The 71348-nt window shown below is 41.0% G+C and overlaps 7 protein-coding genes across 10 annotated transcripts; 4 read left to right on the top strand and 3 right to left on the bottom strand.

The window, feature by feature from the left end:
* Positions 1 to 6482: 6482 nt before the first annotated feature.
* Positions 6483 to 15288, bottom strand: tm4sf5 (transmembrane 4 L six family member 5; the record flags this gene model as incomplete). Its single annotated transcript, XM_084043019.1, has 5 exons — positions 6483 to 6755; positions 9045 to 9237; positions 11438 to 11580; positions 12732 to 12812; positions 15115 to 15288. 5 exons carry the CDS (start codon positions 15286 to 15288, stop codon positions 6738 to 6740), a joined length of 609 nt encoding a protein of 202 aa, XP_083899145.1. The 3' UTR covers positions 6483 to 6737.
* A 1902-nt stretch (positions 15289 to 17190) lies between these two features.
* On the top strand, positions 17191 to 21868 carry LOC311034403 (cytidine deaminase; the record flags this gene model as incomplete). Its single annotated transcript, XM_084042284.1, has 7 exons — positions 17191 to 17263; positions 18880 to 18956; positions 19477 to 19588; positions 20967 to 21089; positions 21170 to 21281; positions 21363 to 21420; positions 21755 to 21868. The coding sequence occupies 7 exons, from the start codon at positions 17191 to 17193 to the stop codon at positions 21866 to 21868; spliced, it is 669 nt and encodes a 222-aa protein (XP_083898410.1).
* Positions 21869 to 23504: 1636 nt separating this feature from the next.
* smim20 (small integral membrane protein 20) lies at positions 23505 to 26277 on the bottom strand. Its single transcript, XM_084042766.1, has 3 exons — positions 26103 to 26277; positions 24168 to 24224; positions 23505 to 23899 (listed from the first exon to the last, which is right to left on the bottom strand). Exons 1-3 carry the CDS (start codon positions 26209 to 26211, stop codon positions 23856 to 23858), a joined length of 210 nt encoding a protein of 69 aa, XP_083898892.1. The 5' UTR covers positions 26212 to 26277; the 3' UTR covers positions 23505 to 23855.
* A 2191-nt stretch (positions 26278 to 28468) lies between these two features.
* On the top strand, positions 28469 to 42807 carry man2b2 (mannosidase, alpha, class 2B, member 2). 3 transcript variants are annotated; one of them, XM_084043478.1, is made up of 19 exons: positions 28469 to 28644; positions 29504 to 29650; positions 29781 to 29886; positions 29988 to 30160; positions 30549 to 30667; positions 31129 to 31306; positions 31709 to 31907; positions 36106 to 36296; positions 36671 to 36842; positions 37670 to 37806; positions 38365 to 38636; positions 38935 to 39126; positions 39585 to 39828; positions 40030 to 40140; positions 40229 to 40421; positions 40645 to 40788; positions 40993 to 41099; positions 41439 to 41556; positions 42480 to 42807. In XM_084043478.1, the coding sequence occupies exons 1-19, from the start codon at positions 28507 to 28509 to the stop codon at positions 42581 to 42583; spliced, it is 3045 nt and encodes a 1014-aa protein (XP_083899604.1). In that variant the 5' UTR covers positions 28469 to 28506; the 3' UTR covers positions 42584 to 42807. The 3 variants fall into 3 exon arrangements, with proteins under 3 accessions (XP_083899604.1, XP_083899603.1, XP_083899605.1); XM_084043477.1 differs by having other exon boundaries at positions 38359 to 38636; XM_084043479.1 differs by lacking the exon at positions 38935 to 39126 and having other exon boundaries at positions 38359 to 38636.
* Positions 42808 to 44662: 1855 nt separating this feature from the next.
* Positions 44663 to 45521, top strand: LOC311034402 (uncharacterized protein; the record flags this gene model as incomplete). Its single annotated transcript, XM_084042283.1, has 3 exons — positions 44663 to 44760; positions 44881 to 44952; positions 45315 to 45521. Exons 1-3 carry the CDS (start codon positions 44671 to 44673, stop codon positions 45519 to 45521), a joined length of 369 nt encoding a protein of 122 aa, XP_083898409.1. The 5' UTR covers positions 44663 to 44670.
* A 3085-nt stretch (positions 45522 to 48606) lies between these two features.
* LOC311035262 (uncharacterized protein) lies at positions 48607 to 50601 on the top strand. The gene is made up of 4 exons (XM_084043364.1): positions 48607 to 48649; positions 49352 to 49517; positions 49878 to 50075; positions 50391 to 50601. Exons 1-4 carry the CDS (start codon positions 48638 to 48640, stop codon positions 50513 to 50515), a joined length of 501 nt encoding a protein of 166 aa, XP_083899490.1. The 5' UTR covers positions 48607 to 48637; the 3' UTR covers positions 50516 to 50601.
* Positions 50602 to 51639: 1038 nt separating this feature from the next.
* On the bottom strand, positions 51640 to 57568 carry LOC311035047 (uncharacterized protein). Of its 2 annotated transcripts, none has more exons than XM_084043126.1 (4): positions 57208 to 57568; positions 54362 to 55093; positions 52465 to 54075; positions 51640 to 52381 (listed from the first exon to the last, which is right to left on the bottom strand). In XM_084043126.1, exons 1-3 carry the CDS (start codon positions 57221 to 57223, stop codon positions 53990 to 53992), a joined length of 834 nt encoding a protein of 277 aa, XP_083899252.1. In that variant the 5' UTR covers positions 57224 to 57568; the 3' UTR covers positions 51640 to 52381; positions 52465 to 53989. The 2 variants fall into 2 exon arrangements, with proteins under 2 accessions (XP_083899252.1, XP_083899253.1); XM_084043127.1 differs by having other exon boundaries at positions 52487 to 54075.
* Between the last annotated feature and the right edge of the window lie 13780 nt (positions 57569 to 71348).

Below are 71348 nucleotides of genomic sequence, written 5' to 3'. Positions count from 1 at the left end.
CTATAAAATAAGTTATACTTTAAATGGTATTAAAATCATTTAATGAATGGTTTGTTTTAAAAAGTGTTAAAAGCCTTTAAAAAGGTATGTGTTTTTGTTTAAAAACGTAATGTATAACTCATGACTAATTCATTAGGAGTTTTGCTTTGTTTTGTTTAAAAGTAATGTTTTCTTGTTTATTCTGACCAGCACTTATGGGGTTAACATTCCTGTGGGGAACGTAGCTGTTAGAGTATGTTGCTGCCCGGACGGGAGAAAGTGGGACACATGAAGAAAGAGAGAGAACGTAACGTAACGAGTGGTTTCATTCAGAGACATTCTGTATGATATTATATGTTTGCAGTGCACAGACCTGCGTGTAATTTGTGTCTTACATGAGTGTTTGCACAACAGTCAGTATAAGAGGACAAGCTGCACGTTTGACAACAACAAGAAGACTTTCTACACGAAATTCAGAGACTGTTGTTTTCTGTTGTGCTAAAGGCTAACGTCAATGCTAACAAGCTCACAGTGAGTCTACAGTCAGTTCATAGCACGTGAACAGTCGTTTCTAGGCCCAGTTTAACTTCCACAGTTGAACTGTTAAGGTGATAGTCTGTTGTTCTCTACTGGAGGACACAAAGAGGACAATCCAAATAGAGTTTCAGCAACCAGGGCTTCATAAATAGTTCTCTGGCAACGTGGGATGAGAAGATTGTGTCTGGACTGCACTACATGCTAGCCTGCTGCTAACCTGCACCAGTGAGTGACTGTTGGAGTAACAAGGAACATTAAGGTATCACTCTTTTATTTCTGCTCACCAAGGAGTGAAGGGGCCAATGTGATTTGAGGCCACAACGCACCCAAGCAACGACCAGGCCTGCAACTAAAGGGTTTTGGGATAACTAGTATAGTTTTGCCGGCTTTAAAGGGGCTACACCATGAATTAAAAAAAAATATATTATATATAAATATTGCCCCCTAATACGTTTTAAACAGGTTGTAAGCCTAAAAACATCCAGATATTTTTTCTCACAATCTGACTGTCTGTCAGTCCAAGCTTTTTCAGCTGCAATACCAAAACGTCCTATTGGGCAGGGGGGAGCTACTGAGCAATTCTGTCTGGCCATCATCAATGCAAAATCAGGGCAAGTGACATCACTTGCCCTGCCATTCTGAAATGGCCTGTTCAGACACGCCCATTCAGGAAATCCATGAAATGAGCATGAATGACTGAATGTAAAAAAAAAATATTTGTTGGGGTACAAGAGACACTGGGGAGCCCAAAAAAAACTAAAAACCTAAAAAAAAATGAAATTCATGGTGTAGCCCCTATAAGGTGGTGTGTGTGTGGACCCACAAATTATAATAGTAGTCCTTAAGTGACTTGGTGTTGAAAGGAAGGTGTTACACTTTTGAGTAATATCTGTGAGAAGGTATTTATTATTTTTGGTATTTTGCAATAACAGTATTGTGACATTTTGTATTCCTGAAAGAAGAGGGGTATTTATCTTTAAGGTTTGAACCTGCATTATTGCTGGAAAGAGCACTTGAACATTTGTTGTGTACATTTATGTGTCCATTCTATTTTCTATTTTTGCACAATCATTGCACAAACTAAATAATTGAGATTCTATTTTTCTAACTACTTGGTTGTGTGAATTCATTTCATTGTTACCTTTTAGATAGAGGGTTCATTTGGTTACAGACCTAAGTAAACACATTGACTGCCAGAATTATTTCAGATTTTTTGCAGTCTTCTGCCAGAGATTTTTCATTGGAAAAAAAAAGTACTCAGGAGCCGAGATACAAAATTTTAAAGTTTTAAGTTAACAAGGAAGTGGATGAGAGTAAAGATCTTCGAAATTCATATCTCCTTGGTCTTTGGGTAAAATAAAAAAATAAAAAATATATATATTTTTTTTTTGCTAAAATCGAGTTATCTCGATCTTGGCAGGCAAGTGATGAAACGGTAATATCGAGTTAACTCGATCTAGGCAGTCAATGTGTTAATATTGAAGCTAAGAGAGTCTTATTTAATATACTTTGGGTTAAAAACTGCATGAAAAGGTAAATTGATAACATTGTGACTTTAAAAGCTGCTTTTGCATTTATTATTATAAAAGAGATTCAAGATAATACTGAGTTAATCAGAGTTAAGTTAAATTTATTTAAAAGAACTCAAAAGCCCTCCCCTCATTAACGTGACGATCGAGGGGACCGCTACACAACAACAAAATCTAAATCAAAACATGATTTGCTGGCGAGGCCAAAAAAAAACATGGTGGCTTACACCAATTAAATACAAGATACAAAAAGTTAAGAATTATTTTATAATTTACTATATCATTTTTCAATATATTTTAACTACTTTCTTCCTGGCATCCCTATTTTGGTCATTATATGCGAAAATGTTAAATGAATCAATTAATTCATTTACTTCACACATTTTCAAGCTCACAACATGGCACATTATGATGTGTTGTGAGCTAGTAAATCTGCTATTTTGGCTTTGAATACAGGCGTGCTTTGAGACCTTGACTTGACCATTGGTGTGCCGGGCAAAAAATGTTTGAAAACCATTGTAATAGAGTGATAGTAAAAGAAAATAAAGGCATCTTGCCTCCATCTCCCACCAGTTACACTGAAACATGATGCATGCATCTGCATGACATGTTGACACTGTTCTTTCTATTATGTCAGTTTGTTTTTCTCTGCCCACCCTGTGGCTTGGCATGGGTCATGCGTCGTTGCGGTTGACATAATTATTGGGTGGCGAAGTCCGTCGGGATTCGTCTGAGTTCAACATTTGTTTTTTGGCTACACGAGTCACAGTGTGATTGTTTTTTTTTTAAATGCTGCTGTGGTTGTTGATGCACTGAATGTAGAGTATTCCCAATTCCTGAGAGGGAACGAGAGAAGTGAAAGAAGAACAGAGTAAATCATTTAGAGCAGGGGTTTTCAACTGATTGTGAACCAGGGACCACCACCCTGACTAAGAATCAACCACGGGACCAGTGTTGGGTGGGGATATGGGCTAAGTTTAGTGTTTTTGGTAACACTTGCTATTTTTCCCATGTCTATAATGCATTATAATCAGCTTAGAACAGTGTATGATTATAGTTATGAGAACTGAAATATGCATAACCCTTTATTTGTTTCTCAACCAATTGTCCATGGACATATGTTTTTAAATAATGACCGAAATATTATGCTAGTGAGCAAAGCGTTTTTGAGTAATTGAGTGTTTTTGAGAATGTCTCTTACTTTGTCCAGCCTTCTATATTAAACTCATATTAAATGATATACTGATTTGTAACTTACAGTATGTATGAGTGAGAAGACACACCCTATCACATGGGCACATTTCCTAATAATGATAACTAAGGCAATTCGGTACACTTCCCCTTCTCCTCCTTTTCTGTGGAAGTTCTTGACCTCCTAGTAACTGCTGTCAACATCGACGTGTCATCTTAGGTCACCAGGTCATTGAGTGAACTGTTTCTCATGTCCATGTCTATCTCTTCTTGGCTATAGTGGAGTCTCATGTCTCATGTCATTTTCTGGCTCGAACCTGGCCCTTTGCATATTCTTCAGGTATGCCAGCATGAAAATACTACTGTCACATATATACGTATTTATAAAAGGTAAAACACATTTAGCTTTTACTGTAAGCTCTGGGAATTCTACCTGACAGCTCATCCAGAACTTCACAAGGGACTGTCACTTTCCTACAGTACCTAATGCATGATCAGGGACCACATGCAATACCTCCACGGACCACCAGTGGTCCACGGACCACCGGTTGAAAACTCCTGATTTAGAGGGTGCCAACTGCTTAATTGGTTGAAGACCTTTCTTCCCTACATTTCTCATCCCCATCTGGGACATCATTGTGAGAAGAAACAGTTGCTCACAATGCCCTCTACACCAAATCTCTTCACATTGTGACGCATTGTGAGCTAGATCTGCAATTTCCGATAAATGTTTGGGACTGTTTGGGAATGTTTGGGATGCTACTAGGGTTTATGTGGTTAATACAGTCATCCAATACCAGCCTGAACCAGTTCTGTTCTAGTTCTTTTCTAGATGGCCTGTGTTCTGTTCCGTCTTCTCTTCGCTCTGTTGTTGCCATCTGGGGCGGGACGCAGTGAGGGGTTCATTTCTGAATAATGGCCTAACCACAGGGTCTAAATTAGTGCACCAGGCGGATAGAACAGAAGATTTGGCTTCACACTTCAACGGCTATTGCCCTCTATTTGTCTGTTCTCTGCCCCCCCGCCCCTCTCCTCCCAACACCCCCACCCCAACCATTTCCCTCTCAATGTTTATTTTCTCTTTCCCACCACCCCTTGTTTTTTTCAATGCCTGCCTCTTCTTGCTTGCTTTCCTTTCTATCACATTCTCCTCCTCTTCTCCATTTTGGCGCTGTTTGTCCGTAACACTTTATTGACCTGTTATTTCAGCCTATATGTGACTTGCATGAAAACCAGATGAGTGGGCCCCTTTCCGTTTGGCTCGCTTTGTTCCCCTGGACTCCCAGTCAACTCTCCTCAATCACTCCCCAGCTCCTTCCTTCCTCGCTTTCTTCCCTATGTTATGTAAGAGGGTTACTTGTGAACAGATCAACAATCTGTTTGCTAAAGCCTCATTTAATGCTCCGTTGTGTGTATTTAAATATCAATTAGGCTTTAATCAGATTAACGCTGCCGTCCCTGTTCTGGACATTTTGTTATAGGAGGAGATTTTCAAAATAATCGACATTTTCATCACGCCACACCGTCGTGTGATGAAGTCTAAATAGGGCTTAAGTAGTTAAGTGACAAAAATGGTCACAGCCAAACCTATAAAGCAACTGCTCCAGTGACTTAAATCAAATCATTCTTGCAATCAGTTATTGCTTCTTGCCAAACCAAACACTGTAAAAACGGCATCCTGCTCATTGGGAAGGGTCTGACACCTGCCCCACACACCTATAAGCTTAATTTAATGAATTTACCAGAACTTTGTGAAAGACCGTTACCCAAAATAGCTTTGAAATATTGATAGTGGGGATCAATTAGACCAATTTGTTAGATACTTAAAATCATGGTTAGGCACACATTGTACAATGTGTGTAATCATTTCTATGGGATTTATTTGATATCAAGTAGCATCATGAGAGTAAAGTAAAGGCCGTAGGGGTGGACCCTTGAGCAAGACACTTTACCCAAATTGGTGCCTTGAATGTGTGTGTATGAATGGGTGAATGTAATCCACTTTGTAAAGTGAGGACCCCCTAGAAAACGAGATGCTGCATCTCAAGGGTTTTCCTCCAGGGAAAAAATAAAAATAAAACACTTTGGAGGGAGGCGCTATATAAATGAACCATTTACCATTATAGCAATTGTGCTAGTTCTTGGTAGTTATGCAATTATTTGGTGAAAGATTTCTTTCTGTTTTTTACAATTTGCTAGTACATAACCAGGCCATTCGTGTAAATAAGAATGTGTTCTTAAGTGACCAAAATAAAGGAGATTGAGAGACCATTCTCACACAGGATGGGTTGTGAAGAGATAAAAGTTCCACAGTCAGCTGTTTCAACTGTGTTCACTCACACTGGCTAATATGTACATGTACAACGTTTAGAATCCACAGTAGGGTGGTCTTGGCACTGAGAGACGAGACAAGACATCTACAGTGATGGTTTTGTATGGTGCATATGTGACTTTCCCTCAGAAACACATTGGTTGCCGGCTTCTCTAGACCCAGACAGCGTCTATATTTACCTGGCTGCAGCTCCATGAAGTGTATTTATCTTGGAAGTTAGGTAACAATTACGACGAAGCGGCTCCATAGCAACAAAAGATTATGGGCTTAACCTGGCCCTTTTCTAATAGGCGCCCATCACAGATACCGCGCCGTTAGTGCAGCTGCAGTCCTTACAGGATCCACAGGGGGCTCTGACCTCTGAACTTGTCCTGACGCACAACAATCCTGTTAGATCTGGCTGTCTGTGTCTAAAGGAACTGCTGAGAGCTTTAAACGCAACATGAGATCAGTAATTGACAGAGAACAGCGGAGAGATTCTGCTTAGCTTCACTCAAGTCATTCATGTGGATAATTGGGGTTACTGAGTGAATGATATGGTTAGGACACAGTAATGGGATTTCCACCTTGTTTTTGCAAGTTGTATATTATTCTATAATTCTATATTCTATAACTTTATATTTGATTACACTATAAATATTATAACTATGAGTTTATTTTACACTTCGTTTGGGACCAACAATCGATAATGACACATTTCGTTTGTAATGGATTTATTTGTCAGGGGGGGGGGCACAAATATTAAAGCATCAAATATACATACAAACTGGTCAAATAAGTTATTGCTGATAGTCACACAGAAGTAAAATAAGCTGAATACCTTGTAAAACATTAATACCCCTTCCTATCAAAGCCAGTGACACTTGAGGAAAAATAATCAGATCTAGTAATTCAACAAAACACTTTCAGGCAGGCAGTTGATGCAAAACATTACCAGTGCTAAGACTACAGTACGATGCGTATTTCAACAGAAGTCCCAGAGAAGAGTTCAGATTATGGCACATACATGACACACCTGATTTGAACATCATGCTAAAGAGTATCAAAGGAAAAACACACTGCATAGAAATACATCTTTGAAAAAAACAAACAATTAAGTACTGTTGCCCTGGCCTTTCTGGGGAAAGGTTCCAGTCTCCCGATCAGATCATGAGTGTTCTCTTCACCTTTCACAGGCCTCCCTCCTCCTGCGAAAACAAATCATGTTTTCATTAGCTGCTTCTGATAGGAAGACACTAGCTGTCCATCAGGAGGACGACCTCATTGTTAGTCTCTCAAGCCAGACAACTGTTCCACACTGTTCAAATACTATGAATACTATGCCCCCTAAAAGTTCCGCACAGGTACTAAACACAGACAGGTATCGTCTATTTGATTTACAGTAGGAATTATCTACGCGACTGCGAAACGGACGTACAGACTGTTAGGCAAAAGCATTTGAATATTGTGTGAGCCTCAGCCAACAGTATGTCTTGAGATACTTCCCCATTGTTAACGGGCGCTGTGTTTTATCAGGGAGGTGCTTTGATGTGCATTATCATTTCCTGTGGGTTTTGGGGGTGTGTACATATGTGCACTTTGTGATGTAACTCTAAACTATCAATTTGCAATTGATGGCAGGACAATTTGTGTCCCTACGTTTATAATAGATTGTGCGCGTGTGTATATACGTATGTACACACAGGCACACGTGTACAGTCATTCACGTGTTGGATTTTACATGTACATATGGGAGTGTACAAAGGAAGACCAACAGAATATGTTCCAGACCTATGTATGATCAACCATGGGCTAAATCCCAGCTTAAACTTCAACCATCACATTGATTTTCCTACTTATTTACCCTGTGCAATATTCTGCTGAGTTAGACCTTAAGTCAGCCTTTCTGCTACGTTGCCCACCTAGTATTTACTGTCCCTGTAATGAGTAATGTCTCAATTTTGTATAACAGTACAGGCTACAAGTTATAGTTATAGTAGTGCCTTCCTGTCTACTGTCAAATTTGCTCGAAAGAAAGAGAAATATTTCTCATTTCCATTTATGTTATTTCTATTCTGGCCAGTCCTATTCATATATGGATTTACTGAGACAGGTGGTTTCAAATGGAATTCCGTTGTTTCCTATAGACCAGTTCCTCATTGCTGAAGTCAAAGTCTAGAATTCTGATCGGACCAGAAACATAATGATGGAACTACAGGACAGCATACTTTAAGTTGGGGATGGAGTTCCTTTGACAGTTTTTCCTGTGTTGCATACTTTGCTTTAACCAATGCATTTAGAGATTGACTAAGTTCAAGCCGATCGCACACACGCACGCACACATTCACGCATGCACACTCAAACATATACGTATACTAGTTTCCACAGATCCCAGTAATACCATCAAAACACTTAAAAACAGAACTACTGATGCTACTGCATCAAGCTTAATTGGGAATATCCGTTGTATTAAGGCCCAGTTTCAGCTTAACTTAACAAGTTTGTAACATCAATGTTAATGGCTTTCCTTTTTTAATTTGGATTCAAATTGGACATGGCAGCTTTGAAAATTCTACATGATATTGTGAAAAGTAGATTAAGCTTCACATCCAATTCATGGACCAACAGCCCAGCTTCATTCCCTTTTGGTGACTGACAGATCTCTGGGATTGGGACTACCCTGCTCTCACCCCTCAATGCCCCCCAGGACCATGCAACATAAATATAATATGGTAATGTAAATATATGCTGCTATACTATGTAGAATGTGCAGATATAGGCAAATTCCTTGTATGAGCAAACATGCCTGGCAATACAAATAATTCTGATATGGACATTATATAGGATATTGTGTGTGTGTGTGTGTGTGTGTGTGTGTGTGTGTGTGTGTGTGTGTGTGTGTGTGTGTGTGTGTGTGTGTGTGTGTGTGTGTGTGTGTGTGTGTGTGTGTGTGTGTGTGTGTGTGTGTGTGTGTGTGTGTGCGCACGCGCAGTGGTGTAAAATATATATTTTTTATTAACAGGTTATCCACATTTAATTGAGGACAAAGGTATTGGCATCAGTAGTATGCATCAGTAGTATTAGTACCAAAAGTAAAAGTACTCATTACGTTTCACAAGGTATCATAGTATAAAATGTATTAACATCTTATAGCAGATCTACAAGCTCACAACGCGCTGCGATGTGGCACGTTGTGAGCTTATAGACTGGCTATTTTTAAATAGCCAAAGTTTAAATAGGGCTCAAGTGGTTAATATATATTTTGTACTAATAATTCAAATCTACAAAGTAACTAGTAAAGTTTTCTAATAATTATAGTGGAATAATTATACTGGAATAATTGTGTGTGTGTGTGTGTGTGTGTGTGTGTGTGTGTGTGTGTGTGTGTGTGTGTGTGTGTGTGTGTGTGTGTGTGTGTGTGTGTGTGTGTGTGTGTGTGTGTGTGTGTGTGTGTGTGTGTGAGAGAGACCCTTCTCTCACACCCTTCTTCTGTCTACCTCCTTGCTTTCGCGGCAGTCCCCACAGATACAGCCCAGGCAGCCGTTAACCACCTGTATGCCACACAGGACCGTCTGCAGTGCGCCCATACACAGCAGAATGGCAAATAGACCAATGTGCCACGGCACTATGTTATCAGGGAATATGCAGTACGCTTTCCACAGAGACTCATCAGCCAGGTAGCTGCCGTTTCTGCAGAGATACAGACACAAACACAGGTAGTCAGAAAGTTTAAAGTAAAAGATAAACCAAAATATGGATGATTGAATGTGAGCAAGGCTGGTCTTGGGGTATAGGAAGATAAAATGTGTTAACATGACTTGACTTGACTTGTGGTTTGGTGGTCAGGAAGCTGAAATGAGCTGAAATGGAACATCATGTGCCCTATTTAAACCTTGAAGAAAATATTATGTAGAGTCAGAAAATAAAGACAAAATAGGTTATTGCATTGGAGGAAGGGCTGGCTCAAGCTAAATAGTGTTTGTTGGGTAAACTGTCAGACTTGCCCCTGTATGCTGGGGTTTCTCTATACAGAACATATGCTCTGCCCAAGCACGTAAAATACCTTGAAGTTGCCAACAGCCTCATACTGAATCTACGGCATTAGTCAACATGAGCTCTCAGAAACTGCATGGACTTTTCACACCTTATGAAAAATAAAATGGATAAACAATAGCATTTTTGAGGGTGTGTGTGGGGGTATGTGGGGGGGCACTTACTGTGTCATGCTGGGACACAAGCTTGTTTCTTATGCTGAAGTAACGTAATGCAGGCTAATAGTCCATTAATACACTTGGAGCTTCTATTTATTTCTTTATTTTCAAGATTTCTTTTTTCTTTTTGTCATTTTGCCATAAACAATGAACTACACTAAACAGTCCCTGTCACTGCCAACACCAACTGTTGGCCTGGGCAGGTTACACACAGTCACCAACAGCAGAAGAGCGTAATGTGGTGGAAAAAGTAATCAAATGTTTTTAGTAAAAGTATCAATACTGCAATGTAGAAGTACATTGAAAGTGAAAGTCTGGAATAAAAAATGTACTTGAGTAAAAGTACAAAAGTATTGGTATCAAAATGTACTTAAAGTACAAAAATGTTTGAAAATAGCAGATGTACAAGCTCACAACACATTGCGATACGACGCGTTGTGAGCTTGTAGATCAGCTATTTTCAAATAGCCAAGGTATAAAATAAGACTAAAGTGGTTAATGTATGTTTTATAATGTAATCATTTATACCTGCAAAGTAACTAGTTACTCAAGTTTTCAAATAATTGTAGTGGAGTAAAAGTACAATATTTGTCTCTGAGTAGTGGAGTAGAAGTAAAAGTATAGACAATTGGAAATTCTCCAGTAAAGTAAAAGTACCTCAAAATTGTACTTAAGTACAGTACTTGAGTAAATGTACGCAGGGGAACACACAACGCCCCCCCAGTAACTCTCCCAGCATAGCCGCTGGCAGGTACACGCACCCCGACCAACCAGGGCAAAGAACATAATATCCTGCCAAGATCAACTGTGAACACCGCCAATTGTGTTCACTGAAACACATTCCTCCCCAGAGGAATCGAACCCTAGTCCCCACACAGTGTTGAGAAATTGCTTTACCCATGTGCGGTGCCACCCAGACAACCTAAATACATGATCTTTAATGCCCTAAATGTCCCCTCTTCTGAAGAAAGAAATGGTTAAAGCCTGCATTTCTTTATGTAAAAAATGGCTAAATACCTCTTCACAAGTTTAAAAAGTTGAATCTATATTGAGGTTGAGACTATCAGAAGGTGAAAATAAATGATACAAACATTTTTTTAATGATATAATCTATCAGTTATTATTATTGAGATATTATGTAAATAATAATGATAGTAATTTGATCATCGGTATAAGAGGGCTCTGTATATTATTTGCTTGTAAGTCTAAACTAAAACCACAAAATAACAAATAAGCACTGGCCTCGTCTGCCCCCTACTGGATGTTGTTTGTGTTACTTCTGATCAATACTCATGAATATTAATCTTTTACAGTCATTCCCATAGAGCAAAGGAGCTTACACATATGTACCTTGCGTGTAAAAACAAATCCAACAATCCAGTAAACACCAATGCACACAATGCATCTGTGTGTGTGGATCTGTGTATGAGCACATATTTGTTCCCCGAGATTTTCCACATTAAAAAAAGCAGATCTACAAGCTCACAACGCATTGCGACACATTGTGAGCTTGTAGATTGGCTAGTTTTGAATGGCAGACGTATGAATTAGGGTTAAAGTGGTTAAACAAATGTTTGACTAATTTTGTTGCTGGACCGCATTTTGTTGTAACTGTTGTAATGTACACTACACTGGGATGTGCATGTTAAGTGGCTAATTACATGAGTAATGACACTCACGTGGGGAGGCCTTCGAAGGGGTACTCCCATTCGCCTTCAGGGGTCTCACACTTGGGCCCTTTAGCCAGAGCTGCTGAAGCCACACTGGTGCAATAGATGGCTCCAATCAGGCCAAAGCCAGAGGAAAAGACTGAGTTCAGCATCTGTTAGTGTAGTGGACAGAAAGAGGCAGCAACAGTCATCAGTTATGTCCATATTGTGTTTCAGCACATTCCGACCTCCAGTGACTACCAGACCAGTATAAAATAAAAGTTTTAAAAAGTTACGATATTTCAAAAAGTATAAAACATGTATGTCTAATTATGTTGCACTAGAAATGTGGGGGTGATCAGTCCAGTGGTTTGCAAGATTAGCTGCGGACACACACACACACGCACACACACAGGCACAGGCACACGCACACGCACACGCACACGCACACGCACACGCACACACACGCACACACACTTTTTGTAAAACTCTTAGTTGCACCAGCGTTGCACTTTTGTTCTTGTATTGTCTGATAAAGATTTCCATTTCCATTTGGCCTAGGTAAATAGACCATCACTACACAAGTGGGGGCAATACCATCCCGATGTGTCCTTTTATATTGTGGCTTCACCAGCGAGCACCACATTTACCACTTTGTTCACAAACTGCTGGCTATAGATAATTAAAGATTGGACAGGGAGGCAACGACATTAGATTTGTTTCGTAAATGAGGTTAAACTGATTGACTGAACAGATTTTAATGGGCTTATAATGGCAATTCTAATTGGAACAGATAAACAATGATGCTGATTCGACAGCGTTGTAAAAGAAGCATAACAGCGATTTGGATACTATTCTTGTGATTCTTATTGGATGGCTAATTATAATTAGTAACCCAATCCAATCAGAATCACTGCTATTAACCTGTCCAATTAGAATCCAATCATGTACAAAAAAAAGGCACTGGTGGGATTTGATTCAGAATCCAATAGAGTCACATGTGGTTTGTCAAGCAAGTATCTCAAGCTCTATGCCACCAATGGGCACACTAGCTTAGGTATTATATTGCCCTAATACATTGGGTTATTTTGGGCGCCGATAACTCTGAGAGTGTACAAATGGAACAAAATGGACCCTTAAGGGTTTCCATTTGTACACTCTCAGAGTTACGACCTGTAAGGGTCCATTTGGTTCATAAGTTTCATAACTATACATCATTTAGCTGGCACCCCTGGAACCCCCACACTTTGAGAACCATTGTTTTATATGACGCGGAAATGCTTTTTTATATGACACGGAAGCGCTTTCACATGGCTTTACTTACCCGACATCGGTTTCCACAGCAACCTGCTCCACAGCAACCTTTGCCCCCTGCCCTGATAGCTGAACAGCTGGGACACAGCATCTGTCAAATCAAACAGCAGGTGTAATTTTTTAAGCAAGCTACGTAAAACAACTTTATTGAGAACATCTCAAACACACTGCGGCCAGTAGGCCAGATATACTGTAGAACTCCTCCTTAAAATGGAGGCCCACTGGATCATGACTTAACTTGACTCCTACATACTTAGTTGACTGAAGTAGTCCCCCAGGGGTCTATACTGGGCCCTCTCCTTTTCCCCCTCAGTCTATCTCTTTGCCGAAAATAGCAAATCTACAATCTACAAAGCTTTTTTGATTTGATTTGATCTTTATTTATCTTGAACAATTTAAAAGTACAGAAAACTCCATACATCATCATCACAATTTCAAAACATTTGTTCAAGAAGGGACAGAAAGAAGCAAATGCTTATCTAGTCCGGCCCCCTTCTTACCATGACAAATAACCTATTGTAAAACAATATGTTTTAATACAAATTGATATACCATAAAATGAGTACACAATTTACATATAATACATATAAATCGATCCTACTAAAAGTAATAAAAGATCATATAAAGTAAAGAAAATAGTCAATTTAAAAAACAATTCATATACAGCAAATAATCATAGTAACTTATTAAATTAGTCAATCAGTATAAAATGATCTGACCATAATGTAGTATAAATGACTGCTTATAGCATCGCTTGAACTGTTTAACATTTCTGCAGTTTTTGATACTTATATCAAGATTATTCCAAAGATTAATACCTGATATTGAAATGCACATTTGTTTCAGCTCAGAAGTCAACTTGTAGTTATACTACTTTGATTGAATGTTCACCTCAGAATACACACAGGTTTATGTGATTAAGAAACTTGAACCATTTGTTGGAATCTATTGGCCCGCCCCTAACATAACCACCAAAGCCCCCCTTCCCAGTGCTGGCTTAATGCAAGGACTTTAAGTGCTACAACACTGGGCACCAACCTTGGGGAGCACCAAACGGCAGGGGAAAAGTGAAAGAAGACTCTACTATCGTGGAAAGACCCCCCCTCCCGCCCCCCTGGGCACCACGAATGGTTAATCCGGCCCTGCCCCTCCCCCTTGGTAATTCTGGGAATGAAAAAGGTGGCCTGTTTCTGTTGTTGGGTGGGTCACAGACATCTAAGTGTGTAAGTGTATTCTTAAACATGCCTAATGCAGAAATAACTGCAGTCTGATGACTTACTATGCCCCAACGGAGGAAGTGCAAAAGTCACTGCTGTGTTTGTTTGTTTGTGTGTCTGTCTGTCTGTCTGTCTGTGTGTGTGTGTGTGTGTGTGTGTGTGTGTGTGTGTGTGTGTGTGTGTGTGTGTGTGTGTGTGTGTGTGCGCGTACTGTATTCTGTCTCTGTCTGTCTTTGACATTTGTTACAATTGTATTGTTGTGTGCATGTCATCTCTTATCTACTATACTAATATTTGTGAATCCTGAATCAATTGTTAGTTTCTTGTTCCAAAGGTTAATGACACATAAATGAGTGAGCAGAGCCATGGAACCAGAGTTACTCAGTATACAGGGCTCTGGTCAGTATCACAGTCTCGATTATGATGAAGTAGTGATAAAGACACACCCTTATAGGCATCAAAGGTCTCCATTTACAACACACATCATTATGATTATGCATTATCTAAGTTCCTTGTTGCTACAGAATTTACAAACCGGTTGGGCCGAATGGAAGATCAACTTAATAGTGAGACGTTTCAAGAACTAAGTGGTCACATAGTGGATGCTATTGATCAGTGGTTCATAATGTGCAACATTGTTTTCTCACTCAACAGTAAACAAACCAACTGCACGTTTCTAAAGTGTCAATCTAAGGACTTTTTAAACATTTCAAATACCTCTAAAATGAAAAAGTGTTTTTGTATTTTTTTTAAATAACATCATTACTGCATCAAACGTAATCAACAAACTATAATATAAAAAAATATCAAAGATTGGCCAAAATTGAGGCATTGTGAGCTTGTAGATCAGCTATTTTCACAATATTTATCTGCAGAACCGAGTCAAACATAGTTTTATGCCAGGCTGGGGGGTCCCCCAGTTCAAATATGATTATTTTGGAGGATTGCGGCCTGAAAAGTTTGAAAACCGCTGCTATTATATCACAGAGACACCTATTGCTGAGAAATTAGCAGAAAAAAAGGGAAGTGTGTGTGCCTATCCAATGTCAGTATGTGTATTGTGAATTTCAGAAATATTTCAAAATAAAGGCCATGACATGTATGTGTCAAATCATTGATTGATTTCATTGTGATTTATTATTATTTATATATAACATGACATAATTCAGTACTCACAAAGAGTCCTCCTCCAATGAGTCCCCCCATAAGCCAGACCTCCAAGGAGATCTGACTGTTCTCCAGGCTCTCCAAATTAGGGAAGAAAAGGAGCAGGTTGGCAATCATACAGATGAACGCTGAAGGCAGCAAGATCAGACCCACCAAGCGGGCACACTTTCCTGTACAGCACATCCTTCTATCGGTCTCACTTCGTTGCTATCTTCTTCTGTCTCTCTGTGCTTTCTTCTTTGCCTTCACGCAGTCAAAAGGGACCGCAACAAGTCCCCTGAAAAAAGACTAAAACTACAACCACAGCCACCAAAAAACAAAAAGCTAAGTAACTCAAGACTGAAGAGAGGCTCGGGAAGTGAGTGACGCCTCACCAGGGATAGCTCACACACTCGTCAGGGTCACAGGGTGGAAGGCAAACACTACACACGCAACAGGACTGAGAACAAAGGCCAAATGATGGTTTAGCTGCCTGCGAGATCACGTGATCTACAAATCTACAAAACCACAGAAACTGTTGGTGTAACTTAAAGAGAATAAATATATATTCTTTCTTTATTCAAAACATATTTTTGTCTTTGCAAATGTTGCAAGGTGTATTGCTCTAAACGAATTAATGCAGGGCAATAAGAGCAGTGCAGAAGGGATGGGGGGATGGGAGGGTAGGTCTCTAGACTGCCCTTTGATACCTGTCCATGATGATATCATACACATTAGTTCCATTTATGGTCTGTTGCTCTAACATTAGCTTAGCGTCCCGGGTGGACTTAAAATAAACACCTGTGTTTGTCAACCGAAAGGACATAGACAGAGTGGTGTGGAGTCTAAATGACAGAGCAGTACTGTATTTAGAGTGGGAAATCCAAGACTTAAAAACCAGAATGTTCTACAAATGCATTGACCTTGTCTATTTGAAAGAGGAAATTGGATAATACAGTATTGGACTATCTTTTTATGGCCATTTGTTCAGTGTTCCTAATGGTGGTGGGTTAATGAGTATCAAACTGCTGACATTGACAGACCTGCTGAATGTTATCAGCATTCTTTGTCGCTGTACAATTACAAATTCCAATTGAAATAGGTTTTCTGTGTTAAGGGTATCTTTGATGCAATGTGACTAGAATGTGTTCCCCTAGATATGTTCAATGTTTTAGTTTTGCTATGTTTTGACAAAATAAATAGGCTAGATTAAAATCAAAGGTTAAATCAAACCCATGGATAGGAAGGCACTTCATATGACCACATTGGCCTGTTTCAACAAAATTGTGAAGGTGGAACCCCAGACAACTGTTTAGTCCCTACCAGTCCAGCACATGAGATCGATGCCCCAGAGACCTATCCATGTTGTCAGGACCAAAACAGATTGAGAGTTATCAACATCTAATGTAAACATATTATGAGCATGCAGAAGCATGCAGAAGCTGCATTTGTTTTAAATCCTGCCATGTCCTTCAATATCAAATCAATCATCAATCATATGTTTTGATCTAGTTTCTTTTGCCATTGTTTCATTGGAAAACCTTAAAACACACCTACACATTAAATCACAGTAATGTTCCAAGACTTTCTCATCAACACAGACCTAGTGACCTAGGGGCCCGTTCCACGAAACCTGGATTAGGGATAAACCGGGTTTAACCCAGGTTTAAACGGCTATCCTGGCTTAAATTATCCAGGAAGCGGTTTCACGAAAGCTGAGTTAGCTTGGCAGATTAACTTAGCCAGTAAACCTGGATATGTTTATCCATGATCCAGTTTCACGAAAGAAAATTGAAGCAATCCTGCCTTAGTTACCATGGCAATTTAGCTGTGAAGTTAGCCTGGTCCGGACCAGGCTAACAGCCAAGCTTTATTAATCCAGTGCCTTGTTCTTCAGTTTTTTGTGAAATAGCTGTTAGTCCAATGACTCCAATCGTAAACCAATGAGTTTTTCCACACTTATTCAATTCTTATGCGAAAATCGAAGATCTACAAGCTCGGAAAAAAAATGTCTTATGGCGGCCGGGGGTCCACGGGGTCCCCGTGGCGGCCGCCATAAGACAATTTTTTCCACGGGGGTCCCCGTGGTGGCCGGGGCCGGCCACCATGGGGCCCCCGTGTACCCCCGGACCCCCGTGTACGCCCGGGTACTCCCGAACCCCCGTTGACCCCCGGCCCCGTATACCCCTGGACCCCCGTTGACCCCCGTTGACCGGGGACCCCCGGCCGCCAAAAGGGAAGCTTTTCACTTGTAGATCTTCGATTTTAGAAATTTAAAATTAGAAAATGATTCTAAGTGTTTATAATTATAATTCCAATATTCACATAAACTCCTCATGTTTAAGCCTAACTGAATATAAATTAGTTGCATATTTTTGGACAACTTTTGCATTTAATTTGCTAATTCGCTTTCTCTGGATCTATATTTATTGCGGCCGTGGCCTGGCTTGACAAAGTCACTCCTTCTCAGCCAGGCTTGGCGTTCGTGGAACTGAATAAACCAGGCTGAACAGCGCAGGCTTGTCAAACCTGGATTTTCCTTTTAAACCAGGATAATTTAATTCCGCTTTCGTGGAATAGACCCATGGTTTAGTTGGTACGCACAACAAAAAAAAGTGCCAACTGGAACCGAAACAGGTTATTCAGAGTGATGTCATAGATTAGAAGAACCGTTTTTGGTTCCAGAATAAACCTTTCAGACCAAGGTTAATTTTGTATTGTTAATCATATTTGAATGGTTCTATAAAGAACCCATAACCACTTACTGTAAACCACTTGAAATACTTAATCGAACGCAGACTGGTGTCCCCCAGAATTATTCATGTTGTCTGCAATTCAAAGATCTATAATACTCAGTGCAATGTCACTAATCGCAATTACTTGAATTCTTATAATAGAGTAGCATTTTTATGCACCTTTTTCGGGTATTTTTTGCTTTATTCTCATGACATAGGAGTGTAGCGAGACAGAGCGGGGAAGACATGCAACTCACTGCTGTGACTGAATTCGAACCAGACGTTACAAGCGCATGGTTTGTGTACCATCTGGTGCACTGCCATGTACATCATTATCTTTGAGTACATAAAAAAATCTGTAATTCTACTTTCAACCTCAATTTGTTTACTTATTGTACTCAACTACTTTTGGAAGTAATACGTACAGTATATCTGACATATACAGTATATCATGTATATAGAGTATCCATGCTGATATTTATTTTACCTCTATTTTACCAGGAAGTCCCATTGAGCTCAGAAATCTCTTTTAGAAGAGAGACCTGGCCATGGTAGCAGCCAAATAAAAAAAACAAATAACAAATCACAACACATTAAAATGCAACATATGCAGATGATATGCAACATATAATTCCTCTTCCTAATGTTTTTCATAATTTTCAAGTTCAGTAGACAGCCACTGGAGGACTGACAGCCAATACAGGACTGACTATATTGGCTATACTGATACATGATACAGCATGTAAACTAGTTGTGACACTGCAAGGTTCGAGAAGTTAACTAAGGTAATCATCAATCACCTTATGTAGTATGTGTTCAGGTCCTGTCAAGTGTGCACTTTTTAAAGCATTTTGCACTCCCATGTATACAGCGGTGCACATACAAGAAAGGTAGCATGTGGAGGCTTAAAGTGGCCTACAATGATACCCTGAGGATTCTACTTAAAGTCCCTAGATGGCATAGTGCCAGTCACCTGTTTGTAACATGTGGAATCCATACATGTGAGGCTCTCTTACGACACTATGTATGGATTAATGTCTCATGTGTGTGCCGGATGTAGGATATGAGGATGAGGATATAGTCAATCCTGGGAAGAGCTGTCTCCGGTACTCGTTCAGGCTGCGTAAACACTGGAGAGTCAGCCTCTATTTATGATTAATTTATTTGATGTGTTTTGTCAATTTCTTTGTATGGACCTCCTGAGTGTCTGGAATAAAGTTTGAATTGAATTGAATAATGAGCATGCAGCAGCATGCAGAAGTTGTAAAGTTATTCTTATACGCTTCCTTTAAGCTGCATAAATCCTGCCACGCCCTCCAACATCAAATCAATCATCATTAATCTGTTTTGACTGCAGTTTATTTTGCCATTGTTCCATTGGCAAACCTTAAAACACACCTACACATTGAATCACAGTAATGTTCCAAGACTGTCTCATCAACACAGACCTAGTGAACTAGTTTAGTTTGTAGAACTTGATCTCCTCTGTCCTCAAGTAACACTGTCCTCTGCAAAGCCAACCATCCTAAATGCGTAACATCTGTCTGTCTGTAAAGCTCACATATCTGGAGAACAGCAGCAGGATACCTGAGAAGGAAATGGTGTAAGCCATTTTTGTATTTTGGAAACATAAATGTTAAATATATTGTCTAACCAGCTCAGTGGCTTTGTGTTTAGAGTGCCCGCCCTGAGATTGAGAGGTCGAGTTCAATCCCCCGACCGGGTCACACCAAAGACTATCAAAATGGGACCCAATGCCTCCGTGCTTGGTACTCAGCATCAAGGGGTGAATTGGGGATAGGTTCCTGTGATATACTAGCGTCGTGTCCAGTGGGTGTACTTGTACATCAAGCCGCCTCACACTACAGAAACAGGGGATAGGCTCCTGCCACATGGCTCGGGACTCAGGAGCCACTGGTTCCCAAAACTACTTAATGGGACAACTGAGTGAGTGGGGTAGTGTACAGATCATCCAAGGACACCACAGCAGCTGTAACAGTCTGCAGAGGAGGAGAAGGCAGCACTATATTCTCCACTTACCAGCAGGTATGCCTCAATCAGCAGGTTACTGGAAACCTTCTGGAGGCCACAGGAAGAGTGGATGAGATTAGTTGATCTTTATATGTTTATCCTACAACGAATAATGGGGTTTTGGTTGTTATATTTTCATGCATTTCATTTCAATTCAGATTTACCATGATATGAATAATTATTCAAGTTGTCTGCAATTCAAAGATAAAATTCTCAGTGGTGCAAAGTCACTAATTGCAAGTAGCCTACTTTGGTTCTTGTAATTGAGTGGCTTGCATATGAACTTTTTTCAGGTCGTACTTGCTTTATTTTCGTAAGGAGTGTAGTGAGTGTAGAGGGGGGAAGACATGCAACAACACATGGCTGTGAAAACTGTCTAGCAAATTAGATCAACACATTAGACCTTTCTGAAGTCCCCAAGAGGTTTTCTAACCACTCCTGAAGAAAGACAGTATTCATGTTCTTTGTGCCAAAATTATATTCTGCCTAAATTCCATTTTTTTTTTCATAAATACTTATTTTCTAGAATGAACAATGACATAACTTTAAAGTAATGTGGGTAAACGTTACACATATCTGACTTGGCTATTGATCACTGATTGTATCCATTGAACGATTATGCAATTTGGCTTAAACTAACAAAGTACGCTTTGTTTAACCAGCCAATGGCAAAGAATGTAAACAGACAGCTATGATGACCCCGCTGTCACAGGCCTCTTTACTTTCAGCTGAACGACCTGAATCCTATGCAACTACTGCTCACCACAGCAAGGACGATCAAAAAACAAAAAATTGCAGCAGTCATTCATTTATGTTCACACCGTAGACACAAGGAGTTAAAGGAAACAGGAAGAGAAGAATACCAGTTACAACGTTACCAGTCAACCAATACAGCAGAGTAGTTCTTCATCTGACATGGCAGGCAAGTATGGTTCCCTGTTTGTCAAATTTTAAATGGCTTCTTATGATGAAACTTAAAATAATGAAACTTCTATTTCAAACATATTCAGTATGAAGACAATGATGTGTAGACTATGATCAAATTTCAGAAATGGATCAAGGTTTCATTTTTGTTTTATTCTTTCCTTTTTTACCCCATGTCTTGTTTCTAAGCAGACCAAGCAAAGATTAAAGAGCTGATTTCGAGGTGCTTGCAAGCGAGAAACATGGCATATTGCCCATACAGCCAGTTCCCGGTGGGTGCCGCAATATTGACAGCAGATGGTGCTATAATCACAGGTAATATCATACATGACGAACCTAACATATTACAGGTAATTTAATAAATAACTCAGTTAAGTGCTTGTTGTGTGTTCCAGGTTGTAATGTTGAGAACGCCTCCTACGGTCTGACAGTGTGTGCTGAGCGAACAGCCATACAGAGAGCAGTGGTGGAGGGCCACACAAAATTCTCTGCCATTGCTGTAACGTGGTAAGAATAACACGTATTACATTACACAAATGACCTACATTTCTATATACAGTACATGTTACCCCCCTCTCTCCCCACTAGTGACATCAAAGACAGTTTTGTGGGGCCATGTGGAGCATGCAGACAGGTTCTCATGGAGGTGAGAGACACTTGTTGAGACACACTTGAGACATTATGGACAAAATAAGTTCCTATACACTGATTCCAAAGCGGAAGGTTTATGTCACACAATCATTGATAACTCACCACCATACCTTATGTTTTACATACTACACACTTACAAATGTACAAATCCAACATGAAGACCTCAAGTGCATAAAGAATTTGGTCCCATTAGCATAATTCCCCATTAAACACTGATTTGGGATATCGGTTCAGTCAGACACAGCAAGACATAACTCAATGCTTAGAAAACATAATGACAACATAATGAGGTCATACATTATCTCTCCATTCATATTTTCTCTTGACAGTTTGGACCAGATTGGATTGTCTACTTGACAAAGCCAGATGGATCTTACAAAGAAACCAGCCTCAAAGAATTGTTGCCTATGGGTTTTTCTCCGGCTCACCTTGCAAAGGACTGACAATGTTAAATTGCAAAGAGTCCATGTATGTTTTAATAATTTCTTGCATTAAATCGTTCTGGGGTTGTTCATTAATTAACGCATATGCAATCAACTTCTGGTTCAGATCTCCTACACAGAAGTAGGTGGTGAGTAGGCAACACGTGTCGAGGCTCTATGAATAAATCTTAGATCAAAATGAGAAATCTATTGTTGTGCAACATTCTTCAACAACAAAAAAAATCCTTTTCCAGATATTTTCTGTCTGAAAATGATCAGCATGGGTGTAGGGTTTTCATGGGCAGGCACACTTTGTTTAGAGATCCTAGATCTAAAAATCCTATTTGCAGTAGGCAAAGTGATGTATACCGACCATAATCAAATTGACAATCAATCTCACAAATATTAGCTTCACTTCCTGGGTCCTGATGTTAATAACCAGGCCTATAGTAGGTAGGCTAAGCATTAAGCACTGTAGCACAAAGGTCGAGCAATGATTGGGCCTATATGCTTACTCGTGTAATATTCAACGTTCAACTCATAATAAAGAGTAACTTGTGATGATCCATACAAAATGTATAATGATCGGGGCAGGAGAAGAAGTTGTGTGTCAGGGGTTATGGTTTCAGGACCCTGGCCAGCTCCCCAGCCACAAGCAGGGTGGTTTACTAAATACACTCAGATGAGACCACTAATAATACTCAGACAATTCATTCATCATTACACTTGAAAACTTTCTTCTTGCCTCCAGTTTAGCCTTTTTCCAATAGCTATTTGAATCTGCTCCTTTACATGGTCTGGGCAAGAAGAAGGTTCACCACATGTAAAAGTGTGCATTCCCCAACCTAAGTAACAGGTCACTGAGACAACTACCCAGTCCATCTCTGCAACTGAGACCGTGTCTGTGCTAGAGGGGGTCCAACAGAGTACCCTGTTGAATCATCCGCTCTATGAATCGCTATAGTATTCAGACCGTTGTTATCTATGAAAAAGTTAATTTAACTATGATTTCTGTGTAAATGTAAATAATTAACATAGTTGTATTCTGCTTTAGAAGTGTTAAAATGTCCCTTGCTGTTCCATTCTGGTAACAATTATTCAAATAGCCAAATTAGCTGACTGGTAATCACTTGGTGGAAACCCCAAGTAGTAAGGACAGGAGTGTGCATAGGTTGCATGTGGCATGCATCTTTCCAATTATTAAAATAATTATTGAGTTTCTCCATGACAGTTAATGAGGGGTGATTGAAAACTATGTATTTTCCTACAGACCTCACACAAAAATACAAGGATTTTCCAAAACCCTGAAGATGGAATTACTTTTTAAGTGAATGCACAGGGCGCAGCCGTGTGGACAGAAAGGGAACTGCATTACAAATCATCTGTGCTCAGTAACACGTGCACAGAATCTGTGTATTTGTGAATGTAAAGATCATGTGTAATGTGTGTGTGTGTGTGTGTGTGGGGGGGGGGGTCAGTGGATTTCTCAAATCTTCAACTAGACAACCAAAAAGACTCAACAGTAATGTCCTCCCACAACCATACTCCTCCAGCTAAAAGTGTTCATTTAACTGTATAAAAAACGACCCTCTCACGGTTAAATGAACACTCAGGCTTTTGCTGTGTACATTGCTGTGTACATTGCAGCAGGATTATGTGGCCCACCACATCTCTGACATTTCCAACCTCACCTGAAATCTCAACAAGAAAGGTTTGATGGCATGACTTGTCCCTTAAGTTTACTTTTAAATCCCCTGTCCCACAATTATAATGAAGGACAAATGCAATTAAAAGAGAGAAGAACAACATTATCTGGAGCAATCCATTTTAGTTATATGGACTTTACACTTTATTCATAGGATAAAGTTAACATCTAACAAACAAAACCACACACTCACTCACTCACTCACTCATGCACACATCAAGCACTCGTCACACAGGGGCTCTCTTCTGATAATCTCCATCCGCTTCAGTCTTGGGAACCATCCAGGTTTAGTAATAACGGTCATCACTTGTCTGCAGGTTTGTATGGATCAGACCATACCTTCACCCCTAGATATAAATAGAAATATAGACACATTCAAAATAGCAAGGTTGTAAGCATGTATAACATCCATTACTACTTTAGTTCTTGTACTGACGTATGTATTTCTTTTTAACTTGTTGGAACATTAATGATAAGAAAACATGGCAGAAGGTTTAATGGTTGAAAGTTGATTTAGAAGCCAAATCCTTTTCAGAAACAGCTTCCACTTTGAAAACTACTGATCCATCTACCGTAATAACTGGTCATGGATGTGAGAGGGTAGCAGTGTCTTACCCACTGGCTGTATATCTGCTTGGTTGATTCCTGCCCGGTTCACTTTTTGGACTTTTTCTATGGGAGAAAAGAGAAAAAAAGTAAATTGGTGACTAGATTTCTAGAAATGTTATGACAGATTATCATTTATTGAAGTGGTGAGTATGGAGCTTCAGCTATTGTAATGAGGTTTTCCGTTTAAGCTTAGTTTAAGTTTATGCTGCTTGACTACACCCACCACCTCTAGGTTGCCTTGTTTATCAAAATGTTTGATTTCCCTGTGTCATGGGGTTCATCAAGTCCAGCTAATTGACAGATATGTTTTGGAAGATATAACAAAATAACAGGAGATAAAAACAGCACATAAAATGGATAAAAGAGAAGAGAGGAGACACATGAACTCAAGTCAATCCATCCCTTTTATAGTAAGCACTAAAACCCAATGTTTGTTGTCATTAAGCAGACAAGAACAGCAAGTCAGCAGTACTTATTGTTTAGAGAAGCTGCATGTTGAATCTTGATCCAGAGGCCCCAGGCCATGCATACAGCACAGACAGAAATATAACTGCTTTAAATCACACTCTTTATTGAGTGACTTGTGAGAAATGTTTTCTTTCATCCGTTTTGCTGTTTTCATTTGTCATCATTTATTTCACTATCATATTCTTCCGGCGCGGGTGACAAGAGTCTAGTCACTAGGCAGCCTGCATAATGTTTGTAGCCTGGAATCCAGACTGATTCACTACGTTCGGCCGATTGTAGTCTGGATTCCAGATTACAATGTTTGCTGCTGCCACAACTTCATGCCAGTGACTGTGGGCATTCACACGGCATTGTTACTGCTCTGACACACGTTACAACACTGTTGACAACCTAGCCAGTTGCCACATGAATTTAACATCATAGTAGGGCTGCAAGATTATGACTAAAATGATAACCAGATTAGTTTGCTATTATCTCAATTATTGATCACCATCATTGATTTTTTTTTGGTGAAAAAATATGATTTTATAAAGTGCAGTTATTGCTGCCACATATTTGGCCAAATAGTATGTAATGGCCTGTGGATGGAGATATGGGTTGTTGTTGCACAATGTTCTGGTTGTTAACCCACATGTAAGGGTGAGGAGGCGAGGTGCAACAGGTGACTGGATATGAAGTTTGAATCAATCAATTGGCACGTTTCACGATTAGCTTGATATACTTTTGATGTCTTTTTTCACAGTTGATCACTGACACAGCTCTGATTCACATGAGTGTGTAGTTAAATTAAATTAAACGTTTAAATGAATTGAATACACAGACAGGACCCCAATGGAAACAATTGCCATAGTGCTTTCTTGGGTTTAATCCTTTCAGCATTCTTTTGTGTGTGTGTGTGTGTGTGTGTGTGTGTGTGTGTGTGTGTGTGTGTGTGTGTGTGTGTGTGTGTGTGTTAGCCCTAGAATGTCTGTGATCTTACATACATGACATTCTAGGGCTATGTGTGTGTCTGTCTGTCTGTCTGTCTGTCTGTCTGTCTGTCTGTCTGTCTGTCTGTCTGTCTGTCTGTCTGTGTGTGTGTGTGTGTGTGTGTGTGTGTGTGTGTGTGTGTGTGTGTGTGTGTGTGTGTGTGTGTGTGTGTGTGTGTGTGTGTGTGTGTGTGTGTGTGTGTGTGTGTGTAAACGTGGGTATAGAGAAAATTAGTGAAAGATGAGACATCTGGACTCTGGAGTTGATGATGTCTTTCATTTCAGTTACACTGACCATATGGACGTTATCCTACTGTAGGACCCGATACTATACAGTCATGTATAGCTGAATGATCAAATAGTTAGTTAGTAGTAAGATGCCTCCATTTAAAATCATCTAAAATAATCATCAAGGTATTTTTTGTCAATGGTTTTAGCACATGATGGCAATTGATTGCTGTTTGCTCCAGATTATGTGAAGATAATGAACAACGTGTACACTTACTGTAGTCGTCACTGTGAGCCATAGGGTAGAACAATATGGGGTAAAATGCAGCGGCAACTGCCGTTATAAAGCCCCCAAATACCAACGCTATTCTGGTATTTCTGGACATTTTAAATGTGACTTCTCCTCTGAGCTGTGTGTGTTTGTTTCTAAATGATGTTCCGCCGGGAGTAGAGGTCAACGACGGCAAGAGCAGCGTTCAAGTACAGCAGTGTTCACATTCGTCAGGGATACACGACGGTCGTCTGTCACGTCATGGATGAACTTCAACCTGGTGTTTGCACTTTCTCCATTTTTGGCCCGTACATCTACATAACGGTTCAGCTTTCAAATATAAAGTGCTTACCCTATGGCCACGAATGTTAAAAGTCTGTCCGGCCTCTCAGAAGTACCCGTATCTTCCGTATTGTTCAATAAAAAGCATTCTAATCCGACTGCCACTGGTGGCTATTTTCTAATAGAGTGCAATACACCTCCCAGCCCAACAGGGTCACGCCGTTGAAAGCGAGTGAGAAAATGGCCACCAATTGGATTAAAATGCTTTTTATTGAACAATACGGAAAATACAGGTACTTTTTAGGGCCCGTACATAATTGTAACATCCGTAACCATAGGGTAAGCACTTTATATTTGAAATGTAAACGTTTATGTAGATGTACGGGTCAAAAAGGGATAAAGTGCAAACACCAGGTTGAAGTTCATCCATGACTGTTATATAATATATGACAGACTGTCATGTTTCAGGGCTAGGTTTTCACCGAACTTAATTTGAGCTAAAATAAAAATAAAAATAAAAATTAGACACAAATAATATATTCCAGTAAATGTGCTAATCAGAGACCATATCTGAACTTTTAAGGCCTTTAGTATTACAATATTGGAGAGCATAAAACATTATATGAATCCTAAAGCCACAAAAGAAATCATGATGATGAGTACTACTGTATTTTATGCATAAAATGCTTATTTTTTCGTTGTTTTGTAATATGTTTTCTGTTAATGAATGTCATTACTTTAAAAGTAACCTCGCGTTACCAGCCTTTCCACCTCCTTTAAAAGAGGTTCAGAAAAGCTCATAAACGTGATGTTTCAAGGCTTGTATAAATGCCGCAGCGCAAAAACCCTTTTTGAACGCCTTTCGCTATCCGTACTACAGGGGGCGTGTCTCGTGACAGTCACATGCAGTGTTGCCATGTCTGCTTATTGTAAGTGATCTTGGGCATGTTTTTCATTAAAGTAGCTTGTATTGTTGTAAGTTGGTTGTTATTTGCGGGTCACGGTTTTTTGGGGCTTGTTTCTAAAGTGTACTTGCTTATTAAGGCTTGCTTCCAAAACATTTTTTTAAAATTTAAATCGGTGGTTCTCAAATATTTTCATGAAATGTTTTGTGCCCAGGGGAGCATTTGCATTGTTAGAATGTTTTTAAAAAAAAATCCAAATATTCCACATTTTTATTGCAAGAGTTTTTGAAAATAGCCGATCTACAAGCTCACAACGAGTTTTAGTCCAGGGGCCAAGCCATATTTTGGTACCACCTAAGGTGACCGTAAAGTTTTTGTATTTTTGTCTTCCTACATGTCTCTAGTTTATATTTTGGTATGATAACCCTTCCAATCTTGTAGCTTAATGGCAGTTATCACTACCTACCGGCTAATGTATTCGGTAGGAGACACAAAGTAGAATCTTTGTGTCTCCTACCGGAAATACACCCGGGCATCAAATTATTGCGACAAAAAACAAAATATATCTATGTATTCAAGGCTTCATGGGGTGTGCAATTGATGGAAAATAAATATTTTTTTGGGTGAACTCCTCCTTAAGTTTCCCAGGGGGACTCTCTACCCATTCAGCTATGACCACCCTAGACCGAAGGAGGGTCAACTTTTGCAAGCTTATGGAAAGCAGTCTTTTTGCAAACACCAAAAATCTTAGAAGTTATCAATTGCACACCCCATGAAGCCTTGAATACATGGATATATTTTGTTTTTTGTCGCAATAATTTGATGCCCGGGTGTATTTCCGGTAGGAGACACAAAGATTCTTGTCTCCTACCGGATACATTAGCCGGTAGGTAGTGATAACTGCCATTAAGCTACAAGATTGGAAGGGTTATCATACCAAAATATGAACTAGTAGGAAGACAAAAATACAAAAACTTTACGGTCACCTTAGGTGGTACCAATTTGTGAAAATATCAGTGTTGGCCCCTGGACTATTTAATGTGCTCATGTCATGTGGCCTAATAGTTGCTTCTTTTGGGCTTGTTTTCCTAGACCTGGTTGCTTATTTCTCTTACAGAATCTGGCAACACTAGTCACATGCTGCAGCAAAACAATAATAAGGAAGTTCTCCAGAGTTCTCGCATAACAACTCAAGCACTTTATCTTCCTCCACAGGACAGAACATGAGGGCTTTATTTGTCATTTTAATATGTTTTCTTTATGGCAACTATCCGTGTGCAGTGGGAAGAGAACACAAACCCCTCCAAACGTTTGTTATTCCTCACAGTCACATGGATGTTGGCTGGGTTTACACTGTGCAGGTACAAATACCTTTGATACCTTTTGTTCTTTCAATCAGAGGGATTTTTAAAAATCAGTGGTGTGGAGTTACAGTAAAGTAACTCAATTACTCAATTACTGTACTTAAGTACAATTTTGAGGTATGTTTTTTACTTTACTGGAGTATTTACAATTGTCAGTACTTTTACTTCTACTCCACTACATCTCAGAGGAACATATTGTACTTTTTACTCCACTACAATTATTTGAAAACTTAAGTTACATTGTAACTTTGTGGATTTTTATTATTACAAGCCACACTAACCACTTCAGCCCTATATACATTTTGGCAATTTGAAAATAGGGTATTGATACTTTTACTTAAGTAAAACAATTTGAGTACTTTTTCCACCACTGATTTTAATATAGTGGTTGAACTCAACCATGTTATGTTTTTAAAAAAAAGTATTATTATTATTTAGCTGCAATCAAACTGTTGATGGTTGCTATGAGGCTTTGTTAAATATATCACTCACTGTACCCTATATTTCAGGATGGCCATTTAACCGAAATGCATATTTTTATGTTTGATATTAATAAACCCCAGATTGAAGGACTGTTGACCCGAACATGTTCTTGTTTTTAGCTTGCAGTGCACTGTGCTCAAAGTCCACATATGAGGATGGTCTTTTATGCACCTTTTAGGAACCATTAGTAAGCCTGGGGTTTTACTGTGTTATGCATAGATATGTGATGTTTGTAATTTTATGCCATAGTTTGTGCACTGCTGTTTGCTGCCTTCCTGGCCAGGTATCACTTGCAAATGAGAAGTAAATATTATTTATCTGTTTAAATAAAGGATAAATAAAACTGTTTTTTTTTTCTTTCTTTTTTTTCTAGGAGAGTATGCATGCCTACGCAGCCAACGTGTATACCACTGTGACAGAGGAGCTGTCAAAAGCCAAACACCGAAAGTTCATTGCTGTGGAACAGGAATTTTTTAGACTGTGGTGGGATTCTGTAGCCACTGGCACACATAAGAAACAAGTAAGGAGAGACTTACATTTTTGTTTTAATCTCTACTCTTATCTATATAAATGCAAAAAACATCACCTTTATGGTTGTCTTGGGTGATCTAGTGTTGTGCCTACTGTCGTTTTCTCTTTTCATCTTCTAGGTGCGACAGCTCATAAAAGAGGGTCGACTTGAGTTCATAATCGGGGGCCAAGTGATGCACGATGAGGCAGTGACTGATTTAGATGATGAGATATTACAACTAACAGGTAGGCGGAAAATGGTGGTCTTTGAGATCCAAGAACTGTGTAAAAAATAAACAAACCATTGACATTAACACTCTTCTTGCTTTCTCTTTGTGCCATGTCAGAGGGCCACGGTTTCCTCTATGAAACCTTTGGCGTGCGTCCTCGGTTTTCTTGGCACGTGGACCCGTTTGGAGCGTCTGCCACGACACCTGTCCTCTTTGCCCTAGCTGGGTTTAATGGTCACCTGATATCCCGCATTGACTATGACCTCAAAGATGCAATGCAGAAAAACAAGGTAATGTACTACTCAATTCGTCTGTCTTTACACCCCACCGAAGCTACTGTATCTGATGTTCATTCAATTCCTTTGTCTTTACACCCCTATTATGGGTATCTGATATTCATTCAATTCCAGGTCATTCCAAGTTAGAGAATCCTTAGATTCTATTGAACATTTCAAGAATTTTAATGCCACAGTTTAAGTTTACTGCTTATACATCTATAACCAATCTATTCTTCATGACATGTGTGCTTCGCTCAGAGAATGGTTAAAGGCATTAAGCCAAATGTATACTTTGTTATGAAAATATATGATACTGGTATATTGCCTCACCAAACGACTGAAATGTCTCTCTCTGAAGTATAAATTGAGTTGGCTGAGGACATTTCTGTGATTGAAACAGCAATTACAGTTTGTTTGGCGAGGTTCTCCATCCCTGTTGAACCAGCAGCAAGAGATCTTCACTCACACCATGGACCAGTTTAGCTACTGCACCCCGTCCCACCTCTCCTTCTCTAACAGGTAAGCTTTCCTTGACCTTGCTTTTGGCTCCCTTTGTGTTCCCTCTGTCATTATAATGAATCACATACTGTATACCGCTACTTCTACTATATGCTATAGGGTATTTTGGTTACTTTTGTCATATTATTAAATCATTTTCCTGAGCTTTCAAAAATCTTGAGGATATTTCAATGTAATTGTATAACAACAGCATACAGTAAAGCTGTCTAATATGCTGGATAGTTAACCTGGACCACTTAAACCCCATAAACTTTGTTGACCGGAGTCAGCTGTTTGTAATAGCTACAAACACACTAGCTGTGAGCTTGTTGTGAGCTTGTAGATCTGCTATTTTTGCCGATTGATTGCCTCAGAATAGAATGGGGTTAATGAGGTGCAGATTTCTTTCGATTTGCAGTTTATTTTTTTTTACATCACTGGGTGATCTGAGAAGATACAAATGTGTTGTTTTGCCACCTCAGTTCTGGTTTCTATTGGAATGGAGTTGTCTTGTTCCCTGATCCCCCAAAAGATGGCATCTACCCCAATATGAGCCTGCCAGTCACCAAGGAGACGATACAGTCCTATGCCCAGGACATGGTGGAGAACATCAAGCAGAGGGCTGCCTGGTTCAGGACTGAACATGTGCTCTGGCCATGGGTGAGTCTAAAGAAACCTCAACCTCTTTAATGGAGGCTTGATCTATTGAATCCTGGTTCCTTCCATTTGAACTCCTAAACAAAAGCTCTCAAATCATCTACAGTACCAAGGTTTCTGAGATTAATGAATGAATCCTAGTTTCCCTATTCTAGGCATGTCATTAAGGGGTGAACATTCGTCGAAAATAGCCAAACATTCTGCAAAAATAACAGATCTACAAGCTCACAACGTGTCGCAATGTGATACGTTGTGAGCTTGTAGATTGGCTATTTTATGGCAAATAGATTAGGTATTGAGGGGGAAAAAGGAGGTAGCCAAGTACAGGGCCATGGGGGACCCCGGTCAATTAAGTACAATACATAGCGTTTAATCATGTAAAATGTATCTTGTGGTTCTGTCTAGGGCTGTGACAAGCAGTTCTACAACTCATCAGTGCAGTTCAAGAACATGGATCCTTTGATGGATTATATCAATGAGAACAGCAAGGAGCTTGGAGTGACAGTCCAGTATGCCACTCTCAGTGAATACTTCCAAGCCATCCATCAGTCAGATGTTGCCTGGGACGTTAGAGGGAGTAAAGATTTCCTGCCTTATTCCACTGGTTTGTGTTTATGTGTCAATATGCTATGTCATGTTGTCCCTGATGCCCAGGACTCTAGTATGAGAAACCTGCATCAATATAATGTAAAGCTGCAATCTGGGACGTATCTTAATGAATGCAATTATATATGTTAATATAATAAAACAAGCTCATCTGAAGTGGTTGGAGGTTGTCTCCCTACTTCCATAGAGAAATTTAGACCCTGGTGTCGGGTAGGAAACTGACTGTTTGACAATGTCAATAAAGTTATTTGAAGCAGACAGCACACTGGATTGTACACCATCTGTATTTCTAGTTCGGACATCGTTGTAATTACCTCTCTCCATTGGGGGAGAGAGAGAGACAATTAGACATAGAACATACAGTTCAGATTGTAGCTTTAACACAGCAGTAACATTTCTGTATTTATTTATTGTTATTTATTCAGGACAATTTCAAAGTAACATGTTTGAAGAAAAATGTACTGTTACAGGCATGTTCTTATTTTATCAAAGATGTTGCTCTTAAATACAGTAGACTATAAACCCTGCTGATTATGATTTATATAATTATACTAACTGTCTACTATTAGTCGGGGGCCCCGGGGATAAAAAAGGACCGTTTGGTTCAGATTCTCGCAAATTCGCCAAATTTGGCACAGATGTTGTCCATACCATACTTAATCATTTTAAGATGGGTGCCAAGATTGGCGCCCCATGGTACTGCCATATTGCGCAATCCAATATGGCTGCCACCCGAAAAAAACGGAAAGGCCTAGAATCATAAATGATACCACTTTTTAGGGGTTTACTGGGTTGTATAATCTGATTCTGGTGTTATTTCAATGATTTGAGGTCAAGATTACCCCTCAAGGTCAAGTTTACTCATCAAAGTTAGTATATAAAGGCAATATCGGGGTAAAATCCAGTATTTCTGGTGCGCCATGCCAGATTCTACCCCCAAAAAGTGCTTTCTCATTATATGCTATACTTGTATAATAGTATCAATGTTTCACAATTCAAAACAATCAGATTCTGGTTTCATCTCAATGATATGAGGTCAAGTTTACCCCTCGAAGTAAACATAAAGGTCATTTTGGGGTCATTAAAAACAAATCTTATCATTATTTATCGGAAATAATGTTTTGCCATTTAACCTATTTTCAAACTTGTCTGTCAGAGACAAGGCAGGAGTCAAACAGTAACAACATGTGATGTGTTTGCTGAATCAGCCTGCCAGTTAAACAAGGTGAAGGTAGCCTAATGAGGCTGTACTGGTGATTCATGGTGCACATACAAAAGACAGGTAAGTTGTAATGTTAGCAAAGTGCATGCATTTTCTGATAGACAACATAATGAAATTGGTGTATTGTTATAGTTCCATGGTGTGAATTCATGAAGGGCAACTTTGTTGTGCAGAAATCAGCTAGAAAGTTCAGCCTCATGGCCAAGGACCAAGCGCATGAGCAGTCCAACAAAAGCCTCCAGGTGCATGGCGGAGCCGTTGGACTCTATGAGAATCCTGAAGCCCTTACACTGTTTATGCTGGCTGGACCTGATTGCACACGGATAGTTGAGGAGTTTGAGGCCATCAATGACCCACCAACGTCATCCACTGCTCATCATGAGGAAGGACATAACTTGCAAGTAAAGTTTCGCAAGGATGTACTCTCGTTCATCGATGTGGTACAGCAGCTAGGCAACCCCTTCCTTGCTACAAGCCAGGAGCTTATTGCACTCGATACACAGAATGTCATGGAGCCGGCAGTTGTTGCTTCTTTATCTCAAATCCATGAAGCCGGCCAGACCCTTCACGCAGCATATGTCAAGGAAAGATTGGAAATGGCTTCAGTACCAGTATCTGATACCGTCAAGCGGAAAAACATGCTAACATTCGCCAACCGAACTAACCCCAAGAAAAAAGGTGCAAAGGACAGTGGCATACAGACGCAGAACATGGTTTTAATCACACAACTGTTCCTTTCACTCCAGTCACGTCCCAATGCTGACATGACAGACTTCTTTCAGTTCGAAAATCAGAGAGAGCCACCGAGCCTGGCGGACAGAGGGTCTCTGCGATCTGGGACAAAGTCTGACATTCTTCAATGCCTCAATGCTAGCACAGGTCGTGCAGCTTCTGCCAAACAAGCTACCGTTGTGGTGTTGGATATGGCAGCAGTCATCCACATAGTGCGCCCCACAACAGCAAAGACATTCAGCGAGTATGTCTTGCTCAACATTACACCATTTCTCGAGGCCCAAATGACAACGAGTACCCAACGCATTGATGCTGTATGGGACAACTACCCAGAGGAAAATAACCTAAAATATCTTGCACAGAAACGGCGTGGGAATGGTTCACGGACAAAAGTCGGTGATGGTAGCACTCCAATCCCTAAGCATGAATGGAACAGTGGCTTCCTAAAAAACGAGGACAACAAAAAGGAGCTCTTCTCATTCATCAGCACACAGATCTCAAAGAATGACATGCGTGAAAAGCTCCTTCTGACTACCCGCTTTGAGACTGTGCTCTCCAACATGCCTTGTGATGTCACAAAACTTCAGAAGTGCAACCATTCTGAGGCAGACACCAGGATCCTCCTGCATCTGGCACATGCAGCAGAGCAGGGTCATACAACAGCCTACAGTATGTTCGCACCGTAGACAGCAATGTTGTCATTTTGGCAATCCGGTTTTTCGAGACCCTTGGCCTAACGGAGCTCTGAGTGGGTTTCGGTACTGGTCGAAAATATCGTGACATACCAGTCCATACCATCTACTCTGATCTCGGTCCATCAAAGTCCTTGGCACTACCCCTCTTCCACAGCTTAACAGGGTGTGACACAACTTCCCAGTTTCTCGGATGTGGCAAGAAGACAGCTTGGGCAGCCTGGAGAAGCATACCAGACCTCACCAGCACACTAGTTGCTCTCACACACACCCCTGACCTCTTCAGTCTTGAGTCTGTGCATATGCAGAACATTGAACGTTTCGTCGTGCTCATGCACAGCAAGGGGTGTGGCGCAGCTGGTGTCAATGAGGCCAGACATCGCCTCTTCACCACTGGAAGTAGATCACTGGAAAACCTCCCACCTACCCAAGCTGCACTGTTCCAACATGTCAAGCGAGCGCTACTGCAGGCAAGTTTCTACTGGAATCAGGCAACCTCGGTCCAGCAGGAAATTCCTGACTTCAGTGATTGGGGCTGGCACAAAGATGGCACTGGCACATGGCAACCACTGTGGACCACTCTTAGTGATGCATCAGCAGCATGTGACCTTCTTGTTCGCTGTGGCTGCCTCAAGGGATGCATGGGAAGGTGCAAATGCAACCGTATCGGTGTCCGATGCACAATCCTCTGCAAATGCGGAGGTGGGTGCCTTAATAACGAAGATGACAGCCAGTAACTCCACACCTTGCAAGGGATGGAGACACAATAAAGAATGTGAATGACATTGTGATCTAACTTTTTGATTTTATCAAGTTTTACGGAATAACTATTTTGATTACATTGTCCCCTACTGTCAGTTGTTTACTTAAAGTTGAAGTTGGACTTGTGGACTCAGGTGGAGCCTGAGCATTGGATCAAAAAAACATTTTCTGCTGTGTCCCTAGACACATTTTGTTTGTCTTTTTCTTTTAGGATTTTGTTGGCACATATCAATTTTAATTGAAAATTGTTTGTATTAGTTTATTGTTAATAAACAATCTACTGTTTTGAGTTGTGAAACATTGATACATATACAAGTATAGCTTATAATGAAAAAAAATACTTTTTGGGGGTAGCATCTGGCATGGCGCACCAGAAATACTGGATTTTACCCCAATATTACCTTTATATACTAACTTTGATGAGTAAAATTGACCTTGAGGGGTAATCTTGACCTCAAATCATTGAAATAACACCAGAATCAGATTCTACGACCCAGAAAACCCATAAAAAGTGGTATCATTTATGATTCTAGGCCTTTCCGTTTTTTTCGGGTGGCAGCCATATTGGATTGCGCAATATGGCAGTACCATGGGGCGCCAATCTTGGCACCCATCTTAAAATGATTAAGTATGGTATGGACAACATCTGTGCCAAATTTGGCGAATTTGCGAGAATCTGAACCAAAATATCCCCGGGGCCCCCGACTATATGGTTCTAGAATAATAGCACATATCTGTCTGGCTGGCTTCACATTATTCCCTTTAATGTATAATTTATTTTCTTCCAGAATCTTACCAGGCATGGACCGGGTTCTATGCCTCCCGGAATGTTCTGAAAGGAGTGGCTCGCCGAGCCAGTTCCCGGCTACATGCGGTCGAGTCACTTTTTGCCAGGTACCGAGTCAGCTTCCCAGACGGACCCGTGGCTAAAGATTGGGCCCTGGATAAACTCCAGGCCCTCCGTTGGGCGGTCTCTGAGGTAGCCATGATTCAAATGTTCCACAGATTTTGGAGATTCAACTTCACTCAGCAACTTGAATCCTAGCATCCCTATTCTGGGGCGACAATTGCAGATCTACAAGCTAAGCTGCCAACACCTTGTGAGCTTGTGGATATTTACAGCGAAGAGATTTGTAGAGGGGGAAAAAAGGAGCACACCCAGTACAGAGCCCTGGGTGACACCAGTTAGTCATCTAAGTACATTGGGGTTAAGTACATTTCAAATTTCATTCATCTGATGTAAAAAGGAAAAGGGGAAACTAATATTGAATATGTTACTGAAATAACATGTTTGATATTTCTACATGACGTTTTTGAGATTACAGCAATTGATGCTTGTTTTCACGCCCAAAGGTTCAGCACCATGATGGCATCACAGGCACAGAGTCTCCCAAGGTGGCAGACATGTACATGCAACACCTCAGCCAGGCCATGATGGGTGTGGAGGAGGTCTTGGCTGCACTCTTCCTGCTCCCACATCACCTTGGCATATCTGGCATCCTTGGCACCCACTACCACAGAAAAGGTATTAGCAGCATGATAGCATCTTGCCTAGGGAGTGCAGTTTAACTAGATGACAAATGTTGTTGCATTTACATGAATGTTGATCAACGCACACTGTGCCTGAAATAATACCACCAATTAAGGCTGGATGTAGCCATATATTTTCAACTCTCGAGGGTATATTTATCATGGTATTGTGGTCAGTTGTCCACTGCCAATGACCGCTACGGCATGTCGGCCATTTAGTCAACTTCCCTTCACTGGCTTACGGTTGCTGCCCGGCGCACCCAGTACAAAACACTGGTGATGGCCTACAAGGCAGTCAAGGGCATGGCAAAAAGTGGATAGAAGCAATGAGGAGTCCGAGGGGTGAGCTGGTATCTGAAGTTTGAGTTGGAAGATGAGTGAGTGAGATGAGTTCTGACTGCAAGTGGGACAGCTTGGGAGCCAGGAGGGAGAAGAGTCTATATGGGTGGAGTGATGATGGCCATGGTATTTTAGGGAAGGTTCAAACAGCCTTACTGTTTGAACCTGTTTGAACCTAGATGCTAGTTATACAATGCACCCTATGTTGGTTACTTGTTCACATTTTTTGTTAAATATATTTGTTTAGCTTGACCACAAATGTTGTTTCAACCGTTGTTTCAACTGTTTACCTGCTATCCTAGTTTCTTTGAAGCACTACATTGTTCTCTTTGCACTCTACTTATGTGACTATTTACCCTGTTGTATGTTGGCTTGGGTTCATGCCATTTACATTGTATGAATTCGTTTATGAACCTCTAGGCCAGCGCAAGTTAAGTCAGATGAATGGTTTGTAATTACTGGAAGTGATTCTTCTCATGTCAGGCTCTCCACAGAATTTGGAGCAACACATCATCGTCTTCAACCCCCTAGCATGGAACATCACCACTTTAATCAACATGACGGTAACCTTCCCTATGGCAACTGTCTTTGACGAGGATCAACAGGCTGTGCCTGCACAGGTGGTGCTTTTATTAGTGTTTTTGTTTTTTGTTTGATTGTGTCATCGTTTAAGCTTGAATTTAAAGTACTTTGTTAACACATGAGGTGCCAGGTTTTTTTAAAAACAGAGTACACTTAGTGCCAGGATTTTTAACCATTTTTTAGGAGCCGAGATACAGGCTTTTGAAGTCATAAGTTAACCAGGAAGTGGATTGGAGTCTAAATCTTCGGAAAATGATATCTCCTGGTGCTGTGAAGAAAGAAAAAAAATGTTTTTTTTTTTTTTCAAAAATGTTTTTTTTTTCAAAAAACGTATATATACGGTTTTGGCACTCCATGGTTGTATTCCCAAAACCGTATATATACGGTTTTGGCACAAAGGAAGGACCTATTTGAGTAATTGCTGTTCTTTAATAATCATAATGTATTTTATCAAAGATGTTAGCAGGTTTCTTTTGTACACATTTTCCATAATTATTTATTTACTGTTTATTCATCCAGTTCCACTCATCAAAAAAGCACAGACTTCAGTACTCAGATGTTGATAAAACATTCTCTTTCCCCCACAAAAGATCCAGATGTCAGCACAGTCCAATGAGACCTATGACCTCTTCATCGTAGTGAACCTCAGGGGTCTTGAGCACAGGAAGTACCTAATTAAGTTCTCTGAGAAGCCATGTTCTGTGGGACCCAAGTGCAGCTTCACCTATGTGGCCAAAGTGGTGCCGTTCGAAAGACGCATCCTTCCAAATGGGGCAAAAACGGGAAGGAGGCTCCTGCCTGTTCTGAGTGAATGTTACAAACTCATGTATGACCAGGATACCAATCTGCTACACAGCATCACCCACAAGTAAGGTTTTAAACACTTAAACCCCATACTGAGTTGACTGGGGTCCCCCAGGGCTCTATACTAGCCCCACTCCATTTTCCCCTCTACACCAAATCTCTTTGCCTCAAATAGCTGATCTACATTCTAAGAAATTAAAAGTTCTCTTCAAACAAAATTAGCACCAATTTATGCAAGTTTCATAGTTTTTTGGAGGTAGCTAATGGGCAGACTTTTACCTGGCCCCTCATATAAGCTAGTTTAGCCACATCATGAACTTGTGGGACTTTCAGGTCTTTAACTTTTCTCTGACTTGTGACAGGTTAGAAAAGAGGAGAGTGAGGATGACTCAAGATTTCTGGGAGTACCGAGCCAATGGAAATACAAAAGCAGGGCCCATCTCTGATAATTACATCTTTACTGCCAATGGCACAGCGGTGAGGGCCTACAAGGCTGTGAAAATGGAAATAGTCCCTGGCAAGATCGTGTCTGAGATCCGACAATACTTCTACAGGTGTGTAGGAATAAAGTTTCATTGTGCTGTTTTGAGTTATGGTTTGTTTTTTTCCCCTAGTTCTTTTGAAAAAAATGAGTGGTAGTTTTCCGCTGACTTTCAGTCTTAACCGCTTAACCCCTAAATACTTAATTGACCAGAGTCCTCCAGGGGTCTATACTAGGCCCACTCCATTTTTCCCTTTACCAAATATCTTTGCTGAAAATAGCTGATCTACAAGCCCACAATGCATCGCGTTGCATCGCATTGTGGGCTTGTAGATTGCCTATTTTCTGCGAATGTTTGCCTTTTTTCGCTGAGTGCCAGAATAGCTAGCGGCCATGTAGCTATTATGATCGACCGACAAAAATTACATATTTTCAACTTAGATTCCCCTCATTCCTTAAAAAAGACTACACCCAGTCCCTACTGCCTGAGTGGAATTTTCCAATGAGTGAATACATGCTTTCCCTCTGTAGGGAGGCAGACGATAAGGACCATGTCTACTCCATCACCACCCGCGTCCCAGAGGGCTTCAGTGGCAGGCTGCTGTGTCACAGGCTGGAGCAGAGCTACTCCATAGGCCCCTTGGCCGTCAACACCGAGGTCATCCTCAGGACCAGCACGACGCTGAAGAACAACAGGACACTGTACACGGACGACAACGGCTACCAGATGATGAGGAGGACCTACAAGGAGTTCACTAATAACACCCTGGCCAGGGTAAAACACATTGTATTCATTACATCCTTAGACCAGGGGTTCCCAAACATTTCCATGCCATGGACCCCCCCCAAAAAGTCATAGCCTCTGGCTCCGGCCCCCCTATTGTGAAACGATAAAAAACTAGCAAACGAAAATAGTACATATACATAAAAAACATGCAAGCATTTCAGTTTCACACATACAGTATGATCTTTTCAGAACTACTATCCCATGGTTCGGGCAGCGTACATCGAAGATGACATCAGCCGCCTGGTGCTTCTCAGTGACAGGGCCCATGGGGTCTCCAGTCAGGCCCATGGACAACTACAGGTAGAACGCACGCACGCACGCACGCACGCACGCGCGCCGTGCACACTCACTCACGCACTCACTTGGTTCTCTCCTGTTCCCCCTCCAGGTGATGCTTCACAGGCGCCTGTGGAACGACCAGCCATGGAACCTTGGCTACAACCTGACGCTGAACGACAGCTCGGTGGTACGGCCCACCCTGTGGATGATGCTGGGCTCTATCAATGCCACTACCCAGCTCTACCACAGGGGGGCGATAGAGCTGCAGCACAGACCTCTTGTCATGCCCATAGACCAGCCTCGTAAGTAGTCACTTACCAGACATGGAGTTTGTAAACTCTAATCCATGTTTGTTTTAACGCAACACAGGATTTAGATAGTTTAGATTTATATAGTCTATTTCACTTTTACTCTTCATATAATGTCTACAATCAAAAGAGAGTCATTAGAACTGTAAAATGATATGGAAGTCTGAATTAGAATTGAGTCTACTCTATTTTATACTGATAATATTCTACTGTATAGAGAGAACTTGGCTGAAGGACCCCAGAGGAGGCGTTCCAGTACAACCAGTGGTGCTTCCCCCAAACCTCCACCTGCTGACCCTCAGTATCCCTGGGTGGAACTACAGCTCTAAACACAGCCTGCACCTCAGCCACATTGACTCAGGTCAGCTGACACGCCATCCTTCCATTTACTGGCCATATCATTTCAAACAACAGGCCCTTATTGATTTGTCTCAGAAGTATTTTGCTCTGTCATCTGTGAAATTCGGATTATGGAAAGCTGAAAATGCTTGTGTGAGATATAGCCCAGGCTGCACCGCAATGTTGACTTGATTGATCTGAGTGTGTTCTCCATGTCTTGATAAAGATCTACAGTCAGAGCCGGACTATGATCGGGTCCTACTGAGAATCATGCATCTCTATGAGGAAGGGGAAGACCCAGTGCTCGCTAAGCCGGTGTCCATAAACCTAAAGGTAATACGCACAGTGCACACACATGTCAAAATGTTACCATTTGAGCAACGGCAAGTACCACAGATGCAGCTATAACATTTAAACCACTTAAATCCTATATACTTATTTGACCGGAGTCCCGCAGGGCTCTATACCTGGTCTGCTCCTTTTTTTTCTCTCTTGAAAATAGTCAAATCTACAAGCTCACAACGCATTGTAACGTGTTGTGAGCTTGTAGATCCGTTATTTCTGTGGGCTAATGTTAGCCCACAGAATAGGGATGCTAGGGTTCATGTGGTTAATTTTATCACATTATAATAATGAAAAAATAATTTGAATTCATATTTCCTGTGCAAACAGGACGTTTTGAAAGGCATGGGGGAAGTAAGCGTGCTGGAGGAACGTTCTCTGACAGGGACGTGGGACATCGCTGATCTCCAAAGATGGAAGTGGAAGACAAATGATAATTTAGAAGCAGGTGAGAGAGATGTTTGGATGCATTTGTACACTCTCAGTTAGGGTAACGTGTGCTGCTTGAGACGTGAAGGTGGGTAAAGCAATAACCAAGGTGATATAACGTTTAAGCAGAGTTTAAGCAAAGTTTTGCTTAGATAGTTAATTTGATGTTACTCCGATTTGATATAATTATTTATATTATGACTTTTGAACTGACATTTCTCCAAGTCTATTCCTGAACAGCCTTTAAATCCACATACCCCAGCATTCAGGCTTTTATCAATAATATTCCAATTAACTAAAGATTAAGGTTATTCATTCAAATATTTGTAAGACTTAAATACATAAAATATATGTGATGTGCATGTGACTGCAGGGATTAAAGTTCTCAGTACTGGGGACTGATTTCAGTCTTGAGGATTCCATGTGCCATGTTTAAAAATCAAAAATCACATATTGGGACATGGTCTGAAAATAATTTTCAGTCTTGGGATTCTTTTTTGCTTTAACCCCTGTGACTGTACCATCTACATGCAATGCCTAGGTGCAGCGGCAAGAATGTAATTTGGGGGAATGCATGGGATGCCAGAAGAGTGGGCACTAAGTAAAAGTGGGCACCTTGATGTAAAATTTGCTATTTTGTGCAAAATGTTAAATTAAATATTAGAACATTTGTATTAGTAATGAAAATTATGCATGATTTGAACATGCACAGTACATCATTATCAGACTTAAATGTACCCTTCAACTTCTTGTTTATGTCCAAATTTATTGGATTGACCCGTTTTGTATTCATTTGTAGAATTTGTACATTTTGGACCAAATAGCCAATTTTACATCGAGGTGCCCACTCTTCCTGTGGCTGTTACCAATGCATGCTAAAGGGTGACAGATTGAAATGAGAGCTTTCTTTGTTATATAAATGTGTGTTTTTTTGTATTGCAGACAACAAACGATGGTGCGACTGTCAAACAACTGAAGATTTCAATGTGATCATCTCACCCAAAGAGATCAGGACCTTCTTTGTTCACTTCATCTCTAACATCTGACCGTCCCCTCTCTGCCTGCTGTGAATACAGCCACACTTTATACATGAATATGATAGGCCCTTATTTGCTGCACTTTTAAACAAAATGTATTTTTGCACACTTGTTGATTTATTATGAAGCACTATGTCATCATGGATATTGTGCTTAATGTGCTCCTTTGTCATTTTGAATTATAGGGCTGTGTTAAATTAACTTTTGCTGAATACAATATTTTTTAAAGTTTGGTTATGTGTTGGTTGGAAAACCATGTTCTATAGTCTAGTCAACAAATGTGTATGCCCCAAAGTGTTCTGTTTTTATAAAAACGTTTTTTCTTCACCAGCTAAAATGTGACATATTAAATCAATACGGTGAACGCTGAACGTAGGCCGGTGCAGTCTACAGGTTGGATCTGCGTTTCTCAGATAAATAGACTAAATAGAGATGATGACGGTCGTCTGTCACGACCGTCATGGATGAACTTCAACCTAGTGTTTGCACTTTCTCCCTTTTTGCCCCGTACATCTACATAAACGTTCAGATTTCAAATATAAAGTGCTTATCCCATGACCACGGATGTTACAATTATGTACGGACCCTCAGAAGTACCCGTATCTTCTATATTGTTCAAGAAAAAGCATTTTAATCCGATTGGTGACCATCTTCTCCTACGCTTTCAACTATGCGACCTTATCGGTTGGGAGGTGTATTGCACTCTGATACATTATAACTCTACGAGAAAATGGCCACCAATCAGAATAAAATGTTTTTTTATTGAACAATACGGAAGATACCGGTACTTTTGAGGGCCCGTAAATAATTGTAACATCCCAGGCCATAAGGTAAGCACTTAATATTTGAAATTTGAACGTTTATGTAGATGTACGAGCTAAAAAAGGAGAAAAAGAAAACACCAGGTTGAAGTTCACCCATGACTGTCATATTTATGACTCATGTATGACAGTCATGTTTCAGGGCTAGGATGATCCCTTGCTTGCCGGTATACGACCCACCTGACAACACCCGGCCGTGTGGAAGCTAAGGAGTCTTTAAGAAACCAAATTCACTGTCAATGGGAAGATCGATCTGGAGATTTTTTTTAAATCCTAATCCTTGGAAAGTCATATCTGAGATAAGATTTGAAGAAACAAAAGAATAGCATTAACAGTAGCTACAACGAGTCGCTATTCGCTCATGGTTGTAGTATTAGCGCACGGTGTGCGCACATGAACGCGTTATGCCAGCCGTTCATTCAAGCATACGACGTTGATCTGCTGTTTTCTACATGATGAGCAGTGGTAGTGTAAGTAGCCTATACAGCCTATACGCACATAAAATATTTTATTGTGTCAATCCATGACATTAAGAGAAAATAAATTCCATCCATGCGTTTGAGGCAAAACATTGCCAAATCCCTAGCCCATTTCAACGTTGGGTTATGTAGCCTTTGACTATGATTATTAATAATAAGCTGCAGAGTTACAAATCAATGAATTGCAATGCTTTTATATGCATTCCATTGTGTTGTGGGCGTATGAGGGCATTTCCTTTGAGATTTCAAGGTTTCAAGCCGGGAGGAATGGATGCTGAAAAAGGGCGTTGCGCGTGTGTTGCTAGGATACTGGACTGGCCACTGCGAGGATCGATCGAGCTGATGAACACAGGAGTTGCTAGGATGCTAGGTCAAGCTGTCTGTAATGACTGCAGGATATAATACAATCAAGTGCTGAGCGTTTTAAATGAGAGAGGCAATTCAAGCACTTGATTTAATATCCCCCCCCCAACTGTTTACTGTATACATATATGTTTTTATTGCTACTAGTGTTGATGATGTCTTGTATATTATTCTGTCTTTAAATGTCTTGGTGAATTGAATACACAGGACCACAATGGAAACAAGCCCTTATGGCTTTTTGTGTCATCCTTTTAGCACCATTGTGTAACCTTACCACTGTACTATTTGCAAACTGTTAATAGTATTCAATCAATCAATCATCTACCACCCACTTTCTGCTATTATTTAATTATTATACATTGTGTGTGTGTGTGTGTGTGTGTGTGTGTGTGCGTGTGTGTGTGTGTGTGTGTGTGTGCGTGTGCGTGCGTGCATGCGTGTGTGTGCACAGAAGCGAGAGAGAGATCAAAGGAGGAGACTGCAGCACTTCCTGGCAGACTTGGCATTACTGGGATCACTGCAGGTTGGTTCTTGACCATTCAAGTCAATTCAATGCATTTCGTACTGGGTTCTGAGACTGGGCAAGAAAAACATAACATGCAGTCAGATGGTTAAAGCAGCGCTGCCTTCTTCCTGTGCTCAGGGTTTTAGGTACTTCCAGCCCTGGCTTCGAGGGAGAGAAGAGCTGCTGCTAACAATTGTTAATGAGGATCTGGTTAGTATTGAAAATAAGAAAAATGTTCTGTGCTGTACTGCAAATCCAAGCCTGCATGACGGGCGCAAATGGCAATGCCTTTATTAATTTGATGCATATAGGCCTACAGTATGGTATTATACACTGACAGATTACATTTCCTTTTTCTTTTCGGCTCTTCACCTATAGAGTGTCTGTCAGATGTGCACACACCTGTACACTTGCTACACTTCTATATACCAGGGCCACCCCAAGCCCCATACATATATACTTATGTGTTATACATTAGTGATTTATTTAGTGATTTAAAGGGTACACATATTCCCCGACCCATCTTAACCCTGGGTACACATCCCCCAACCTCTCATCGACTGCCACTACAGGGCTGGCGGTCACCTGGCTTCGCTGTGTCCAGGGCCACCTCCTGTTCCTCCGGCAGCACCTGCAACAGCAGTGACGTCTCCCAGAGTAGCAGCCCCGTCAGCCTGGCCAGCCACACCAGCTCGCCCCTACCTGGAGAAACACCTGGTCCGCAGCGGGACTCCCAGCCGCACGCACACACCAAGCCCCAGCCGCAGGCGAGCAGGTAAGTTCCCATGTGCAATATGGTGTATTTGTCCCGGGTGAGATTCCAAAAGGTCAGAGAAGGTATTGTGTTATAAAAAATCACACCCAGTGTGAAGTGGGTGGTGTGGTCACAGTGGTCATCACAGTGATGGAAGTGATTCACTTAAAAAAAAACATAGAAGTGTTTTTTTTAAGTCCATACTGCTATTCATAGGGCTGCACATGTGTCATGTGTTTCGCTAGCCAATCACAGTCCTGAATTTGCAAAGTCAGCCAATCACATTACAGCTAGTGGTGATGACACCAGCTGTAATGTGATTGGCTGACTTTGCAAAAGTATAGATTTGCGTTGACTGTGGAAGGGTTAGGGTTGTAGACTGCGTTGTAGACTATTGGCCAATCACGGTGCAGGATTGGTCAGTGTCCAAACCTCACTTATAGGGGGCGGTTACACCGCCCCAAAAACATGCCATTTAAAAGATGTATTCTTTTAAATGGCATCTCTCAGTCACCCGGGAGAGAGTATAACGGCTGCTCCTTCACATGGAAAGGAGCCAGTTGGTTCAGGCATCTAGTACGGATGTTTCCTGAACGTCTCCCTAGGGAGGTCCTCTGGGCACGTCCCACTGGGAGGAGGCCCCGGGGCAGACCAAGGACCACAGGGGGGGGATTACTCAACGCTGGCTTCCGAAAACCTCGGAATCCCCCAGCATGAAGTGGCTAATGTTTCCCGGGAAAGGGAAGTCTGGAGCTCTCTGCTGGAACTGTTGCCCCCCGACCCGGTTTCGGTCGGATAAGCAGTGGAAGATAGATAGATGAATTGGTGCACCTAAAAGGAATTGGAAGAAAGATTTCATATCCACCAAAAATACTAGTCTTATGTATGAAAAAGATTTTCTCCATGATTTTAGTTTTTTTTGTTAGTCTTGTTAACGTACCGGTACATTTTTTATGGGCCATATATACAGTAAATATCCCCTTTTTTAACCTTATTATTATTATTATTATTTAATTTATTCATTAATATTTTCCAGACATTTTCATAAGTAGTGAAAATAGCAGATCTACAAGCTCACAACCTGTCACGATGCGACGGGTCCCGAGCTGAAAAGGTTTGTGGAACCCTGCTGTATAGGATGACGGTGATGGACGTAAATGAGACATGCTCACCACTCTGTCAACAAACTCTGCTCAATATGGCCTTGAGCAACACGTGTGTGTGTGTGTGTGTGTGTGTGCGCGCGCACACACGCGTGTGTGCGTGTGTGCAACTACACCTCCCCAGGCCATTTATATAAATATGTGTGAGTGTGTTCTTAGTCAAGATGCTTGCCTAAATAAGTTTGACTTTTAAGACATGTAAAGGTGGAGCTCAAACTAATGAATTATATGTTCACACGCCAGAAAAGTAAACATACTGTAAGAGCAGAGACATGGAGGCGGTAGGTAAAACAGGCACAGGCACTCACAAAACACGTGCGCACACACACACACACACACACACACACACACACACACACACACACACACACACACACACACACACACACACACACACACACACACACACACACACACACACACACACACACACACACACACACACACACACACACACACACACACACACAAACTTGTTCACCTCTTTCCAGTCGTTGAAAGTAACTAAGTACGTTTACTCAAGTACTGTACTTAAGTACAATGTTGAGACACTTTTACTTTACTTGAGTATAGTAAAAATATATATACTTTTCTGCAATACTTTATACTACTACTACTTTATCTACTTTGCCGATTACTTTGCCGATATAGATTATCATTACAAAACATACATAGTATTCCACTCGGTAACCCAGGTGGGCACCAAAACCATCTGGGCAATAGGGATAACTGGGCATCAAAACCATCCTTGCACTAGGGACATGTGGGCACCTGGTCAACTGGGCACTAGACCCTGTCACACTCTCATGGGCTCTGGTACCCTCTGTAATAATTTACAAATGAAGCACTATAGGTCCATATGACATTTCTCAGTTCCAAGATACTGTTAGAAGTGACCATATCTTCTGATGTGTGTTAATAACAGCTGGATGTGAGGAATATTGTATATTTTAATTGGGGGATGTCGAGATACAATATCTACTGTAACTTCAAGTTGACAACAATTTAAATCTGGTTAATAATAGTAGGCTAATGATCTTCTCTCCCCTACTCAGAATTTCCCCAATATTTGCATGGGACAATGGCCTGGTAAATGGAAACAGAATGTCTCTTCAGGATCTATTGTTCCCTATAGGTCTGGGGAACTGAACACAAGCTATTTGACACCAAGGAGGATACGTTTCACAGAGATACTTCATAGGAGCTCTCACAATGGCATCGACTGCTATACCTCATATTGCTTAGAGACAGAATCAGCCGGCGAGGCTGCGGAGAGGGGTGGCAGAGGTGTGGAACTATTGTTAACGCCTCACCTTGTCATACAGTAACACACGGAAGAGCCTTTCACATTCACTTACATAACACCTGTTATGTAAGTGAATGTGTTGGATACTGTATCCTAGCTTCCCTGTAGTCATTTGGAAATATATATATAAAATGATCGTTATCATCATATGCAATTTCAACAGAATTCCCAGAGCAACAGAGAAGTACTTAGTTACTGAGTCATTGACTTCCTTGTGGGGTTTCGTAATACATTTTGAGGAGAAATAAAACACGTGTTTTACATCTTATACAGAGGTATTTACGTGACATAATGGGGATTAGACCAAGCATTGATTGATTGATTGAATACTGTTGCTGTTGGTGTATATAATATACCAAAATCATTTGCACGTGTACTGATGTTCTCTTTTTCAGCTATTTTTTGCATTCTTTATTTTTATAATTGATTTTATTCTCACAACGCATTGCGACGCGTTGTAAGCTTGTAGATCTGCTATTTTTGAAGGATTTTGACAAATTTTGAGAATAATGACTACTTTCACTTTTGTTACTTTAAGTATATTTTGATGATTGCTGCTTTTACTGAAGTAAAACATATGAGTACTTCTTACACCACTGCCTCTTTCTCTTTCTTCCCAGGGCTCCTGGCAGTGAGGGCCATCTCCTCCCAGCCTCCCCTAGTGAAAGAGAGATGGCAGTGCCCGTAAGCTGATCATTTTGGTTTCCTAGGTGGAACCTTTTCCAAAAACAAGTTAATCAATGCCATTTGGTGGACACGTTCATCCCACATGTTCAGACCATTTTCAGCATGGGTGGCCCCAGTGAGAATCAAATACCTAACCTTAACTCATATACTGCCTAGAACGACTAAAACGACTTCTGTCCATAAGCCATGCCTGCCAAGAACGACTAAAACGACTTTTTAAAAAAATTAAAAAATTAAAAATATATATATATTTTTTTTTTTTTTTTTTAGATTTTTTTTTTTTTTTTGACCCAAAGACCAAGGAGATATGATTTTTCGAAGATATAGACTCCCATCCACTTCCTTGTTAACTTAAAACTTAAAAATTCTGTATCTCGGCTCCTGAGTACTTTTTTTTTTCAATGAAAAATATGGCAGTGTTCAAACGCAGCCAGAATAATTCTGGCAGTGAATGAGTTAACGGTGTGGCAATGTTTTTTTTTAGATAAGCCATGTTAGATAATGTATTGTAGTTGGGCAAAATTGGATGGAAATGTGTGTGTGTGTGTGTGTGTGTGTGTGTGTGTGTGTGTGTGTGTGCGTGCGTGTGTGAGACACTGCAGACCATGGAAACATTAATTGTGCATATACAGTATTTCTACTGTAATAATATTCCATATGGTATACACATTGATTTGCCTTTGCTCTCTCCCTCACCAGGAAGTGAACTGTACTCTATTCCTATTGGCTGGTTATGCCAAATATGGACGGCCCTATGCCTGGATACGTTCCAATCACGAGCGCCTGGTCAATATCGGAGGCACCGATTCAATGGTGAAAGACACGCCCATGAAACTCAAGTCCATCACAGACTGGCAAACACAAGGTATGGAAAAAATGTCTGGAATCCTAAAAAGTAGACAGTTATTGTTTCAATGAGACCATGTTGACAGATTCAATAATTGGTCTATTTTTCCACAAGCTGAATTCGTTACAGATGTGTGTCTGAGTCCACCCATAGTGAGATACAATTTCCTGTAGGGGCATGAAAAGATGAAAGTTAGATTGCATGTGGTGAGGGTTTAGTCTTATTCATCAACAAAGTATACAAGCTGTATTTACTTTTGGCATATAAGCTCCTGTATAAACTATTGTTTCACTTCATCTTTGGGTCTGTAAATGATTACATTGTTTACAAAACATGCAGACTCCTCTATTTTGTTTCCCCCCAATTCTTTCCATCAAGGAATACGTGTGTGGGACATTGTCAGTGAGCTGGTGTGCCTGTGCACCATTCCTTCTCCTTCCAACCCCTTTGCCCTGGATATGAGCTATGTTAAAAGCCTTCTCCTCCCAGAGAGGTTCGTAGTCACAGGGGCCCTCCTCAACTTCCTGGAGATGTATGTGGTTTATGGAAACAGCGACGAGTTGCACTATGACAAAGGTACAACTGGCATAACTGGTAATATTATTATGAATGATGAAGCAATTTGACATGTATATGTGAAATTGTAAGAGACAGACAGCAGGCGGTGCTCTAGAGCTGTTGTGGAGGAACAATATTACTCACTCAATGCTCTTTCCTTTACTTCATTGCATCTCCTCTTCTCTTTCATTCCATCCCTTTTGCTCTCTATCTATCTATCTGGCTGTTCATCAATCTGTCTATCTATTTCTGTCTGTTTTTCTTTCTCTTTAGCCGCTTATGACCACCAGCGTTTTTACTGGCTTGTCCATTTTTGTCCTCATCTCATTTCAGTGGTGGAGGAAGTCAAGCCTCTGAGGCGACTTCATGTCCAGTCACTGTTGGAGGTCCAGAGACTCCATCGGAGCGCCAGGCCCAATAACACGCCCGAAACAGAGCATGCCTCTGGACAACAGTAACCACAGATCTCCTTTATATCCTCTGCATAGAGGGATGACTAATGCCTCATCTGCACTGCTAGATCTGTTCTTGTTGGCAATCGACGCTGTTGTGTGACGGAGCATAAATTGAGGTTTAAGGGTTTTAGTGCTAGCTTCTGACTAGTCAAATCTTTGGAAAACTGCACTGAGACACAACTTTGGTCACATTCCATGCAATCTGGGAATCCATTCGTTTAAATAAAATATTTTTTCCCCCAATGCATTGAAGACCTGTCTTGAGAGATTACATTCCATGTAGATTGAGACCAATACTTGGAAGTTAATGTCGTCAGAAGCCTTTCACTTAAATTGCTGTCGAATGCCATTGTTTTGTGGTGTGATTTAGTTTTTTAATAGTACTACTGATCTACTGTAGCTCCATTTATTACCCAATGTGTTTGTAATACTATGTCCATATTCGACATGTTCTGCTATACTGGGCATCTTTCAACACAATATCTGAAGATCTGTAGTCTCACACTGGTCTGTACTCTAAAGCAGTGGTTCGCAGCGTGGGGTTCTTGGGGAGGGGTTCCAGGAGACCTTAGTTAAATGATTGAACCAAATAGACCCTTACAGGTCTGTAACTCTGAAGTGTGCAAATGGAACCGACCCTTACAGGTCCATTTGCTTCCATTCATACGCTCTCAGTTAAATTAACACACAGGATTTTACGGTGTAGATTGGGGTCCCAGAGATTCAAATGGGGTCAGGGGTTTAGAAGCACTCATGTGTACCCATTACCCAAGTCTTTGAAATGTAAAAAAAAAAAAAAACATACCTTGTACCCTGGGAAATTAGTCACGTGACTTTAAGAAAAAAAATCCCAGGACCTCTCTGAAAGTCTTGACCTCCACAACCCCAACCCCTTACACGTGCACACACAGTGGAATTCTGTTTTTATCAGGCCAAATATAACTCTTTAAAAACGGTGTGTGAGTGTTCCGATTTGGATTTGGAACCTCAAGTTCCATTCATCATGCATCTCATTTATCAAGTAGTGGTACTGCACATGGGTCAAAGTTCAGGTTGGACAGATATTTGTAATCAGGACTTGAAACCTTGTAGCCAGATCAGACATTCACGAGACTACACACACAACATTGCTGTATAAAAAGTTTACTATTCAATAGAATACATATTTAAATATGCAGATAACATGTACACAGACAATAAAATAACACTTAAGCGGGCAATTGAGCCCATTAGGGACGGTGCCGTTTGTAGTTTGGGACACATCAGTGTACACCCCCCAAAAAAAACATTAAAAACATTGACACAGTCAAGAATTAAAAAATAAAAATAGGCACCTTTACTGTGGAACTCCTTAGCTTAGCTTATGCCATTACTGGTCTCAACTCCTGAGTGTAAAAGTGGACCTGTAAGGGTCCATTTTTACACTCAGTTAACAAACGCTCAGGAGTTTACTGGCAGCCTTCGTCTACCCTCAAGTCTCCCCTGTGTAACATTTGTAAACCTTTAATCAGTTGCTATCATGAGACCATGTTATGCAATCCTGCACACAGTGATGCCTATATCTGTCAGTTAAAATGCAGTCACAAAGAATTGGGGCACTTTTCACAGCTCTGGTAAAGTGACCATGTTAATGGTTCTGAACGCAAAGCTGTCGTTACACAGTAGGAATGTACTGACGTGGTATGGAAAAATGTGAGGAGTGTGAGAGAGAGAGAGACAGAACAAACAGGCATGCGCATACTTAACAATATGCAAAGTCATAAAGTCAGTGATGGCTTTCCATTCAGTCTTTGAGAAGATCCAAGATCTTGAATTTCAGAATGCAGGTGCATGGCCGAACATTCCAAATTGGGGCTCCATGTGGGAACACTACACGCCACACACACACACACACACACACACACACACACACACACACACACACACACACACACACACACACACACACACACACACACACACACACACACACACACACACACACACACACACACACACACACACACACACACACACACGTGATTTTCCACATAAATGCAAATAATTTATCACATTGGCCATAAATCAGAAAACCTGTTTTTGCAGGATGCTCCTACAGTACATAGCTTAAGGGAGGATTTAGTTTGCACTGTGGGTTGTCGGGTTATGTACACAAGTAACTGGGCCTGTCATACACGTGACATACTATAATTCAAACTAATGAACTTTTACGGACATAGAACTAAACATAGAACTGATTATTTAGGATCTATTGCCAAAACGATAGTGTTGCAAATGGCAAATCATGAAGTGATTCAGAAGGTGCTCAAAGAAAGAAGTCACAAAATTAACGGCATTTCGTGAGCATTAAGCCTGATTTATACTTGGTTGTGCAGCTTGTCTCCACCAAAAACAGCTGATCTGCAAGCTCCACTGCCATGTGTTGTTAGAACTTGTAGATCGGCTATTTTCGATGCAAGACACCGGCGTGCAACAAAGTATAAATCAGGCTTTAGAAACCATAACAGGGCAGTAGCAACCTGTAACTGTGACAAAACCCAATCTTATAGACCTTTGTTTAAAAGAAAATAAGAAGAAAAGAGCCCAGACATTTTTCTACAACTCCTCACACTATACTGTGACTTGGGCCAAGACAAATACATAGTAAAATGCGGAGTGTTTTTTTTTTATCTCTGAAAGTAAGAAAAGGAATCCTTACAGGTCTATTTTTTACTTAAGAGGTAAATTAGCACTCCAGATTTGACAGTTTACTGTATCTGCCACGTTTAGGTTAACGCTGAAATGAAAAACATTCAATTGTACATTTTAAAAGAAAGGTGCTTGCTAGCGCCAAAGGGTGGAAGATTTTAATAAAGTCAACATGACTTTTCGCTAATGTATGTAAAAAATAAAACCAGCACCCAGTTTGTCTGTTTGTATCCAGTTTTGGCTAAGTCCTGTATGTCTGTTTGTATCCAGTTTTGGCTAAATCCTGTATGTCTGCTTGTATCCAGTTTTGGCTAAGTCCTGTATGTCTGTTTGGATCTAGTTTTGGCTGTGTTTTGATCCAGTTTTGGCTTCGTCCTGTCTGTGTAACATTGTTGGTTTTGGTGATATACCCGTTAGCTTCACACCACTTGTCTCTTTCATCGGTCATTTGGTCAACCAGACTCTTCGACCCAATAAGCCATCGTTAGTGGCAGTGGAAATGAAGTGGTCTAGAGTCAGCCACAAGTCTGCTAGTAGCTGTTGACAGGTGAATAATGGCAGCTGTCAACAGCCTCCTGTGCCATCAGCCAACCGTATGGTTTGCCTACTCGCAAACGTCAACAGCTGATGCTGCTACTTCCAAAGCTCTCAAGTCCGTCAAGTCACTGGGTACAGAAATGTCCCTGCAATCCTCAGATGTCCACGTTCCTTCCCTCCCTCCCTTGTCAGTGTTGTGGTGCTTGAGATTTTCATCAGGTTTATGTGGCCCCATGTCTTCGGGGCATTGATTTAATTCCAACTGTCTGAAGTGGATCCTCTTCTAGTGATGGCCTTGAGGGGGCTGTGAGACATCGAGCCCCTCTTCTTCCAGCGAACTTAAAACACAAAAAAACACAAAGTCAGTACAGTCAATTGGTGAAAATTAAGGCATATGGTGGCATTCAAAATGGTTATTCAGTCTCCCTTGATCTCATCATACAGCTACAGACAAATCCAGACTTTATTTAAGGTGAATTTTTACACGGGGGGAGGGTATAAGTATAACACCCATTTAGTTCTAAATTACATTGCAATATCGTTGAAATAGTATCACAGAATGTATTGCAATATTCAATATTACCATGTATCGCTCAAAGCTTAATTCTTATGGAGAAAGCTCACCTTTTCCTAGACTGGTGGGGAGTGTGCAGCTCTTAGGCAATGTAGGGGTCTTGGGCAGGTCTTCCATCCCCTTCACCTCTCCCAGGGGGAGAGTAGCTGAGCCGTCCTGCTGCGAGTCTCTCAGCGCCCGCTGGAAGGAATGTCCCAGGCAGGTCGTCATGTCCCTCGCCCGCTCTGCCCGGCTGCACCAGAACACCCGGCACTGGAGCTGCTGCCCTTGCTTCTTACAGATGTACAGGAAGACATTGGGTCTGTTGGAATCAGCGGCACAGTAGGCAATGTCCTGCAGGTAGGTCTTGGTGAGCTGCCGGCCTGTGCTCAGCTCCTTCACCTCCACGTACCTCGGACGCACCACCAGGGCATGGTCTTTGCCCAGCTTCTTTCCGTTGCCGGTGCCCTCTAGCAAATGGCCTATAGCGTTTTCTGCCTGCTCTCGATCCAGGGAGAAGATTTTCTCCGTGCCCAGGTAGTGGACCTTGAAGAGCGGGTCGCCGTGGGACAGCGACTCGGTGCGGTCTCGGAGGAAGCGGCGGCGGAGGGCAGCCGGGGAGTTTTTAAGAGTCTGCATGAGTTGGAGGGTGCTGAGAGCCATGGTGCGTTTCAGGCAGGACTTGGGGGAAGATTCAGAGGCCAGCTCTGGGCCAGCTGAGGTGGATGGATCCTCCTCAGGCTCTGTTCCACTGGTCTGCCTTTCCTCTACAGATGCAGTGTCGTCGCATCCACCACTCGTATCTGGAATAAAACGGATGAAACTGAGGTTAGCAGCAGGCCCATTTTCAATGAAGAATTATGTGCTGAAAATAGCACATAAATATTAGTAGCTCATCTTGAGATATGAATTATTGAATAACCATTTCATTGAATGGTTTGACATTGACCAGTTGCTCTTATGGAAATGGAGACATATTTCTGGCACTGTACCAGTGTACCACAGTGCAGAAAAACAAAGGCCAGCTGACAAGAGTGACGCATCCACACATAATATTAATTTACCACAGTCACCAGCCGTTAAATATTAACGAGCGGGCTTGGCCTGGACTTTTGTTGACGGGAATGAACCCTTGAGACATGCACTTATGCACAGACTTTGGTTAAGATCATTGGCTACCCTAGTCTTTTTTTATGGAGCATCAACGGATGTCTAATATATTTAGGAATAAAGTTATCACCACCCCATTTCAGTTCTTTAAGAGAGAACCTAAAGTCATGGGATACACAAGAATCTTGAAGATTCCGTCAAGTCCGCGTGAGAGAGTGGACACAGTCAGGTGCATTCCACACATTAGGGCATATGTGACCTCACCAACTAATGTCTTATGCAATCCTCACAGCTGCCCCCATTGTCTTTGGCCCTCCAAAAACTTCAACACTCTCCTCTGGTCGGTACAGCCATTGTGTTAAATTTTATTTTTTCCCCTTTCTCTTTTGTTGGCCATTCTTTCAACATCCTACAAACGGCCTCAGAAGTGACTTAGAGAGAACCGCCGACTGTTCTAAAGGTAGTGGCCATTGTTAGTCAAGCCCCCTGCACAGGAAACAGCTTTGCGCTCCCCGCCAAATATTTCTCCTAAAAACAATGGCATGCCTTGGTGAGTGTGTCACATCACAAAGAGAAAGCTGAACTAAAGCATGGTCTGACCCAAAACCCAGACATACACATATACATGTTTAGGTCACAGACATGTAGGAGGAGCACAGACAGTCTCATATATTACTCACACACACTAACATGACAACCATGGGCCATGGCAGAGACATATAGTCCAATATCCTAATGTCTGACACCTTCATGGTACACCAGACAATACAATTAAAAGGTAAGGATAAAGATACAATACTGAGCTGCTGTCCCTATCTGCACTGTATCTCTGAACATGTGTACATGTTATTGTACATTTACAGTGTACAGTTATTTTGTAATCATTATCATGCCTCAAAGGCGTTTTACAGATCTGCCTACAAGACTGTGCACAGTAGCTCCAACAGTGGTATTTAATCCCGACTGTTCACATAATGTCAAAGGTAAAGCCAACTCAAAATTTCAAGGGGAATTTTGATAGGGGTGGGAATACTGGGAAATAGGCCTATCAGTTTATGAGGTCTGACCTTCATTGTAACCTAGAGACGCAGCACATAACATAGTCAAAACACAGCATTCTAAACAAGCTTCTAATATTTTCAATCAAAACTTTAGTACTTTTCAGACCCTTTAAATGCCTCAACATTACAACACACAGGTATGGAGTTGATAACAAGGCTAATATTCCGTTAATCAGGTTGTTGGACACAAAACTGGACACTGCGCTCATTACATTTTCAAAAAGAAATGTCCTTTTTTAATAATAAAAAAGTGAAAACAACTTAAGTACAATTTTGAGGTATGTTTTACTTTAGTGGAGTATTTCCAATTTTCAGTACTTTTACTTCTACTCCACTACATCTCAGGCAGACATTGTTCTTTTACTCCACTACAATTATTTGAAAAATGTAGTTACTTGTTACTTTGTAGATTTTGATTATTATTACATAACATTAACCATTGCCGCCCTATTTAAAACTGCAGATCTACAAGCTCACAATGCCTCGCATTTTCAAAAGATTTTTACACATTTGAAAACTTGTGTGGGACATTCTGTTTAATGAGTACTTTCTACTTTTGGTACTTTAAGAACATTTTGACTTTAAGAACAACTTTTACTTAAGTAAAACAAGAGTATTTCTACATTAGTATTGATACTTTTACTTAAGTAGTTAAGTAAAGTCTTACCTGAAGAAAAAAATATATAATAATAATGTAAAAGTAAATAAAATAAAATAAAATACAAAATGAAGAAGTGTTGTCTTACCTGGCCACAGTGTCATGGAGACTCCCTGCTGTGCCTTCAGCCAGGTGGACAGGTGGTGCAACAAGGTGGCTGCCGCTGCAGGAGACAGGCTTTAAAAATATCCAACATCAAAAACACAAGTCAGCTAAAACGCGTCCGATCGTTCCAATCCACGCAACAGGTCTGGTTCTCTCTCGCTGATCGCTGCCTGGTGGCTGGTGGCGATGATGTCTTGTTGTGTGTCCCTGTCTATCCCCCCCGCAAACAATGGGGATCAGCGTTAAATGACAGCACAGACGTGGCAGCAGTCGGGTAAATGAAAGCTCTCTCGCTGATCGTTCTTTATTCACCAGGCAGTTGGCGTGTGTCTGTGTGTGTGACGTTCGTTGATGTGGCTTTGACTTGAATGACTCAAAGGCGGTGCGGAGCTGTGCTTTTGAACAGCGTGGGCGCGTCGTCCCTGGGCAGTGACTGGAGTGCAGTGGCCAGTGGTGGAACGTCACTAAGTAGGCTACATTTACTCAAGTACTGTACTTACATACAGTTTTGAGGTATTTTTTTACTTTACTGGAGTGTTTTAAATTGTCAGTACTTTTACTTCTAGCCTACTCCTCTACATCTCAGAGGCAGATATTGTACTTTTTACTCCACTAGTACAATTTTTAGAAAGCTTTAGTTACATTGTTATTTTGTGGATTTTTATTACAAGCCATGAAGCCACACTAACCACTTCAGACCTATATTTCGGCCATTTAAAAATACCAGATCTACAAGCTCACAAGTTGCCATGCAAGGCATTGTGAGCTAGATCTGCTATTTTTATTTATAAGATTTTTTTTATTTTTTTTTGATGCCAATATACTTTTGTACTTTTACTCAAGTACATATTGAATTCCGGACTTTTACTTGTACAGAGTATATTTCTACATTGCAGTATTGATACTTAAGTAAAAAATGTGAATACTTTTTCCACCACTGCTGTAGTGAGCGCCCATGTTATGTGATTGCGCCTGAAGACCTGAGGAGGAGGAGGAGGATGACAACACACTGGAAACAAGATAGTTGCGGTTTCAGATAATGATAATAGGACTGCAATATTCTCTCTCTCTCTCTCTCTCTCTCTCTCTCTCTCTCTCTCTCTCTCTCTCTCTCTCTAGGTCTCTCTCTCCCCCTCTCCCACCATTCGCAACGAATCACCTTCAAACACACATAGCAATCAAGGTTATTGTCTTACAAATTCAGTTGGTTTCATTCAGATTAATTCAGAGTGCTGCTAGTTTCAGTTTAGTTTTTTATTGTTTAGATTGATATTTGACCCCCACCACCACAACATCAGATATTTTTTTCTAACATTATATAATGAATAATACTATAGCCTAGGGGCTATTCATAGCTATAGTAGCCTACTTTTCCGGTGCTGTCTTTTAATGTATCAGTTTTCCTTTGATTGCTGTAGCAAATCATAAAATACAGACAATAGGCCTTGAATGTGATGTGATATCGATTCGATACTATTTTTAGAGTGATCCTTTCTAAAGCAGACATGAGTGGGTCTGTGATATTATGGAGCTCCTCTTTATCTGTAGTAGGTATTAATGAAGTGGGTGCCATTACATCTACTAACTAACCTGATCAAAGGTCATTTGTTTTCCATATAGGCTACAAGGCAATTACTTTACTCAAATCTTTGCCAGCCCATTGTTTGAATCCACAGCTCTGCCATGGGAAAATATAATGTCCCCATATAGGAGAAAAGAGCATGGGTGAATCCCCTAAGAGAAAGGGTATTTTTTAACAAATAGTTTCAGTTTGTTTTTTCATTATGGGAGGTTCATTGTACTGTAACTTTCATTAAGCACATGCAATAATGCCTCCTCATGCTTAATTGTGTTGACAAATTGTACTTTTTTTGTTATGTCAGTTAAGTCACCTATTAAGATGTTTTTTCACACTTTACTTTTTTTTGTTAACTCTAATAACCGTGTTGACAATCATGTGTCAGAGAATTAGATTTATTTTTTGCTAAAGCATAATGTGGCATATTTTTTCAATTGAATCTGAAGGGGATTATATTTGTGACGTGAATTGTCTGTCTCTGGTAGCCAATATTCCATCATCTTTTAAGCCCATTACATGATAGGGTCCCTCAAATGAAAGCATCACTTCACACATAAACCACATACTGTATAGCTGGTTAAAACATCTGAAACCCACTACGTCTCACCAGCATTACATTGCGTCACACCGCCTATTTCTAATGGGGATCACTGGCCTTACTTGTTAAGATCTGTTTCAACTGTTTATTTTGGGGGCATTTGAACAGTGGCAGGGGAAAGCACTAAACGGTTCCATGTGTACGTTTGTGTGCGTGTACACGCAGTGTGTGTGTGAGAGAGAGCGAGAGAGTGCATGTTTGCAATTGCATATGTGCCTATGTGTATGGGTGTGTCCTTCATGGTGGAAACAGTAGGGCCCCTGTTTCTTCTGGGCTGGGCCCAACAACAGTTAAGTTTTGGACTGTACGTCACACCCACCCCAGTACCTAGAAAGAGACACTGGAACTATTATTGGCCACCAGTGACATAATGGTCCATCACACCCACCCACTCCATTTACTTAGAAACACCACAAAACAGGCGCCAAGTTAGTGGTGTTACCCTACCATGCAACCAAATGAGTTGGGGGTCATGTACAAAAAAAGGTGGCTGTGTGATTAGCTACATGTAGCCTATGTTTTAGATTTTTTTTTTATAAAAAAAATAACTGCAGATACCGATATTTACAGACACTGCATAGCGATATGTGGCCGACATATCAGTGCATTTTGCATCCCTACTCGTCACGGTGACGACACTCACCGCAAATAACAGCTTTTCAAAGATCTGTTATTTGAGGTATAAATTAGGTTTTAACCACAGAATGTTCACATGAGAAAAAGATAGCGTAACCAGAAACTATACCCTTTTCACAAACGTATCAGATATGGACAATTCTATTATTTGGTAAATACATGCACACTATCAGTGTTTCTGACTATTGTTATTGAAGCATTTAGAATTTTGTTCCAAATGTGTGTAACACTGTTAGGCCCAGGGTTTGAGCTATGTGGGAGCCAGTGGGAGCCAAGCTCCTGTGAAGGCATCTATGAGTGTTGCCTATACAAAACCATAACACAATTTTAATCACAAATCATGTATTTTTCATTGCAATGATGGAAAGGGTTATAAAATGGTGGTCTGAGACATGAAAGGGAGTATCAGAAATGTGAGGGAAAGCAGGATCTGAGTCTAGAGAACACTGGGTCCAATACATTACCATGTCTATGGGTAGGAGGATAAGGAGATAAGAAGAGAAGTAACAATAAAGATACTTGTGGTTCGGAATAATAATAATAATGACAATAATAATCTTCATTTGTATAGCAAATTTCAAAAACAAGTTTACAAAGTGCTTCACAACACAACCCACAACAGACAGTGTGGGGAAAGCAAAACAAAAAACAGTCTTCAGATGGGTATAGTGCTCTTGTTAAAAGCCATTCTAAAAAAGTGGGTCTTAGACGAGTTTTAAAAATGGCCAGTGAGGTAGCTTGTCTGACTTCCAGAGGAAGATTGTTCCATAAAAGTGGAGCCCTAACGGCAAATGCTCTATCCCCTTCTGTAACCATGCAGGCTTGATGTTTGGACCTCGAGCAACAGCTGGTCTGATGATCTAAGGTTGCGGGAAGGGATGCAAGGGGACAAAAGGTATGAAATATAGGCAGATGCAAGGCTCTTTTGTGATTTAAAAACAAACAATAATATTTTAAAATCAATTCTTAAAACCACAGGTAGCCAATGTAGTGAGGCCAGAACAGGGGTGATATGGTCAAATTCTCTGGTTCTAGTAAGAACCCATAGCTGCAGTATTTTGGACCAGTTGAAGGTGGTTGATAGCTTTTTGAGGGAGACGGAAAAAAGGGAGTTACGATAGTCCAGGTGATTAGTGACAAAGGCATGAATGAGAGTTTGTGCATCAGAAAATGACATTAATGACCTAATTTTCAAGATGCTCCTTAGTTGGAAGATGGCAGATTTTGTGATGTTGGAGAAATGTGTCTTAAAATTGAGATTCAAGTAAAAAATTACACCAAGGTTTTTGGCCTCCTTGGAGCATTGCAAGGTTGAAGTCACCCAGTAGAAAGTCCCCAAGTGGACTTGAGGGACTATAGAGCACAATAACATAAAAGAGGAACAGTTTGTGAATGAAAATGATGCATGAAATTCAAATGTTGAAAGTGGAAAAAATGAAAAAGAAAGCAAGATTAGAAACACTTCCACTTGGGGGTCATAGCCTGCTGTAAGTAAACCAGTACCACGACCAACGCCTCAGGCGGATGGCCGGGGAGAGAGAGAGTGAAGTTATAGGGTTCTGAGGGTAACAGGACAGGTGGGCACTAGGGACAACTGGGCACCAAAACAACCTGGGCACTAGGGACACGTGGGCACCTGGACAGGTGGGCACTTATGGGTGGATATAACTGGGCACCTGGACGAGTGGGCTCCTGGAGAAGTGGGCACCAAAGCCATCTGGGCACTAGGGACATGTGGGCACCTGGACGAGTGGGCACTTAAGAGGTGGAGATAACTGGGCACCTGGACGAGGGGCACCAGGACAACTGGGCACCAAAACCATCTGGGCACTAGGGAAAGGACATGTGGGCACCTGGACGAGTGGGCACTTGAATTAGGATTTGTGTTTTTTAACTTTACATAGCATGCTGCTTTGTTGTTGGTAAGTGATATTTAACCCACTGTTCTTTAAATCCCCAAACACAACGAGGTCAAAAGTACAATGTAAGAGTTTATTTGCCAAAATAGTCAAAAGTACATTATTACAGAGTTTCAAAGTACAATATTAGAGTGTATTTGTCAAAATAGAAGTACTGTTAAAAATAGAACAAATTGCAAAAATGTTAAAATACAAGGATACCAAAAAATGGTCAAATGATCAATGTTAGGATAGAGAAAATAGTTAAACAGTACACTATAAAATGATAGAAAAAATAAATAAATAAATAGTAGCCTACTGCTAAAAGATAGAGGCAAACAAACTTTAAAGATTGCTGAACTGAATGCTAGGATAGAGAAAACATACCTAAACAGTACACAATAAAATGATAGAACCTCAGTACTATTTTGGCAAATAAACTCTTATATTGTACCTTTGACCTCGTTGTTGTGTTGTGTTTGGGGGTTTAAAGAACAGTGGGTTAAATATCACTTACCAACAACAAAGTAGCATGCTATGTTAAGTTAAAAAACACTTGAGGACACAAATCCTAATTCAGGTGCCCACTCGTCCAGGTGCCCACTCGTCCAGGTGCCCACTCGTCCTAGTGCCCAGTTATCCCGGTGCCCACCTCTCCAGGTGCCCAGTTGTCTCCACCCCTAAGTGCCCACTAGTGCCCAGATGGTTTTGGTGCCCAGTTGTCCTGGTGCCCACCTCTCCAGGTGCCCACTCGTCCAGGTGCCCAGTTATCCCAAAAATATGGTGCCCAGCTGTCCCTAGTGGCCACCTGTCTTGTATTCGTTCTGTGAGGGCAGCAGGGTATCATTGGTCCAATTAAATTGTGTGTGTGTGTGTGTGTGTGTGTGTGTGTGTGTGTGTGTGTGTGTGTGTGTGTGTGTGTGTGTGTGTGTGTGTGTGTGTGTGTGTGTGTGTGTGTGTGTGTGTGTGTGTGTGTGTGTGTGTGTGTGTGCGCGTGCGTGCGTGTGCGTACATGTGTGGGACCAACGAGCAGTAAAGTGGTTAGGCCTATACTTCGGCCTGTACTTCGCAGATACTTCTAATATGCCTGGCAGGTCACGGTCACACTGCATTCCGATCTGCAATCTGCAACCCCTATCCACACATAGAACATAATGTTGCGACACATTGTGTTCCTGACACAAATAGGACTTGGGCTATAAAAATCTCATTGTGAAGATTTTCCCTTATACTGTACAATGGTCACCTGCATTGCCAACCTGTTAATTACAGATCTAATTCAACCACATGAACCTTACATCCGTATTCTGGGCATGTCATAATTAGTGCATTTACATTTATCAAATCAAATAGGCAACAATTCACCAAAAATAGCAGATCTACAAGCTTATGAGAGCTTGTAGTTTTGCTATTTTCAGTGAAGAGATTTGGTGTACAGGCAAAAAAGGAGGAGACCAGGTATAGTGCCCTGGGGGACCCCAGTCAACGATTTACAGGATATAATAATAATACTAATAATAATGCTAGTAATAATAATAATAACTAGAAAAAGTGCTCCTCGGAGCACAACTCTCCGCCAGAAGACTTGTGTTGGTTCGAAGGTCGCGAAGGTCGCTATCCCTCTTGTATATGTAAGTGTCCTATCCATCCTGTCTGGGTAAGTGTCCTCTTCCGTTCATTCTGTGTAAGTGTCCTATCCCTCCTGTCCTATCCGTCCTGTCTATGTAAGTGTCATATCCCTCCTGTCTATATAAGTGTCCTATCTGTCCAATAAGACAGATAGGAACAATTGGACCGCGACTACTTGACTACTTCCGGTTCGAAGGTCTGGGAGTGAGCTAGTGGCCGGATTTTCGGTATTGGAATCTGGCTTATCACAGTGACACATGTATTTATAGGTCGCTATCCCTCTTGTATATGTAAGTGTCCTATCCAACCTGTCTGGGTAAGTGTCCTCTTCCGTTCTGTCTGTGTGAGTGTCCTATCCCTCCTGTCTATATAAATGTCCTATCTGTCCTATCTGCCAATTATGTATCAGCCATGCAGCCATTTCATGGTTCCCGTCTTACCTCACTCTGACAGTGGCAGAGACACTGTCAGAGTGATGCCATGTATATATAGGCCCGGTGGCGTCACTAGCCAATCAGATCACAGTATTTCACGTGTCACGTGAGGCTTGACCAATCGGTGTGTCATGTTTAGAAAGTGAAAACGCAGTGATAACAATACTCTCCTGGCGGAGAGTAACTAGAAAAAGTGCTCCTCGGAGCACAACTCTCCGCTGTTGGGAATGTTGGGAATGTTCTATCTGTATAAGTGTCCTATCCGTCCTGTCTGTATAAGTGTCCTATCCCTCCTGTCTGTATAAGTGTCCTATCCGTCCTGTCTGTATAAGTGTCCTATCCCTCCTGTCTGTATAAGTGTCCTATCCGTCCTGTCTGTATAAGTGTCCTATCCCTCCTGTCTGTATAAGTGTCCTATCCGTCCTGTCTATGTAAGTGTCCTATCCGTCCTGTCTGTGTAAGTGTCCTATCCGTCCTGTCTGTGTAAGTGTCCTATCCAATTGTTACAGTATCCGCCATTTCTCAACCATTTCGTGATTGTTCCTGTCTTACCTCACTCTTACCAGACTTGTGTTGGGAATGTTGGGAATGTTCTAATTCTTATGTTCTAACTGTCCTATCCATCCTGTCTGTATAAGTGTCCGATCCGTCCTGTCTGTATAAGTGTCCTATCCGTCTGTATAAGTGTCCTATCCGTCTTGTCTGTATAAGTGTCCTATCCGTCCTGTCTATGTAAGTGTCCTATCCCTCCTGTCTGTGTAAGTGTCCTATCCCTCCTGTCTGTATAAGTGTCCTATCCGTCCTGTCTGTATACTGTAAGTGTCCTATCCGTCCTGTCTGTATACTGTAAGTGTCCTATCCGTCCTGTCTGTGTAAGTGTCCTATCCGTCCTGTCTGTGTAAGTGTTCTATCCGTCCTGTCTGTATAAGTGTCCTATCCGTCCTGTCTGTATAAGTGTCCTATCCGTCCTGTCTGTATAAGTGTCCTATCCGTCCTGTCTGTGTACTATAAGTGTCCTATCCGTCTGTGTAAGTGTCATATCCCTCCTGTCTATATAAGTGTCCTATCTGTCCTATTTGCCAATTATGTATCAGCCATGCAGCCATTTCGTGATGGTTCCTGTCTTACGTCACTTTGGCAGTGGCAAAGACACTGCCAAAGTGACGCCATGTATTTATACAATATTTCACCGTATTGTCACGTGTCACGTGAGGCTTGACCAATCGGTGTGTCATATTAGAAAGTGAAAACAAAACTCTCCTGCGGAGAGTAATAATAATAATAATAACTAGAAAAAGTGCTCCTCGGAGCACAACTCTCCGCTGTTGGGAATGTTGGGAATGTTCTATCTGTATAAGTGTCCTATCCGTCCTGTCTGTATAAGTGTCCTATCCCTCCCGTCTATATAAGTGTCCTATCCGTCCTGTCTGTGTAAGTGTCCTATCCGTCCTGTCTGTGTAAGTGTCCTATCCAATTGTTACAGTATCCGCCATTTCTCAACCATTTCGTGATTGTTCCTGTCTTACCTCACTCTTACCAGACTTGTGTTGGGAATGTTGGGAATGTTCTAATTCTTATGTTCTAACTGTCCTATCCATCCTGTCTGTATAAGTGTCCGATCCGTCCTGTCTGTATAAGTGTCCTATCCGTCTGTATAAGTGTCCTATCCGTCTTGTCTGTATAAGTGTCCTATCCGTCCTGTCTGTATAAGTGTCCTATCCGTCCTGTCTGTATAAGTGTCCTATCCCTCCTGTCTGTATAAGTGTCCTATCCGTCCTGTCTGTGTACTGTAAGTGTCCTATCCGTCTGTGTAAGTGTCATATCCCTCCTGTCTATATAAGTGTCCTATCTGTCCTATTTGCCAATTATGTATCAGCCATGCAGCCATTTCGTGATGGTTCCTGTCTTACCTCACTTTGGCAGTGGCAAAGACACTGCCAAAGTGATGCCATGTATTTATACAATATTTCACCGTATTGTCACGTGTCACGTGAGGCTTGACCAATCGGTGTGTCATATTTAGAAAGTGAAAACAAAACTCTCCTACGGAGAGTAATAATAATACAGAGTATAACACACTGGCTTTAAGTGGTTAACACAAGTCAGTGGGAGATGACTTTGTCACACTTGTGACATGACGCATATACTGTACACTGACCCAGACATCAAGCATGTTTTGGGGATCATTGGAAGAAGGGAGATGTCCATGCAAAGCACTGAGGTGTAAGAATCATACTCATAAAGCCCATATACTTGCTGTATTTTATTCAGTGAGCGACACCGTCTTAAGACAATATTTAAACAATATATAGACAAAATATAAATACATCTTACGCCACCATGTCAGCAACATTTCAAACATTCTGTCAACAATCGTTAACCACCAGAATCTGCAGATATTACCCAACAGTTGTTTTGGAAAAACATAATATCCAGCTTCCAGTGACACGTTGTTATTACTGTAACCTGAACAGCCACCCCTGCTCTCCGTTATAGGTCGAGTTACATAAAAATAAAATAGGGAAGTTAGATAAGGCCTAGGTCCTAGTGATATGCAAACACGAATAACAAGATTTACAACTCACAACGCTTTGCTCTGCACAGTGCCTGCATGTTTACAAGAACAGGAATAAGCTCAGGACCTGTTCCTTGTGTTCCGTTTTATCTGTGTCAATCACCACACTGTGTTCTGGTTTAATGCCAATACGTTACACGCTTATTTGTCAATAGCAAACTCCATGTGTTTTGATGGTGAACCTGATTGGGATATTTTTAGTCTGAATGCAAATGTACAACAACAACAAAATCCTACAAAATCCAAGACTGTGATGTAGTATTACACTTCAAAGCTCAGATCCACTGAGAGCATGCCATGGATTAGCCTTGCGTAGGTTTACCAGGCTAAGTGATCAATTGCATATTGATGAATCAGGGACAAATACATTAATGGTGTATATGCGATTGTTCAAGTGACAGCCTATAAATAATACAGGAGTGAGTGAGTGAGTGAGTGAGTGAGTCAGTCAGTCAGTCAGTCAGTCAGTCAGTCAGTCAGTCAGTCAGTGAGTGAGTGAGTGAGTGAGTGAGTGAGTGAGTGAGTGAGTGAGTGAGTGGGTGACTGACTGACTGACTGACTGACTGACTGACTGACTGACTGACTGACTGACTGACTGACTGACTGACTGACTGACTGACTGACTGACTGACTGACTGACTGACTGACTGACAAGCTTGTACCTTATTTCTTTTTAAATATTTCAACCAGTTTAAGCCCAAGATAATGAGATAATTAACACCCTCACAGAGAAAACCATCATGAGGTGTGTATTTATTTGCTCCCACTTTACATCATCTTACTAGAAAAGGTTCATCTCTATTACACAAGGTTCCTGGAGAACCCTGGTTCACCAGGATTATTATAACTAAAACTAATGAAACAATGAAAACTAACTGAAACTGTATTGTGTGCTTGAAAAACCAAACTAAAACGAAATGAAATGTCCTTAGTTTTAGTATTTTTAGTCTTAACATATTTCATACAAGGCTAGTATTTTGGGGAGATATTAAATCTTATCTTCAGTTATTTTTAGCTGTGCCATGTTTTAAGTCCTGTTGTCAAAGATTGTCAAGCTCACAAGTCTCGATGCAACACATTGTGAGCTTGTTGAATCTCGCCCCTGATTAATCCATATTACAATAAAAAAACACAAAAACTGATAAAAAAAACAAACTAAACTAGACTAGCAAACCAGCTTCAAAAACAAATTACAACTAAACTGAAATTTTAAACAAAAATTAAAAACTAGAAAAATAAAAACGAATGAAAAATGCAAAACAATAACCTTGGGGTTCAATATTTAGCCTCCTGTGAGGCTTATCAAAATGCTTAAGAACTCAAACAACACAATCTAATATATCTAGGTAAGGAACTCATGGCTCATGACTCCTAAGGCTCCAGGCTCCTAAGAAACAAAGCAAGGGAGGTAGATAGAGAGACTGAGAGAGAATAAATGTGTTTTCTGTGTCTCATCAACATTCTGGGAAACAGAACATGCACTAAACCAGGGCCGTGTGAATAGTTTGAGGACTTTTCGTCATCTTTGTGATTGATTGATTTTTTCTCACACTGAAAAACAAATTCATCTCATACACACACCCCGGTTCTTGGCTGTGGTCCAAGCTTTGAGGCATCATTACTGTAAACTCTGGGGGTGAGGTGATTTCCTCAGGATGTCTTTAGCCTACAGTCTGTGCGCCCTACTTGCATGTTTCTGAATTGTTTTCTGTACGTGCATAATAATATCACTGGCCAGACCCCTGGGATGTTTACTTATGAGAATGGAGAGGATTCTCCTGTGGCATTGCTAACTCTGGCAATGGATTTATAGTGTTCTGTCTAGACTAGAGCGTGTCTATGTCACATAGTGCTGGCTGAATGTAAATGCTGGAAGTTGTTGGATGGTTAAATATAGGCAAGGAAGTAGACAACTGATAATACATCCTTGTTTTCAAACTATATTATCAGCTAATATTCTTTCAAAACAATATTCTTTCATGACCATAAAGTGTACTTTGTGGCTCAAATGTCAACATATCTGTAGATTCAACAAATGAAAATGTGAGTTCCTCGGAGTGCAGGTCTCCAACAGGCCGGGTTGCCTACCCAGGGCCCGTAAAGTTTGAAAGTCAGTCATAACCTAATCAGCATGGCATACTCATATGAGAAATCTGAAAGATACATCTTGATCACATTCTCCAGAGATAATGTGTTCTGATTTGTGTTTTGAAGAAAATGCTAAATGGAATAAAATCAAGATTTATAGGCCAAAACGTGAGGCAACGTGTCATAGCGCCATCATGAAGCCGATTTGAAAAATGTGGGATGGCAGACACACACACACACACACACACACACACACACACACACACACACACACACACACACACACACACACACACACACACACACACACACACACACACACACACACACACACACACACACACACACACACACACACACACACACACACACACACACGGACAAGAGAGATGTGTGTATAGATATCTATTTTACATGTGTATGTGTATGTACATACACAGTGTGCATACTGTACGTTTGTGTGTGCAGTATTGATATGCAAGGTGTCATGTGCCAGTGTGCGTGGTATGGATTTAAATATAAGCCTGTGTGTTGAGACACAAGCTGTCTCAACACACAGGCAGACAGACAGTCAGGGTGGACGTCTTCCTTGTCTGTTCATTTAAAAAACCTCGGAAGTAGCTATTCGGCTGACTACTGCCGGTGGCCTTGTGGCTGCGAAGCCCATTACCAAGTGGCATCATCTGAAACAGTCTGTGGTTGTGATGGTCAGGATGGTCAGGGTCAATGGGCTGTCTGCATGACTCTGCAAGGATTTGCGGTCGAGGGCATTGTTCCCATACCAGGCAGTGATGCAACTGGACAGGATGCTCTCAGCGGTAGCCTACCTCTGTAGAAGGCCCATAGGAACTTGGGCCCCATGCCAAACTTCTTCAGTCACCCGAGGTGAAAGAGGCGTTGCTGTGTGTTCTTCACTACATGGCTGGTGTGTGCCCATCCCAGGTGAAATTCTCAGTAATGTGCACATCGCTGAGAAGGGTGCGGGCTATTTAGTCCTGTCGATGTTGAGAGACAGGTTGTTTTCCTGGCACCATTGTGCCAGGTTCATAACCTCACTCCCGTATGCTGCCTCATCGTCATCAGTGAACTTGGTTGGAGCTGTGCGTGTCCACACAGTCGTGGGTGTACAGGGAGTAGAGGAGGGGACTCAGAATGCAGCCCTGGGGGGCTCTTGTGTTGAAGGTCAGGGGGGCAGCGGTGTTGGAGCCCATCCTTACGACCTGGTGTCGCTAGAAAGTCCAGGATCCAGCTGCTTAGGCTGGGGTTGAGTCCTACAGTAGGTACCAAACCTTGGTGTCAAGTCTGGAGGGGACTATGGTGTTTAACGCTGAGCTATAATAATAATAATAATAATAATAATAATATTTTTCTTTACATACGGTATATTGTTTGTGAAACAATTTGAACTACATTTTACATAGGAACGGAGGTGCAATTCAAGTAAATTATTGGCATTAGTGATTCATTCTACATCTTTATAACAGCAGCCAGGCGCTTGTTTTGAAGTCTGCCAAGGAATTCACCATTGCATTATTTGCATAATCATGCAAGAACTGGAGGGCGTAATAGTTTGCAAGGCGTCTCTAAGGCTACAAGGATGAGCCATGTTAAAACTCATCCAGCAGGTGACTTTTGTTTACAATAGCTACAGGTTTACGCAAGTCAGTGTTTTCTGTATACAGAGTTGACCGCAGAATTGGCTTGCCTGAGGCTTAAAGTGTGACTAGAAGTGTGACACAGTTTACTCTAGGTCAGGTGTATGTACAAAATATGTAAAAGAAACTAAATTAATGGGTTTAAGGAGGTGTCGTTCACAATCAGCAATTGGTGGCACAAAAACAGAGGGCTTTCGAGTAAGTAGAAAACATGTCGCGAACCCTATCTTGATCAGAGTTCCCATGCAGGGCTCTATACTAGGCCCTCTCCTATCTCTTCACCTACTATTCGCCCAAGAATAGGGACACTATAGGTTTCAAGTGGTTCATTTTGATTATAAGCTGCTAGTTCTACCATAAGCTGATAGTGAAAGTAATGTTTGCTCACATTTCACTTCTACTCAGCATGAGCCACCTGACAATGATTAGGAGCCTTTGTTCTGTCAGAGGCAATGAATAATTGACTGAGGACTGGAATGGACATATAATATGTGAACAGCAAAAGCTGAACAGAGCCAACAGCAAGACATTTTCTTTTCACTGCCGTGAAGTGATAAGCCTCTATTTTTCTTCGCGTTACCGACAATGGGTGTACACTGTTATTATTTAACTTTCTAGTGAACATCCCACTTGGACAAAAGTCCCCGGTAAGTCCAAGTGGCCTGACCCTTCTCAGTCACATGAGTCACTGCCGTCTGAGTGGAACAGCAGGAACGGCTTCTTAGAAAAACATCTGTCGGCCCGACCGGTGCCTCACACTCCAATGGCATTTACACACAACGGCTGCACATCTCCTAATATGGCATGAAGATGGCTAATAGGCCCACTGTGACTGTGAGGAGGCAAGTGAATGACACCCAGTCTGTTCTTGCTTTCCCCAGTTACAGTATCTCGTGTGAGGATTGCGTCAGCCTGATGAGATAATTTCCTCTTATTTAAAAAGATATGTCTGGTTGTTGATGCTTGGGTTCATGTTGGGTTAAGATAGGAGGAAGCGTCTGTCTCTGGGAATTATTTCAGTCAACGCAGTTC

This window comes from Gymnoscopelus microlampas (assembly GCF_963454915.1).
Source record: "Gymnoscopelus microlampas genome assembly, chromosome: 19".
NCBI lineage: Eukaryota > Metazoa > Chordata > Actinopteri > Myctophiformes > Myctophidae > Gymnoscopelus > Gymnoscopelus microlampas.
Note: the sequence above shows the minus strand (reverse complement) of the source record. Positions and strands in the feature narration are given on the sequence as shown.

Bases quoted from the DNA above. Each gene is read 5' to 3' on its own strand.
- smim20 (XM_084042766.1), bottom strand. From the start codon at position 26,211: ATGTCCAGAAATACCAGAATAGCGTTGGTATTTGGGGGCTTTATAACG. The intron at 24,225-26,102 runs GTAAGTGTACAC...TTTCTCCCATAG, and splicing joins GGCTCACAGTGACGACTACA to AAAAAGTCCAAAAAGTGAAC. The intron at 23,900-24,167 runs GTAAGACACTGC...ATTTATATCTAG, and splicing joins AGCAGATATACAGCCAGTGG to GGGTGAAGGTATGGTCTGAT.
- man2b2 (XM_084043477.1), top strand. From the start codon at position 28,507: ATGAGGGCTTTATTTGTCATTTTAATATGTTTTCTTTATGGCAACTAT. The intron at 37,807-38,358 runs GTGGTGCTTTTA...CCCCCACAAAAG, and splicing joins AACAGGCTGTGCCTGCACAG to ATCCAGATGTCAGCACAGTC. The intron at 41,557-42,479 runs GTGAGAGAGATG...TTTGTATTGCAG, and splicing joins AAATGATAATTTAGAAGCAG to ACAACAAACGATGGTGCGAC.
- LOC311035262 (XM_084043364.1), top strand. The intron at 49,518-49,877 runs GTATGGAAAAAA...CTTTCCATCAAG, and splicing joins CACAGACTGGCAAACACAAG to GAATACGTGTGTGGGACATT. The intron at 50,076-50,390 runs GTACAACTGGCA...ATCTCATTTCAG, and splicing joins CGAGTTGCACTATGACAAAG to TGGTGGAGGAAGTCAAGCCT.
- LOC311035047 (XM_084043126.1), bottom strand. The intron at 54,076-54,361 runs GTGAGCTTTCTC...TTGTGTTTTAAG, and splicing joins CCCCACCAGTCTAGGAAAAG to TTCGCTGGAAGAAGAGGGGC.